Consider the following 72,089-nt stretch of genomic DNA (forward strand, 5'->3'; position numbering starts at 1 on the left):
GTCCAATAGATTTGGCTGTCACCAATAATACAGGCGTGTATTATGCGTATGAATAAACAATGGATGTGGTGTTTAATTAATAGTCTGGAAGTTAGATAACATATGCAGGTTATGGTAGAATGAATGATTATCGGTATAATTTTGTGTACAAAGTATTATTTACACAAAGTATCTATCGGTGTACAAAGTATCATTTACACAAAGTATGATTACCAGTATATATCTGTGAACATTGTATCATTTACACAAAGTAGGATTATCAATACATGTCTAGTGTTATTACCAGTATCTATCAGTGAACTTAGTGTAAAGTACACAAGGTGGGATTACCAGTATCTATCAGTGAACTTAGTGTAAAGTACACAAGGTGTGATTACCAGTACCTATCAGTGAACTTAGTGTAAAGTACACAAGGTGTGATTACCAGTACCTATCAGTGAACTTAGTGTAAAGTACACAAGGTGTGATCAACAGTACCTATCAGTGAACGTAGTGTAAAGTAAACGAGGTGTGATCAACAGTAACTATCAGTGAACTTAGTGTAAAGTACACAAGGTGTGATTACCAGTACCTATCAGTGAACTAAGTGTAAAATACACTAGGTGTGATTATCAGTACCTATCAGTGAACTTAGTGTAAAGTACACTAGGTGTGATTATCAGTACCTATCAGTGAACTTAGTGTAAAGTACACAAGGTGTGATCAACAGTACCTATCAGTGAACTTAGTGTCAAGTACACAAAGTGTGAGGTGTGATTACCAGTACCTATCAGTGAACTTAGTGTAAAGTACACGAGGTGTGATCAACAGTAACTATCAGTGAACTTAGTGTAAAGTACACAAGGTGTGATTACCAGTACCTATCAGTGAACTAAGTGTAAAATACACTAGGTGTGATTATCAGTACATATCAGTGAACTTAGTGTAAAGTACACAAGGTGTGATCAACAGTAACTATCAGTGAACTTAGTGTAAAGTACACAAGGTGTGATCAACAGTACCTATCAGTGAACTTAGTGTAAAGTACACAAGGTGTGATTACCAGTACCTATCAGTGAACTTAGTGTAAAGTACACGAGGTGTGATCAACAGTAACTATCAGTGAACTTAGTGTAAAGTATACAAGGTGTGATTACCAACTATCAGTGAACTAAGTGTAAAATACACTAGGTGTGATTATCAGTACCTATCAGTGAACTTAGGTGTGATCAACAGTAACTATCAGTGAACTTAGTGTAAAGTACACAAAGTGTGATCAACAGTAACTATCAGTGAACTTAGTGTAAAGTACACTAGGTGTGATTATCAGTACCTATCAGTGAACTTAGTGAACTTAGTGTAAAGTACACAAAGTGTGATCAACAGTACCTATCAGTGAACTTAGTGTAAAGTACACAAGGTTTGATTACCAGTACCTATCAGTGAACTTAGTGTAAAGTACACAAGGTGTGATTACCAGTACCTATCAGTGAACTTAGTGTAAAGTACACAAGGTGTGATCAACAGTACCTATCAGTGAACGTAGTGTAAAGTAGGTGTGATAAAGTAACTATCAGTGAACTCAGTACACAAGTAACTATCAGTGTGGTGTGATTACCAGTACCTATCAGTGAACTAAGTGTAAAATACACTAGGTGTGATTATCAGTACTTATCAGTGAACTTAGTGTAAAGTACACAAGGTGTGATCAACAGTAACTATCAGTGAACTTAGTGTAAAGTACACAAGGTGTGATCAACAGTACCTATCAGTGAACTTAGGTGTGTAAAGTACACAGTGAAAGGTGTGAGGTGTGATCAACAGTAACTATCAGTGAACTTAGTGTAAAGTACACAAGGTGTGATTACCAGTACCTATCAGTGAACTAAGTGTAAAATACACTAGGTGTGATTATCAGTACTTATCAGTGAACTTAGTGTAAAGTACACTAGGTGTGATTATCAGTACCTATCAGTGAACTTAGTGTAAAGTACACTAGGTGTGATTATCAGTACCTATCAGTGAACTTAGTGTAAAGTACACAAGGTGTGATCAACAGTAACTATCAGTGAACTTAGTGTAAAGTACACAAGGTGTGATCAACAGTACCTATCAGTGAACTTAGTGTAAAGTACACAAGGTGTGATCAACAGTACCTAACAGTGAACTTAGTGTAAAGTACACAAGGTGTGATTACCAGTACCTATCAGTGAACTAAGTGTAAAGTACACAAGGTGTGATTATCAGTACTTATCAGTGAATTTAGTGTAAAGTACACAAGGTGTGATCAACAGTACCTATCAGTGAACTTAGTGTAAAGTACACAAGGTTTGATTACCAGTACCTATCAGTGAACTTAGTGTAAAGTACACTAGGTGTGATTATCAGTACCTATCAGTGAACTTAGTTTAAAGTACAATAGGTGTGATTATCAGTATACTATAGATTGTATACAAATCAGTTTATCAATAGCTATATTTGTCATTGTATACTAGGTTTGATTTATCGTTTTTGTAAACTTTCTTTTATGCCAAATTTTATAATCTCATGGAATTTTTAAACATCATTTCAATGAATTTAATTTATTTCTCCGTTTCCTTCATCTACATGTTCTCTAACATTTGCTTCATTTGCCCATCCTATCATCTATTTACCTTCATCTACTTTGTATGCGAGTGTCGTGACTGTTTTCATTTAAGTATGGTACAGACAGCTGATAGCCCAAATGCACGTATGTTTTGTTCATTGATTGACGATCATGGGTAATGATTTAAATCAATATCGAGCGGCTATCGGTTGTTTTTACCATTGCACTCATGCTGTAACAATGTCACAACATTTTTTCTTCCATCTTTATTTTGAGAATTTTTACAACAAATGCAGGTCTATCGCGAAATTAATCGGGAACACACTTTTATTAGCTATTAATGTGTTGTTGTCTGGTTTAACAGATACTTTTTGTTTTCTATTAATTCTTCAGCTACTTCTTCTAACCTGTAATGACGTCCATCCTAATCCCGGTCCCCCAACACAAAATACCTGTACTGATATATCTATTTTTCATCTCAACATTCGTAGCATAAGAAATAAATTAAGTCAGTTAGAATATTTAGCATCCGAATATGATATTGTCTGTGTCGTTGAGACTCACCTCGATCAATCCATAGCAGACTCTCATGTTCTCCTAGTTGGTTATGATCTATACCGTAAAGATCGGGGAAGTCCGGGAAGGGGGGGGGGGGGTTTATACATCCAGTTTCCTGTGCACTCGTCGTAGAGCTGATTTAGAATTCGGGGAGGGCGAAGTTATTTGGATAGAGATCTAGGGAAGAAAGACCTTTTATGCACTTTATACAGACTTCCAAACACTGTAAACACTTTCTATTGTATATATATAAACATACTGTATACTGTTGCTTGTAATGATGAAAATGTCTGTGATAATTGTATATACATATATACTTCAAATGTTGTTAATAACCTGGTAACCATGATGTGTGTACAGTATCAGTTCTAACATACACCTGGCAACCATGGTGTGTGTACAGTATCAGTTCTAACATACACCTGGCAACCATGGTGTGTGTACATTGTCAGTTCTAACATACACCTGGCAACCATGGTGTGTGTACAGTATCAGTTCTAACATACACCTGGTTACCATAGTGTGTGTACATTGTCAGGTCTTTGTTGGAAATAGTAAGGCTGTTATTAAGACTACGAATGCTGGTGTGCCTCAAGGCTCCTTTACTTTAGGTCCTTTACTGTTTATTATATACATAAATGATATTACTGATAGCATTGAAAGCCTTTCAAAATTATTTGTAGACGATACCACCTCTTTATTATGTTCGGATAATTCTCTGATGACCATCGAAACTAAAATCAATAACGATCTGGTAAAAATTCAAAATTGGGCAGAAAAATGGCTAGTTAAATTTAACCCACTAAAAACAGAGGCTTTACTCATTTCCAACACAGAATACGATTATAATATAGACGTAACCCTTAATAATGTACGTGTTGAATTTGTAGACCATCACAAACACCTGGGAGTAATATTAAATGAAAACTGTAAATTGACTAACACATTGAAAATGTATGTACTGATGTTTCTAAACAGTTAAATGTTCTTCGTAAGCTTAAATTTATACTTAATAGACAAACTTTAGATAAGATTTACAAAGTTTTTATTCTACTATTGTTTGAGTATAGCTGTGAAGATTGGGTCGGGTGCACTCTCAGCGATGCAAACTTGAAAAACTACAGTTAGAAGCTGCCAGGATCATAACCGGTCTACCATCTTACGCCAGTATGGATTCCCTTTATCTCGAAAGTGGGCTAGAACCATTGTCAGAAAGTCGAACTCGAAGGAAGTTATTTAACAAAATTACTAACAATCTAACACCAAGTTACTTGTCTCTCTTACTACCACCGTTAGTTTCCGAAAATTCATCTTACAATGTTCGCAATGCACATAATTTTTCGTTACCAAATTTCCGACTGCAATTAACAAACTCATCATTCTTCCCCTCCACTATTAGGCTCTGGAATAAGCTCGATTTAGAAATAAGGCAAATTATATCATACCAATCTTTTGAAAAATCCCTTAAACGCAACATAACTGTACCAAACTTCTATTATTTCGGAGATAGAAAAAAAATACTCCACGTTAGACTACGAAATCATGCCAGCACTCTAAACAATGACCTCTATAGATTTAATTTAATCAATTATCGACACTGTCAATGTGGACACCCTATTGAAGACACCTTTCACTATTTCTTTGTCTGTAACAACTATGTTAATCAGAGACTTATTTTATTACGTGAATTAAATAGTTATATTAACCTGCATCTGCTCTTATATGGTAATGACAATCTATCTGCAAATGAAAATTTTAGAATAAGTCAAGTCACTCAACAGTACATTATACACTCTAATAGATTTTCTTCTCTTTCTTATATACTTTCTTACACCATTTACGTATAATATTGTCGCTATAACCAACATATATTACCGTAGATATATAACTATAATTAATGTACATAAATATAATTATTGGTCTCTCCCGGAATGAATGGCACCAAGGGTGTGTGTTCAGAAGGATTCGAAATGAAGAGGAGAAAGCACTTGAGCACGGGACGTGATGAACATTAGAAAAGTAAGAAAGCAATGTACAGTGAACAATTCATGGTGTTGTCCTGGTCTGGGAGAGACCATATTAACTATATTATCTTTAAAAACGTCAGATTACAATTGTGCTGTTAGCTCTCTCTCTCTCTCTCTCTCTCTCTCTCTCTCTCTCTCTCTCTCTCTCTCTCTCTCTCTCTCTGTGATACATTTGTCACTTAAACATGCCATCTTGTATATTTGTTTGTACAATAGTTTTCAGGAAAGGGCTTAATATAAGTTGGCCAACTTGTGACCAAATACCAATGTATATGTTGATACAATAAAATATGTTTAAATCAAATACAATAATGATCAAAAATCAAATTCAATAAAACTAGGTCAAAACATAGTCTAAATAAAGATTTATATATAGACTACTGAAAAAGCATAAGGTAAATAAAACCATGTGCTGCTGAAATAAACATGTTAAACAACAACGAAACCAACAGGTGTACTAACGAGTATCAAACACGGTAAACAACAACGGAACCAACAAGTGTACTGACGAGTATCAAACACGGTAAACAACAACGGAACAAACAGGTATACTAATGAACATCAAACACGTTAAACAACAACGGAACCAACAGGTAAACTGACGAGCTTCAAACACGGTAAACAACAACGAAACCAAAATGTATGCTAACGAGCATCAAATACGTCCATTATCAAACAACATCTGGAAATAGAATATCTCTCAATGAGATCATTATGGCGACCGAAAACTTCACAATCATTTTCATCGATCTGCCTCTCTAGAAAGTCATGCCTTTGCCATTCAGTTGCTAACATCTTGCACAAGAAAATCGTGATTTTGAGCACAAGCCGTTGTTTATTATCGAATCAACAGCGACATGCAAACACCATAAGTTGGAGATGCTGAACAGAAAATTTAAAATAGGGAGATTGAGATCATCTCGGCAATTATACAACTCGGTGAAGGCTGTTCCTGTTGATATCATTGAAGGAAAATATCGGGCAGATCTATATAAACAAATGTTCCCTCCTGATAACAATTTAGAAACACTTTTTTCAGTAAAAATTTAAAAAAGTAGGAAATCCTATTTTTGTGATAAAATATCAATATCCTAATTGATTTTACACAATGTCGGTTAAGAAGGATATATTTATTTTCTGACGATGTTTTAAATCTGTAGAATCGGGAAAAACCTAAGCGTCCTTTAAAACGTGTTTTGAAATACAAGGGATATATTATGAAGGCGCTTGAATAAAGTTCAACTGTTATTCGCAAACAAAAAAATATATTGAGAAGTTCCGACGAGGTATTACCTGTATGTATGATAGGTTTTTAAGTATACTCTTTTTCATCCTTACAATGTAAACTGCATACATAGGCAAGGAAATGTATAGTTTGCGGATCTTCTTAGGAGTTGAAATTCTTTTTATGTTTCAGTTAAATGTTAGAAAAAAACAATAAGAAAGCCATTGCTCCACATCATGACGAAGATGTATTGTTACATTTGATATAAACACGACGTTGAATGAATGCAGTCTTGTAGTCCGGATAACAAAAACTTGATGTCTTTCACATGAGGAGTATGTGTGCCTGAAATCCTATTTATACGCCAGGAGAATCAAAGTTGTGTAGATGGTGTGTCTTTGGCATCCAAATCGTACGGTACCATCATTGATACATTATACAGACCCGGTGATTCGGGTTTGTTAGCACTAGTATTTGTTTGACGGTCTACCTGTACACTTGTTGCCTCGAAGTATACCTGTTTTCCGGATGACGTGTTAGTAACTGTTAATTCCGTTACGGGTCCTATCACGGAAAAGATTAGCGGAAGTAGCAACAATGCATGCGCTAATCCAAGTACCATAACTAGAAACATCAACTTAAAAAAGCTCTTAAATATATATGAGGATGAAAATGCCATGATCATGATCCCGAAAATTGAGGAAACCGCGGCGTTGATTATAGGTCCACCAGAACGATCTAACGCTTTGTGTACACGTTCTTTTCTTGTGGCGCCATCTACAGTTATGTATGCATGGCAAATGTGCGCGCTGAAATCGGCAGAAAATCCTATACTCATGATAATCTCGATCATAGTAATAACACTCAGCGCAAGATCCCAGTAATACATGAATCCAAACACTCCCGCGCATATCATCACCATGGTACCAGTGACGCACACGACAAGTAACGGATGTGGCATAAACAGCACGGTAACCACAAACATGGCGGCTATGGCAATACCGACAGTTGTAAATGTTGTAGAAAAAACAGAAGTGTATTCATCAAAAAATATAAAAGGCCAAGAAAAACAAACTACCGGAAGTGGAGACTTGTCTGCTACTTCGCGCATTCGCAGCATCACGTTTGTTTTTTGTTCGGTCTCCGGTAAGTCGTTAGTCAAGATGAAAAACCTGGCACCAACAATACTCGTTTCGGCACTGCTAAGTACTACATCATTAGCGTGGTCGGTTCTGATTGTGAGAAAAGTTTTCAAACCGGCTATAAAGCTTGCCTCACTATCACCATTGTAAATTCCAGAACTCTTGTAATCCGTTAGCCAGTCTGACCTGAAATTTGAATTGATATCAACGTCAGCTCTAGCATTAGATAACAAGTCAGAAACACGACTCTGGGTAGTGACATCAGAATAGTTCTGTTTTGATGTGATGGTAAACCCTATGGCGAATTCCGAGGTGAAATGATTCTCGTCGAGTTTACTGTATGTATAATAGTACGAGTCCTCAGTCACCAAGTTACTGAAGAGCAGACCCTGCTTAAAATTCATCACCCCATAAACAGTTGCTGTCAAATAAGCAACAAAGAGTACTATAATCGCTATTTTTCCAGCTGGATTTTGAACAATGTATTGGAAAAGATATTTAGGATATTTTTCTAAAGGACTTTCATTGTCTTTTCGATTTTTCGGAGCCTGGCCCCCACAACAGAAAATATAACAGTTGGATTTCCCTTTCATTCGTAACTCCTCGCGGGGTTTTATTGGATGGCACGTCCCACAGTGGTCGTTTCGGACAATTCGTCTCTCGTTGATCACCATACACGGGATGAAGAATGTCAGTTGATTAATGTAGCAGAGGAACACAGCAACACCTAAAACATGCAATTTACTGATTTTTGATCAACTTGAGATGCACGGTAACATGTATGATGAATAAAAATAAATAAATAAAAGAGTGTTCAGAAACACTGAAATCTCGGATCAATGATCTATGTGATTTAGGTGGACCAAAGCGACTACTAGCTGCCTAGTTAATCGGGATGTCTTCTACCACTCTCAACTCAGCGGGAACAATGCAGAGAAACTGTTGATTGCCAAAACCAATAAAAGATGTCGACAAGCCCGGAATCTAAAATCATATAAATGAAACGTGTTACAGAAAAGTAAATGTCTGTCTCATTAGCTTAGATAACCCACATTCTTTGGTTCTCATACCACAGTCTCATTTGAAAACGTGACATTACTTACTTGGATTGACCAATTTTTTCATGTCGGAGGTCGTCGATGAAGTAAAAGACGCTTACTCTTTCAGTACACCTTGTCTTATTCCCCTTGTCCTTTTTCAGTCTCCGAGTAGAATGTTATTTTTTCATGTTTACCTTAGTTTTATAGACTTTGAATTTTGATTATGGTTATGTTGACATGGTGGCATTTTCTTGTTTTGATTTGGATATGGAAAAAGGTGCGAAATTCAGCTTTTATTTTCAAATTGTCATCTTTTCCCGCTTGTTTATTGTGTTTTTACTAATATATATCTGAAATGAAATTTGAAACCAAAATCGCAATACCTTCAAAAATCGAAGAAAAACATTAACACGAACAATGGGAATTACCTGCGTACACACAGAAGTTCCTGACACTGATAAAGGAAGCTGATGCACCAATGGCGAACGCCAGAAAGTCAGTGATGGATGTTATGGTAATGGCCACGCCCCCTGTCCTTATTGTCTTCTTGATCCGGTCCTCAATCGTCCCTTTCACTGAGCAGTCCGCCAGACAGGACATCAGAATAAACATGTCATCCAGACCAATACCTACAAATAAATGGCATACAGTCAATCTATGCAAAAGGTGATCCTTACAATAAAAACATGTTTTTGTTTGTATCTCTTCTAAATAAATTTGATTTATAAAAAAAAAAAAAAAAAAAACGGAAACAAGAGCTCGCAGATTGATCTTGATGCCCACAATTGTTTGATCTTTATATGCTCTTTGAAAGTTGCATCTTTTCCTTTCTTTTTTCTTCTCTAATTTGCTCTTAATGATAAGACATTTTAACATTTCTTTGCATAAAAAGCCATGATATTCTTTATCTGCCAATCCAAAATGGCCGCCTGGAAGTCATTTTTTTATCTTCTGATCAGTCCCAAAATCAAACGAGCACAAGGAGAGACAAAGGGAAACAAACGTATGAAAGTTGAGAGACATCCATTCAGTACTTCTTAAGAAACAGCAATAACAATCTTCAGTAAGCAAAATCCAAGATGGCCGCGTTTCGGCCATTTTTTTTCATCAGTCCCAAAATTAGATGGGCACAACTAGGGACAAAGGGGAATCTATGTATGATATTTAAGAAAGATCCATCCTGTACTTCTTAAGAAATAGCTATAACAAACTTTCAAAGTTTAAATACAACATAGCCGCCTGACAGTCATTTGTTTATTTGCTCAGACCATAAATCAAATGGACACAAGTAGGGATCAAAGGGAACCTACGTATGAATGATCCATCCATTACTTATCAAGAAATAGCGATAACAAACTTCATTGAAAAAATACAATAAGGCTGCTTGTCGGCCATCTAGTTCTTTTATCCGTCCCAAAATCAAACACACACAACTAGGGACCAAGGGACACCTACATATGAAATTTGAGAAAGATCAATCCAGTACTTCTCAAGAAATAGCGGTAACAATAGCTGTTTACGGACGGACGGATGACAGACCAGGACGCAGAGCGATTTGAATTGCAAACCATCTAATTATGGTAGGCTAAAACATATGCTTTCAAAAGTAACACCTTATGACTTACACTAAACAGAGATGTTTTCAAAAGTAACACCTTATGACTTACACTAAATAGAGATGTTTTTAAAAGTAACACCTTACGACTTACACTAAACAGAGATGTTTTCAAAAGTAACACCTTACGACTTACACTAAACAGAGATGTTTTTAATGTTATTATGCTAATGAACCATAACATTACATAGTATTTTTAATAAGCTCATCTCTGAATCCAATTCTTAAAAGGAGGACATATTCTGAGGCCAAATTAAATTCTAAGAGCGAAATAGCCTCTGGTGTAACAATTCATTAGAGAGTGCTCTTATATGAGTTTTCGTACCAAAAATATATTTCTGTCGGGCGTACGCCATTTGAGATACTGACACATAATGACAAGTAAGATACCAAGAATGGGCAGTATCTAGAAAGATAGGAAACTGATAGATATCCATAACGACTACATACTTATATGCATACAGGGAATAATCTTGAACAGAAATGTACGACTTTAGGTATGAGACAAACGTTTACCTTTTTCTACCTACCTATAATAAGGAAGGGCAGCGTTCCCACAAAATTGACAAACTTGACCCCAACAGCACTGACAAGGCCCAAGGCTCCAAAGATAGCGATACATGTTGCGAAAACACCCGCGCGACCCAAATTCTGCCTGTCTGAAACACAGTCTCCACCTGAAGTAACCAATCCAGCATAAGTCAACATTATGACGATAGTGAGAACAAAGTATAGGATATCCCCTGTGACACTTTTCTCTAATTCATCTTCTATCGATGATGATGTCGCAAAGGCAATGTCGACAAAGGAAGAGGAGAAAGCAGCCAGCACCTGTATATATCTCTTTTCCCAGGACTGGGACAGTGTCGATGCAGCTGTTGTGTCTTGACGCAGAAAGAAAGTTAATTTAATCATCCTAGCGGAAGTAAGGTAACCTCCTGATGATTGAACATCGCCAAATGTGAAAGCAAGATATTCAAAATTAAACAATGGATAGTTGATGTTGTTGGCTGTCAGAGCGTTGCGGAAGGCCTTACTGAAAATAGCGTCTCCTTCAACAACACAGTTTCCTCTTCGTAAAGCACAGATATGTGGGAAACCGAGAGTTGTTCCATCACTAGTTATGTTAACGTTGTCTATGATGTAGTTGTATATTCTTTCTATTTCATCCAGGTAACTTACAGTAAGAATATTTGATCCATCTTTTGTTTTAACAATGATTTCCGCAAACATTTGTTCCTTTATAATGTTTTTGAAGTAGAAGTTAGAGCCGGATTTGTCCTCTGTAAAGACAGCCTTGACAGCAGCACGTTCAGCCTTTGACGGGCTACTTTTGAGTGTATAGAGAGTTTCGATATCTGTCTCAATTTCTATCCAGAGCAATCCCATCCCAAATAGACAATTAATGGTCACACATCCAATCAATACATGCCATGGATATCTCGATACCAACACTCCATATTTCTCGAAGGGAATTCCAAGTTTTTCTTCCCACTTCTTATAATGTCTTGTAAAACTCATTTTCACCTGTAAAGTGGAATATATTCAGTTTGTCTTCATAAACAATTTTACATTAACAAAGCAGTCAGATCTTAATCTTCACATCGAACTATGTTTTGCTATACCATTTTATATGCCTTTCGTAATTGTTCTGAATATTTTTCTAATGGATCAAAGCCCTGAACCTAAACACCATCATGTCAGCACAAGTATGAAACTGGTTACAAGGTTAATTTAATTGACATGAGTGAACAGACAACAGAGATAATTTAATTGACGTAAGTGAACAGACAACAAAGTTAATTTAATTGACGTGAGTAAACAGACAACAGGGTTGATTTAATTGCCGTGAGTGAACAGACAACAGAGATAATTTAATTGACGTAAGTGAACAGACAACAGAGATAATTTAATTGACGTAAGTGAACAGACAACAAAGTTAATTTAATTGACGTGAGTGAACAGACAACAGGGTTTATTTAATTGCCGTGAGTGAACAGACAACATAGTTAATTTAATTGACGTAAGTGAACAGACAACAGAGTTAATTTAATTGACGTGAGTGGAAAGACAACAGAGTTAATTTAATTGACGTGAGTGAACAGTCAACATAGTTAATTTAATTGACATAAGTGAACAGACAACCTAGAACTTAATTCAGTAATTAAAAATATCAAAATCTGTAACAAAAACAATAACTAGAGGTGTAATGACTGTCTTTCTCATGTGACTCTAAGAAAGAGTTAATCAAATCACAGAATAAAAAACTCAAGGGATCAGTTACACTGTGGAGCTCATTACCCATGAGAACAGTACCTTGTAGATACGGGATAATCTAGATATCAGTATCGTAAGGAACAATAACTCATAAGAACAGTACCTGTAGGGACGAGATAATCTAGATATCAGTACTTTAGGGCACAATTACTCGTAAGAACAGTACCTGTAGGGACGAGAAAATCTAGATATTAGTATCGTAAGGAACAATAACTCATAAGAACAGTACCTGTAGGGACGAGAAAATCTAGATATCAGTACTGTAGGGAACAATTACTTATAAGAACAGTACCTGTAGGGACGAGAAAATCTAGATATCAGTACTGTAGGGAACAATTACTTATAAGAACAGTACCTGTAAGGACGAGAAAATCTAGATATCAGTACTGTAGGGAACAATTACTCATAAGAACAGTACCTGTAGGGACGAGATAATCTAGATATCAGTACTGTAGGGAACAATTACTTATAAGAACAGTACCTGTAGGGACGAGAAAATCTAGATATCAGTACTGTAGGGAACAATTACTCATCAGAACAGTACCTGTAGGGACGAGAAAATCTAGGTATCAGTACTGTAGGGAACGCTTATTTCTAAGAACAGTACCTGTAAGGACGAGATAATATATGGTATCAGTACTGTAGGGACACTTGCTCCGATTGCAAAATTGAATTTACCATATCGTAACCTTTATTTACCGTAGTGTATCGTAACCTTTGTTTACTGTAGTGTATCGTAACCTTTGTTTACCGTAGTGTATCGTCACCTTTGTTTACCGTAGTGTATCGTAACCTTTATTTACCGTAGTGTATCGTAACCTTTGTTTACCGTAGTGTATCGTAAACTTTGTTTACTGTAGTGTATCGTAACCTTTATTTACCGTAGTGTATCGTAACCTTTGTTTACCGTAGTGTATCGTAACCTTTGTTTACCGTAATGTATCGTAACCTTTATTTACCGTAGTGCATCGTAACCTTTATTTACCGTAGTGTATCGTAACCTTTGTTTACTGTAGTGTATCGTAACCTTTGTTTACTGTAGTGTATCGTAACCTTTAGTTACCGTAGTGTATCGTAACCTTTATTTACTGTAGTGTATCGTAACCTTTATTTACCGTAGTGTATCGTAACCTTTGTTTACTGTAGTGTATCGTAACCTTTGTTTACTGTAGTGTATCGTTACTGTAGTGCATCGTAACATTTATATACCGTAGTGCATCGTAACCTTTATTTACCGTAGTGTATCGTAACCTTTGTTTACTGTATTGTATCGTAACCTTTATTTAATGTAGTGTATCGTAACCTTTATTTACTGTAGTGTATCGTAACCTTTGTTTACTTTAGTGTATCGTTACTGTAGTGCATCGTAACCTTTATATACCGTAGTGTATCGTAACCTTTATATACCGTAGTGCATCGTAACCTTTATTTACCGTAGTGTATCGTCACCTTTGTTTACCGTAGTGTATCGTAACCTTTATTTACCGTAGTGTATCGTAACCTTTGTTTACTGTATTGTATCGTAACCTTTATTTAATGTAGTGTATCGTAACCTTTATATACCGTAGTGTATCGTAACCTTTGTTTACCGTAGTGTATCGTAGAATTTGTTTACCGTAGTGTATCGTAACCTTTATTTACTGTAGTGTATCGTCACCTTTGTTTACTGTAGTGTATCGTATCCTTTGTTTACCGTTGTGTATCGTAACCTTTGTTTACTGTAGTGTATCGCAACCTTTGTTTACCGTAGTGTATCGCAACCTTTATTTACTGTGGTGTATCGTAACCTTTGTTTACCGTAGTGTATCGTAACCTTTGTTTACCGTAGTGTATCGTAACTTTTGTTTACTGTAGTGTATCGTATCCTTTGTTTACTGTAGTGTATCGTAACCTTTGTTTACTGTAATGTATCGTAACCTTTGTTTACTGTAGTATATCGTAACCTTTATTTACCGTAATGTATCGTAACCTTTGTTTACCGTAGTGTATCGTTTCTTTTATTTACCGTAGTGTATCGTAACCTTTATTTACCGTAGTGTATCGTAACCTTTGTTTACCGTAGTGTATCGTAACCTTTATTTACTGTAGTGTATCGTCACCTTTATTTACCGTAGTGTATCGTAACCTTTGTTTACCGTAGTGTATCGTAACCTTTGTTTACCGTAGTGTATCGTAACCTTTATATACCTTAGTGTATCGTAACCTTTATTTACCGTAGTGTATCGTAACCTTTGTTTACCGTAGTGTATCGTAACCTTTATTTACTGTAGTGTATCGTAACCTTTGTTTACTGTAGTGTATCGTAACCTTTGTTTACTGTATTATATCGTAACCTTTATTTACCGTAGTGTATCGTAACCTTTATTTACTGTGGTGTATCGTAACGTTTGTTTACCGTAGTGTATCGTAACCTTTGTTTACTGTATTGTATCGTAACCTTTATTTAATGTAGTGTATCGTACCCTTTATTCACTGTAGTGTATCGTAACCTTTGTTTACTTTAGTGTATCGTTACTGTAGTGCATCGTAACCTTTATATACCGTAGTGTATCGTAACCTTTATATACCGTAGTGCATCGTAACCTTTATTTACCGTAGTGTATCGTCACCTTTGTTTACCGTAGTGTATCGTAACCTTTATTTACCGTAGTGTATCGTAACCTTTGTTTACTGTATTGTATCGTAACCTTTATTTAATGTAGTGTATCGTAACCTTTATATACCGTAGTGTATCGTAACCTTTGTTTACCGTAGTGTATCGTAACCTTTATTTACCGTAGTGTATCGTAACCTTTGTTTACCGTAGTGTATCGTCACCTTTGTTTACCGTAGTGTATCGTAACCTTTATTTACCGTAGTGTATCGTAACCTTTGTTTAACGTAGTGTATCGTAACCTTTATTTACTGTAGTGTATCGTCACCTTTATTTACTGTAGTGTATCGTAACCTTTGTTTACTGTAATGTATCGCAACCTTTGTTTACCGTAGTGTATCGAAACCTTTATTTACTCTGGTGTATCGTAACCTTTATTTACCGTAGTGTATCGTAACCTTTGTTTACCGTAGTGTATCGTAACCTTTATTTACCGTAGTGTATCGTAACCTTTGTTTATCGTAGTGTATCGTAACCTTTATTTACCGTAGTGTATCGTAAGCTTTGTTTACCGTAGTGTATCGTAACCTTTATTTACCGTAGTGTATCGTAACCTTTATTTACCGTAGTGTATCGTAACCTTTATATACCTTAGTGTATCGTAACCTTTATTTACCGTAGTGTATCGTAACCTTTGTTTAACGTAGTGTATCGTAACCTTTATTTACCGTAGTGTATCGTAACCTTTATATACCTTAGTGTATCGTAACCTTTATTTACCGTAGTGTATCGTAACCTTTGTTTAACGTAGTGTATCGTAACCTTTATTTACTGTAGTGTATCGTCACCTTTGTTTACTGTAGTGTATCGTAACCTTTGTTTACTGTAATGTATCGCAACCTTTGTTTACTGTAATGTATCGAAACCTTTATTTACTCTGGTGTATCGTAACCTTTATTTACCGTAATGTATCGTAACCTTTGTTTACCGTAGTGTATCGTAACCTTTATTTACCGTTGTGTATCGTAACCTTTGTTTACTGTAGTGTATCGTAACCTTTAGTAACTGTAGTGTATCGTAACTTTTTCGGGTCACATCTATAAACTTTATTAAGATATTAATAATTTACGAATTGAAAATATCTGAGCCATTTCCTTGATATTTTAGAGTTCGTTTGCTACCGATTTTAGTTTGTATGTATACTTAAAATTTACAAATGAACTTACCTGAGTTGTCAATCCTAGTTTAGTCCTTAAAACATAGAATGGTCCAATGTCGTGTTGTTGGTTAGATGGAAATATATTAAAGTGAGATGAAACTAATCCGAGTTACCATCCATTAAAAACCTGCCCACGTTGCAATATCTACTCTTGGGGAACCGTCAATAAAGACAACATTGCAATTAGTACAGTGTTATTGTGACCTGCGGCAGATCAGTAATGGCTGTGTCGGATGTAAGTTAACGGCCAATTCAATATCTTTGTGGTATCTAGATATACCTCATATATACTGTTAATGAAAGTGTAGCATTGTTAAATTTATTACAGCGTCTTATAAACTAAAATAATAGTTTCAGCGTGTGCTATTCTCAATAGTATATATTACTATTTATGTTACAACATTATAATTAAATATAATTAGTAATGTGAATGCACAAATTCATCTCTGCATTAATCCGATAAATTCCGCCAAATTGTGAAAAAAACTGCATGTTAATAGTATCTTTTAACAAATCATTATATAGATAACAGACGAGTCGATTTTCATATATCATTCTAATTTATTCATTCCAGAATATCGAACCTGGTACTCAAACTCGGAGCGTATCAACGGTTTATTCCAGAATATCGAACCTGGTACTCAAACTCGGAGCGTATCAACGGTTTATTCCAGAATTTCGAACCTGGTACTCAAACTCGGAGCGTATCAACGGTTTATTCCAGAATATCGAACCTGGTACTCAAACTCGGAGCGTATCAACGGTTTATTCCAGAATATCGAACCTGGTACTCAAACTTGGAGCGTATCAATGGTTTATTCCAGAATATCGAACCTGGTACTCAAACTCGGAGCGTATCAATGGTTTATTCTAAGATATCGAACCTTGTACTCAGACTCGGAGTGTATCAACGGTTTATTCCAGAATATCGAACCTGGTACTCAGACTCGGGACGTTTCAATGGTTTATTCCAGAATATCGAACCTGGTACTCAAACTCGGAGCGTATCAATGGTTTATTCCAGGATATCGAACCTGGTACTCAGACTCGGGACGTTTCAATGGTTTATTCCAGGATATCGAACCTGGTACTCAAACTCGGAGCGTATCAACGGTTTATTCCAGAATATCGAACCTGGTACTCAGACTCGGGACGTTTCAATGGTTTATTCCAGGATATCGAACCTGGTACTCAAACTCGGAGTGTATCAATGGTTTATTCCAGAATATCGAACCTGGTACTCAAACTCGGAGTGTATCAATGGTTTATTCAAGAATATCGAACCTGGTACTCAAACTCGGGACGTATCAATGGTTTATTCAAGAATATTGAACCTGGTACTCAGACTCGGAGCGTATCAATGGTTTATTCCAGAATATCGAACCTGGTACTCAGACTCGGAGTGTATCAATGGTTTATTCCAGAATATCGAACCTGGTACTCAAACTCGGAGCGTATCAACGGTTTATTCCAGAATATCGAACCTGGTACTCAAACTCGGAGTGTATCAATGGTTTATTCTAAGATATCGAACCTTGTACTCAGACTCGGGACGTTTCAATGGTTTATTCCAGGATATCGAACCTGGTACTCAAACTCGGAGTGTATCAACGGTTTATTCCAAAATATCGAACCTGGTACTCAAACTCGGAGCGTATCAACGGTTTATTCCAGAATATCGAACCTGGTACTCAAACTCGGAGCGTATCAACGGTTTATTCCAGAATATCGAACCTGGTACTCAAACTCGGAGCGTATCAACGGTTTATTCCAGAATATCGAACCTGGTACTCAGACTCGGAGTGTATCAACGGTTTATTCCAGAATATCGAACCTGGTACTCAAACTCGAAGTGTATCAATGGTTTATTCCAGAATATCGAACCTGGTACTCAAACTCGGAGTGTATCAACGGTTTATTCCAGAATATCGAACCTGGTACTCAAACTCGGAGTGTATCAACGGTTTATTCCAGAATATCGAACCTGGTACTCAAACTCGGGACGTATCAATGGTTTATTCCAGGATATCGAACCTGGTACTCAGACTCGGAGTGTATCAATCAATCAATCACCATATAATATTACTTAGCCTAGTAACATTACTTTTTGAAGTTGAACACAAGAAACAACCGATTAATAGAAATACACTTAGGCTACACATGTAGGTTGATAAGTGGACTGTTATCGCCTTCAGAGGGTAATAATCTGAAGTTGATAAATGGACGTTTGGGTATTGTTATCGGAGTTCTGTGTATTGTTATTGGAGGTCTGTGTATTGTTATTGGAGGTCTGTGTATTGTTATTGGAGGTCTGTGTATTGTTATTGGGGTTCTGTGTATTGTTATTGGGGTTCTGTGTATTGTTATTGGGGTTCTGTGTGTTGTTATTGGAGTTCTGTGTATTGTTATCGGAGTTCTGTGTATTGTTATCGGAGGTTCTGTGTATTGTTATTGGAGTTCTGTGTATTGTTATTGGAGTTCTGTGTATTGTTATTGGAGTTCTGTGTATTGTTATTGGAGTTCTGTGTATTGTTATTGGAGTTCTGTGTATTGTTATTGGAGCTCAGTGTGTTGTTATTGGAGTTCTGTGTATTGTTATTGGAGCTCAGTGTGTTGTTATTGGAGTTCTGTGTATTGTTATTGGAGTTCTGTGTATTGTTATTGGAGTTCTGTGTATTGTTATTGTTATTGGAGAGTTCTGTGTGTATTGTTATTCTGTGTGTTGTTATTGGAGTTCTGTGTATTGTTATTGGAGTTCTGTGTATTGTAGTTCTGTGTGTTGTTATTGGAGTTCTGTGTATTGTTATTGGAGCTCAGTGTGTTGTTATTGGAGTTCTGTGTATTGTTATTGGAGCTCAGTGTGTTGTTATTGGAGTTCTGTGTATTGTTATTGGAGCTCAGTGTGTTGTTATTGGAGTTCTGTGTATTGTTATTGTTATTGGAGCTCAGTGTGTTGTTATTGGAGTTCTGTGTGTGTATTGTTATTGGAGTTCTGTGTGTTGTTATTGGAGTTCTGTGTGTATTGTTATTGGAGTTCTGTGTGTTGTTATTGGAGTTCTGTGTATTGTTCTGTGTGTTGGAGTTCTGTGTGTTGTTATTGGAGTTCTGTGTATTGTTATTGGAGTCAGTCTGTTTGTATTGTTATTGGAGTTCTGTGTATTGTTATTGGAGTTCTGTGTATTGTTATTGGAGTTCTGTGTATTGTTATTGGAGTTCTGTGTATTGTTATTGGAGCTCAGTGTGTTGTTATTGGAGTTCTGTGTATTGTTATTGGAGCCCTGTGTGTTGTTATCGGAGCTCTGTGTATTGTTATTGGAGTTCTGTGTGTTGTTATTGGAGTTCTGTGTGTTGTTATTGGAGTTCTGTGTATTGTTATTGGAGTTCTGTGTATTGTTATTGGAGTTCTGTGTATTGTTATCGGAGTTCTGTGTATTGTTATTGGAGTTCTGTGTATTGTTATTGGAGTTCTGTGTATTGTTATTGGAGTTCTGTGTATTGTTATTGGAGTTCTGTGTATTGTTATTGGAGTTCTGTGTATTGTTATTGGAGTTCTGTGTATTGTTATCGGAGTTCTGTGTATTGTTATTGGAGTTCTGTGTATTGTTATTGGAGTTCTGTGTATTGTTATTGGAGTTCTGTGTATTGTTATTGGAGTTCTGTGTATTGTTATTGGAGTTCTGTGTATTGTTATTGGAGTTCTGTGTATTGTTATTGGAGTTCTGTGTATTGTTATTGGAGTTCTGTGTATTGTTATCGGAGTTCTGTGTATTGTTATTGGGGTTCTGTGTGTTGTTATTGGAGTTCTGTGTATTGTTATTGGAGTTCTGTGTATTGTTATTGGAGTTCTGTGTATTGTTATTGGAGTTCTGTGTATTGTTATCGGAGTTCTGTGTATTGTTATCGGAGTTCTGTGTATTGTTATTGGAGTTCTGTGTATTGTTATTGGAGTTCTGTGTATTGTTATTGGAGTTCTGTGTATTGTTATTGGAGTTCTGTGTATTGTTATTGGAGTTCTGTGTATTGTTATTGGAGTTCTGTGTATTGTTATTGGAGTTCTGTGTATTGTTATTGGAGTGTGTGTTGTATTGTTATTGGAGTTCTGTGTATTGTTATTGGAGTTCTGTGTATTGTTATTGGAGTTCTGTGTATTGTTATTGGAGTTCTGTGTATTGTTCTGTGTATTGTTATTGGAGTTCTGTGTATTGTTATTGGAGTTCTGTGTATTGTTATCGGAGGTCTGTGTATTGTTATTGGAGTTCTGTGTATTGTTATTGGAGTTCTGTGTATTGTTATTGGAGTTCTGTGTATTGTTATTGGAGCCCTGTGTGTTGTTATTGGAGTTCTGTGTATTGTTATTGGAGTTCTGTGTATTGTTATTGGAGTTCTGTGTATTGTTATTGGAGTTCTGTGTATTGTTATTGGAGTTCTGTGTATTGTTATCGGAGGTCTGTGTATTGTTATTGGAGTTCTGTGTATTGTTATAGGAGTTCTGTGTATTGTTATTGTAGTTCTGTGTATTGTTATTGGAGTTCGGTGTATTGTTAAAGGAGTTCTGTGTATTGTTATTGGAGTTCTGTGTATTGTTATTGGAGTTCTGTGTATTGTTATTGGAGTTCTGTGTATTGTTATTGGAGTTCTGTGTATTGTTATTGGAGTTCTGTGTATTGTTATCGAGTTCTGTGTATTGTTATTGGAGTTCTGTGTATTGTTATTGGAGTTCTGTGTATTGTTATTGGAGTTCTGTGTATTGTTATTGGAGTTCTGTGTATTGTTATTGGAGTTCTGTGTATTGTTATTGGAGTTCTGTGTATTGTTATTGGAGTTCTGTGTATTGTTATCGGAGTTCTGTGTATTGTTATTGGGGTTCTGTGTGTTGTTATTGGAGTTCTGTGTATTGTTATTGGAGTTCTGTGTATTGTTATTGGAGTTCTGTGTATTGTTATTGGAGTTCTGTGTATTGTTATTGGAGTTCTGTGTATTGTTATTGGAGTTCTGTGTATTGTTATTGGAGTTCTGTGTATTGTTATTGGAGTTCTGTGTATTGTTATTGGAGTTCTGTGTATTGTTATTGGAGTTCTGTGTATTGTTATTGGAGTTCTGTGTATTGTTATTGGAGTTCTGTGTATTGTTATTGGAGTTCTGTGTATTGTTATTGGAGTTCTGTGTATTGTTATTGGAGCCCTGTGTGTTGTTATTGGGGTTCTGTGTATTGTTATCGGAGGTCTGTGTATTGTTATTGGAGGTCTGTGTATTGTTATTGGAGTTCTGTGTATTGTTATCGGAGGTCTGTGTATTGTTATTGGAGGTCTGTGTATTGTTATTGGAGGTTCTGTGTATTGTTATTGGAGTTCTGTGTATTGTTATTGGAGTTCTGTGTATTGTTATCGGAGGTCTGTGTATTGTTATTGGAGTTCTGTGTATTGTTATCGGAGTTCTGTGTATTGTTATCGGAGTTCTGTGTATTGTTATTGGAGTTCTGTGTATTGTTATTGGAGTTCTGTGTATTGTTATTGGAGTTCTGTGTATTGTTATTGGAGGTCTGTGTATTGTTATTGGAGTGTCTGGGAGTTCTGTGTATTGTTATTGGAGGTCTGTGTATTGTTATCGGAGGTCTGTGTATTGTTATTGGAGTTCTGTGTATTGTTATTGGAGTTCTGTGTATTGTTATTGGAGTTCTGTGTATTGTTATCGGAGGTCTGTGTATTGTTATCGGAGGTCTGTGTATTGTTATCGGAGGTCTGTGTATTGTTATTGGAGGTCTGTGTATTGTTATCGGAGGTCTGTGTATTGTTATTGGAGTTCTGTGTATTGTTATTGGAGGTCTGTGTATTGTTATTGGAGTTCTATTGATTGTCTGTATTGGCTTGTGAACTGCATGATTTGTATTTGTTTTGTCTGTTTTATACGCTCTGTATATACGCATGTATACACGCACTGTATACACGTACTGTATACACGCTTTGTATCCACGCACGCCATACATGTACTGTGCCGATAAACCTTAAGCTTTAAAGTGATAAATGAACTGAATTGAATGATACCTGAGGTTACTGTAAATAGTGTTTGTCTGTTTGTGTAGCTGTATAGATAAAGCGGCAGTTTGGTCATTCCCTTGGCGCAATTATATATATATATTTTATGTGGACCTATGCTTATCAGAGAATACATTTGATTTTTGAGAATGTTTCAAGAATGAAGTACTCGGAAATTCTACCGATGTATGGAAATTTGATTAGTATATAGCACTTGTAGGAATTGATTATCAACCGTTTGTATTCTTAGCAGTGGGAGTCTAATAGCGTTCTATCGTCTATGTTATTTTATATTTTTAAAGTTACCTTCTGATAGTTAAACGAGTTTGTGATTGTAAAGATGTTTTGACCAAATAAACAGAATGATATCGTCAATACTGGTGATATTTTGACAAAATAAATAAACACAACAATACTATCATTACTGGCGACATTCTAGTGTCATTCGGTTGTTTTACCCGATACTGTTAATTTTCTAGTTTCATGGATATATACATGTAATATGTACAATACACGGACATTCATTGGATCTAAGAGTTATTTCCCTTTACTATCTTGTATATCCAGTTGATGCCTTAGCATCCGTCTTCCATCACATATACTACACGTGTTTTTTTGGTTTTTTTTTTTTTTTTTTGCCTCATACATACCATACTTCGGTACATATACATTATCCTTGATAACAATGCACAAACATCTACTTTCCTGTTTTCGATGGCACTCTATCAAGTTATTTATTTCTTGGTATTACTGTTCTCAAACCAACTCTTATATTTCTTAACAATAATTCTTTGCATACTGCATTATTGCTTAAGTAACATTAATGTTTAACTTTGGTATTTTGCGATAGTTTTTACTTTTCAAAGTGTATATTCTATGTTTATGATTATTGCATAAAAAGAATATTTCAGATCATTTGCATATTTTTGGCTTCAGCATTTTTATTCTAAAACCATTCCTCACATTTCATTTACAGTCAAATATGAATATGTTTTGCATATTTTCTTCTAAATATGGATGAATAATATTTTAACATTATTTTAATTGCGATTTCGAATCAGCAAAATCCTTCAAAATAGATATTAAAACGAGATGTTTTTTGAAGATATCTCTTTTCTCTCGTGTTTTCTTGGCATTTAAGTGGAATGGATATCTTAATATTGTTTAATTCAAATATCCAATTAGTAAAATGTTTATCCCTTTATATTCGTCTTTCCAACTGTCTTTTATTGTTGCCTAAATTACTTTGTAAGAATGACAGGTACGTAAACCTTACCTGGAACAAAACATTTCCAAATACTTTCAGGTTGAAGGTTTCTGTTAGCTATATACTTGTATTCTTGCTCTGAAAGTTCACTAAGCTTTAACATATAGCTGGTGAAATTTCGGTGTACCATTTTAAGTTAGGAGGAAGAACAAAATAAAAATTCAAATATCTATCAAATTTCTTCTAGAAGTGCTTGCCAAAAGCATTCCTGCTTTCTAATTTGGAGTTCAATAATTTATATATTACTTTCACCTAATTATTCATTACGAAAACACCTAAAGCCACCATATGTATACCACCAGTTAATTTACCGTTACAACAAGTCTTAACGTTCAATAGGAATTTCCACATCATCAAGTTCATTAATTTTCGCACCTGATGCTCTCTGACCTGTCTTGATTACATCGATAGATTGATTTATCGATTTTTGGTTATATATGATGTAAATCCTCTATTAATCCCTTCAGTTTTAAATAATTAATAAGTAAAATTTGGAAATTATCCAATCTTCATCTTGTACACTTCTGCTAGTATCTATTTTTCACTTAGTTAACTTGCTTTTTAATGTGTCAAGGATTCTGCGCCTTTTAGGTCACCTGACCGAAGGATCAGGGTAACATATAGCAATCATGTTTTGCCCGAGATGAGACTGAGCTGAAACTTGCCCGAGATGAGACTGAGCTGAAACTTGCCCGAGATGAGACTGAGCTGAAACTTGCCCGAGATGAGACTGAGCTGAAACTTGCCCGAGATGAGACTGAGCTGAAACTTGCCCGAGATGAGACTGAGCTGAAACTTGCCCGAGATGAGACTGAGCTGAAACTTGCCCGAGATGGTCCTACGATGGCCTTGACCAAGCGTTGTTATTTTTTTGAGTTGATCCTAAATCCAAAGGTCGCAACGTCCGCTATCTTGAAAAACATATTTGAAAATTTCTCGTTTTCACTGGTGTGATTGAGATGAAGTTTTGTTGGGAAGGTGAGGAACTGGGATGAGTGTTTTGTGGCTGTAGTGAAAAGGATTCTATGTTTTTCTCCTGATTTTACATTCAGAGGTGTTTAGATGCCGTGACGGGCATTATTTATGGGATTAAGTTTCTATTGGTTATATAGATTTTATTAGTGATTTTCATCAGCTGTGATATGTTCTGAGAGAGAGAGAGAGAGAGAGAGAGAGAGAGAGAGAGAGAGAGAGAGAGAGAGAGAGCGCATGCATCGGTTTTAACGAGTTGTATTAAGTTCACAAAACATCTTACCCAGCAAGGCCCATATTTATGTATAGATAAAAATATGTTTCACAGGAGAGGGCGATAGTAATGTTATAGTAACTTGTGCCCAATCCTATTGTCATTTTCTTGACAATTAAATATGTTTATAGCAAACTTCTAATGAGAGCGAGAGAGTTCGTGAGGGTATTGACAATATGACTTTACAATAGGACTACAATAAGATAAACAATGATATAGCGGGAGAGAAGATCCAGAGAAAATACTAACCCGATGTATCGAGGCATTGACACACTGGCAGGAGTCTGAAGAAATCGACGTGCTGTCAGACAATTGAAGGTATAAATAAGCTGTCAGACGTTTGTTAGTTAACAATCAGGACCCATACCCCTTAATTACACAGTTATCGCCCTCTATTAAAATTGTATCCTATAAAGTTGGTTTCGGTGAACATTCATCAGTTTCATTGATATTCTTGATAATATTGGCAGTAGTATTCATAATGTTGTATTAAGATATTTCAAATTTTCCAGCTTGCTGAAAATATGTAACTCTCATATTGGTCTCATCACTGTACGTTTATATCTTCCTTCGTCGTTTATTTGTGTTTTGAAGGCAAAGATATATTAAACAGAACATGACAACTCGTTCATTCCACCTCTTTATTCCATTTTTCTGTTTGGAAAGTTGCTATTAAGAGTTATTTGGTTCTGAAAATGTTAAGCTATCAAAATGTTGATTCACGTAATTTAAAAAAAAATCACACCGTGTTGAGGACATCCGTTATATCTACTATATGTTTATACACACATTTACAGGACAAGAGTGTACATCGAGTACCTACGACTTGGGTCAAATATCAATATGACCCTTACTACCAAACCTACTTCGTACTTGTCTAATGTCAGCACGGTGTCCCATGTTTCATGTAATCTTCAAACTTTGATGTATGTCAATGACAGGCTGAGAAATGTCTAGCATTGACGGTAATGTTATCGTGGGTGTGTTGGGGGAACACTTTAGTGATGTTTCTTTACTGGAAAGGTAAGAAACCCGGAAAGGAGGAACGGTTTCTCAGTCCGTTGTTGGCACTGGTAGACTTAGTATTACGTGTGGTGTCGTCAGGGACTAGAATACATGCCCAAACGTACCCATAAATGTTCAACAATGATGTCGGGTACAAGATGGCAGCGTTTTCAAGCGTTTCATCCGATTTTCTTCTCGCTATTACTTTGGAACGTTATATCAAGCTTTGTAGGCCATTTGGTCGCCAAATGACAATCTACATCAAGAAAATCCTTATCATTGTTACCTGTGTTGTTGGATTGGTATTATCAGCCCCTGCTCTCGATGTGTATAAAGCAGAACAGGTCCCCATGAAAATTGAAGGCGGGATCAAACTCCAGACGTGGAAATGTATTGACAAAAAGGACGAAAAACACGCAACAGGTCATATGATATACAAAACTGCTTGTGATAACTATTGGAGGGATCGTTATTGTTGGTAAGGATGTCATCATTTGGGTGATACATACACAAACTAATTATGAGCGAAATGTTATGTCTTTTTTGTCATATAAGAATAATGCTCTCTTCCTTGGCGATGACACAGAAAAACACGAGAAAATAAATCAACTTAACCATAAATTAACGCATGCATGTAAAAGGCACCATAGAGACGAACGAACCAGAATCAAATAGGAAGCCAACATTGGTCGTTGTTAAGGAAGCCAAAGCAGGGGTCCCTGACTCATCGGAATGTTACCAAACGGAAACAAAATAGGGTCTCAATGACAGGGTCTGAAAACATTGAGCACCGTCGACCGAGAGGGAATCCGTCTCATTGTAATCCTTACCACTATCATCAACATCATCACCTACGAACCGAAAGTCTGGCTGATGTTAGAACAGACCATAAACAGAGACTTCAGGTCTTCAATTCCACCAAGTCAGCTCGTCTTTTACAATAATTTACACATATTCCACATATTTAAAAAACATTGTAAACCCCATTGTGTATAGAATCATGGATAGGCGCTTCAGATCGGAATGTAAAAAGTATTTTATCAGATGTAAAGAATAAATAGTTGTTGATAGACTCTTTTGTCTGAGCTTCAGCTTTTTGTTTTATTACTAACAGCCTCTCCTTATCTTAGTTCAAAAACGTCTAGTAGATATTTATGATAAATTTCAATGAAACGAGGCGCAAACAAACAACAGAAACCACCAGATATACGTAACATACATCAAGCAGGTCCACCTGAATAGCGCACAAGGAAATCAAATGTTTTAAAATTTTGTAAATTCTCGATAAAACATTTCATAAGGTACAACTATATATGTGGTACTTATTGTGTAAATCTTCGGTAAATATTTCATAAGGTACAACTGTATATATGGTACTTCTTGTGTAAATCTTCGGTAAATATTTCATAAGGTACAACTGTATATGTGGTAGCTGTGGTTGGGTGTATCATGTGGTTTTTCCTCGAACGAGTTCAGTTTCAAAATATTTCCCTGTTATCCCTTACAGGAAACAGATGATATGGACCGAAGCGGAAAATTATGACCAAACACAATAATCTTTTAAAGTGCTTTGTAAGGACCGGAATTACGTGGCGCTATTGTTCACTGAAAAATACCAATTGAGGTTGACGGCGATTATGGGCAAGTTTTATGGTTACCATAGTGATCTCATTGGAAGACATTCTATTTCCTTGTACGATATCAAGTTTGACATGTTTGAAGGTAGAGCCTTGTTCTCATTTCGGAGTGTGAAATTACCTACTTGGATTCAGCAACATTTACAAAAGGTGAAGCAGATGACGCTAACTAGTCTTATTAGCCTCGTTCTTTTTCAAAAGTCTTTTTTAAAAAAACTGATTAGTCCTAGCCTTATAAAATATGTATTGGAATTAAGAGCCTGTTTACATTTAATTTTTTTATTTGTTGTTTTTCTATGATCAGTTTCCATTTTTCCCTGTAGGTGTTTGGCATTACAAAGCATACTTTGTTATATGTCTATATATGTTAACGTACCGATCGTATAATGAAAATATTAAAGTATGTGACTTAGTCGATACAAATAGTTTAATGGAAACGAACGATGCAAAAATGCTAATTTACTATACAGTTGTTTATGGTCAAAATTTCTGTAGATTTCACTGATGGAGATATATTCACTAATTTATATATTGAGTTATCTGACACGTACAAAACAGGATATATCAAGGACACTGGCTTTAAAAATGATAATAAATTATTTTACACAAATGAACATATACGCGGTGGTAGTAACATGTCAACATAATCACAATCAACACTCAAATTGAATAAAACTAGGCCAAAGATCTACGCGGAGACTCCGGAAAAGTACAAGGAGAACAGATGTTCCGGAAGAGTAAGCTTCGTCTGCTTCATCGACGACATCCCCCATTTAAAATGTTGTCCATCCAAGTAAGTTATGTTACGTTCTCAAATGAGAACAAGGCTTACACCAACGGAACCAACAGGCAAACTAACGAGCATAAAAAACGCCCAACTTCATATCGACCAAAGAAATAGAATAATTCTCAATGAGATTACTATGACGACCGCAAAACTTCCCCCATGATTTTCATCAACCTGCATCTCTTGAACCAGCAAGTCCTTGAATATCGAATCAAACGCAACATGTAAACACCATAGCTTGGGGACGTACGAAGGTTGTTATCCAGAAGTGGAAAAATCACAACAGGAACATTTAAACCATCATGCTTTTCATACAGCAAATTTAATTTAAGTTGTCTTTGCCTATTTTTTTTATTTTTTAAGACTTGAGCCTTTATGAAAAACCCTCATTTCATAAATCTTATATAACGAATACATAGGATGAACCATTCAATCTTCAGAAATAAAAAAGTAAGAAAAGAAAATGATTAAAAGCACCTTAAATTGTCAAAAAACATATGGTATTAATGTTATCCGTTGGTTTGATAGTGACTATGTATATTGGATATGAACAATGTACTTAAGGAAGACAAATATTTATATACTTTAATCCAGACATCCTGAATTCTTTCCAGAATTTATCCTACTTTCACTTGAAAGGGAGTGGTAAGTATCGAGGTATCACCACACGGATGCACCATCCTGATAGTTTCCACGTGTCCTATTATAGTAAACAGTATTGTCGAGTTGTTTAACAAAACCTTCATCAAAGCTTATTTGTACCATTTTAATAAAGTCAAGTTAGACTTACAGTTTTTGTGAAGCTGTTTACTGTTTAAGCGGAACAACTACTAGGTATGTGGATTTGTTAAAAATTCCAAAGAGCTATCTACGAATCTTGAACACACACTTTAAAACACCATTCTATCAGAACATTTGATTTTGGCTTTTCCCACTCCCATTCCAGTCGAAGAAGAAATATATGGAAACATATGATAAATTTTTGTGTGGACAATATATATATTCTTCGAGTTTATCGCTAATATATTCCAACAGACTATTGCCATACCTATTTTATGTGTCCCTCTCTTGGGTAATTTCTTTTTGTTTTCATACAATGCCTATTTTTTTAAATTGTATATCAAGCACGTCACCAAGACCATTGATATACCATCAGAAAGCAAAGTCAAGAAGACAAGAGACTCTACGACATCAACCGCTTACCTCGATTCCTTTGATGATACCAAACCGGAGAACATAAGATATGCCTTCGAGTTCCCTGTCTTGAATTCTCCACTGTTTGATAGATTGTTCCTACATGCCCAAACTAAGGTGATTACATGCCGCAGTATCGCAATATCAAGATTTTCGTTGGAAGATGACGGCAACTGCAAGACACTCAGGGTTTTGAGGGAAGTGGGTAGAGGAAAAGTATAGGGAAGTGTAACGGTCGTCATAATGATGACATTGAAAAATACTGTGTCTTTATGCTATACGACATTTCTGATGATTGTTGGTATGTCTTGGTTCCATTTGTGAGTGTAGCATTGCTAGCATGGATTGACCAAGATTTACATAGTGGGTGAAACAAACAACGCTTACCATTTCGGAACATTTGGCCGCATTCTCCCTGTGCTTTTCAGGATTCTAAAGATAACTATTGGTCTTATTTTCTGTTAACATGTAGGTATTTTCTTCGATGTTTTAGTTGACAATGTCTTCTTAGATTTTGGTGCTATGATCTTTCAACAGACTATTGGCATATCTAGAGCACACACTTGGTCTGTCTCTTGGTAAGGTTTGCTTTCTTATGAGACTTAATTTATCGAAAAGCGTATTCAAACAGATAAAAAAGACCTTGTGAAATTTTTAATTTCACTTTCAGATATATAGAGAATGTCCTGTCGTTCCATTTATTGACTATGTCCATCGCATATGTAAACCTACTAGAATTCGAAATTAAGAACAGTGCGGATACAACGGGTGCTGTTGTAATGAAACATTACGAAATGACAAAATCTACTACAATAATATATGTGATCGCATATGTCGGAATGTAAATATAACTTTTCTTTCACTGCGTGACGTTTAAAATCTTCTTCAGGAAATACCACACATACATACTCAAAATATCCTCAATGCACTCCATATTGAAAATATTGAACTTTGTCTCAATTACCACCAAAGGGATTTAGATTTAGCTCAAATTTGTTTGAAAAGGCATCAGATGTTCTGGACCGAGTGTTGTCGTTTTTCGGGTCGGTCTGAAATCCAGGATGACCGCCATCTTAAAAAGGACATTTTAAATTTCTCCAGATGGGAATGTTAATACAAAAGAAGCTGACAGAGTCTGACAAAGTATTGTTATATACGGCCTCGTCAAAACATGAAAGCACAATCATCTTTTTCCTAAACAACGCCTACTAAAACTGTTAAAATTCCACTTCTCAAGCTGAAACATGAGCTGATATTATGTGGAATGTTAAGAAACCGAAATTAAGTGTTGATTATTTATACCTTTACTGATGAAAGAAAGAGTTGTTTTACAACTTACTTGATTACTTTTCCCACTACAGCTTTTGATATCCCTTTAAAATGGTTTCATGATAAAATTAATTCCATTTCATAATGCTGCTGCTGCTGTAACCTAAACATTCTGAAACATTGATTGTGAAAATTAGACATTAAATATCTTCGTATCTTTACCTGTTGCTAAGGTGTATGAATGGAGAATGATTGTGAGTGCGAGTATGTTGATAGTTTTCTGTGTGTTTTCTATGTAAATAAACTGTATTATATGTTCATTGTGTTATATCTCTGTGTGATTTCTGGATATGCTGGGCCGAGGCTCATTCCACGTTAGATGATGAACATCCGTATCGGTTGCAAAAAACTATCAGTACACACATATATACGACACACACTTAACGTATGATAAAGCACGACACTAAGTAGTTGAAGAGCGTACATCAAGCACCAAGCACGCATAAACAAGGACTCAACATGGACCTGACTACCGACCCTACGTCGAATTTCACCACGTTATTGAATGTTTCATTTAAACCTCCTCCTTTGATTTATGTCAACGACCACGTCGCACAGACACTGCTGCCAGTGACAGTAGTTTTATGGTTTTATATCGCCATTGGTGTTTTGGGGAACAGTTTAGTGATGTTTGTGTACTGGGCACGTAAGAAGCCCGTAAGAGAGGACAGGTACTTCATCCCGTTATTGGCACTAGTAGACTTATTGTCGTGTGTGGTGTCTTCAGGGACTGGAATATATGCACAAACGTACCCATTAATATTCGATAATGATTTCGGGTGCAAGATGGCAGCGTTTCTGGGTATCCTTTTTGCAAGCACTTCGGCCGATTTTCTACTTGTTATTGCTGTGGAACGTTATATCAAGCTTTGTAGGCCATTTGGTCGCCAAATGACAATCTACATCAAGAAAATCCTTATCGTTGTTACCTGTGTTGTTGGATTGATATTATCAGCCCCTGCTCTCGATGTGTATAAAGTAGAACAGGTCCCCATGAAAATTGAAGGCGGGATCAAACTCCAGACGTGGAAATGTATTGACAAAATGGACGAAAAACACGTAACAGGTCATATGATATACAAAATCGTACTGTTTATGGTTACTGTTGTTAGATTTGGTGTGCTATTCTTTTGTTACGGAAACATTATTAAGAAATTGTACAATCACAGTAAACATAGACAGAGACTGGGGTCTTTTCTCTCATGTACGAACACTTCGATCACTTCCACTGAAGATACAGAAAATCACGTCGGGTTAAATCAACTAAACCAACAAAGTATGTCCGCAGATGATGCCAATGAAAAGAATGAAACCGCAATCAATGGGAAGCCAAACCAGAAAGTTGGAACTGAGCCACGGAAGGTTTCTGGAGCTGCTCAGAAAGTTTCCAAACGGAAACAAAGTGTGGTCTCAATGACGGGATCACTTGGAAGAAGAGGGAGCATGGTCGACCGACAGGGAATCCGTCTCACCTTAATATTTATCCTCGTCACTCTCATCTACGTCATCACCTACGGACCAAAAGTCTGGCTGATGTTAGAACAGACCGTAAACAGAGACTTCTGGTCTTCAATTCCACCAAGTCGGCTCGTCTTTTACAGGTTTTTACACACATTCTACATATTTAATAACATTGTCAACCCCATTGTGTATGGAATCATGGACAAGCGCTTCAGATCGGATTGTCAAAGTCGTTTAATCAGATGTAAAAAATAAAATAAATTGTCTTTTTTTCAACATTAGATGTAAAAAAAGAAATCAATCGTCATCTTTAATTCAACATTAGATCTTAAATCTACATATTTAGTAACATTGTCAACCGCACTGTACAATCATGGACAAGCGCTTCAGATCGGATTGTGAAAGTCGTTTAATCAGACGTACAAAAAAGTCACTTGTCGTCTTTGCTTAATATTAGATGTAAAAAAGAAATCAATTGTTGTCTTTGCTTAATATTAGATGTACAAAAAGAAATCAATGTCGTCTATGTTTAAATATTAAATGTAAAAAAGAAATCAATGTCGTCTATGTTTAAATATTAGATGTAAAAAAGAAATCAATGTCGTCTATGTTTAAATATTAGATGTAAAAAAAGAAATATACTGTCATCTTTGCTTAAATATTTGATGTTAAAAAAAGAAATCACTTGTCGACTATGCTTAAATATTAGATGCAAAAAATAAAATTATCTTTGATTGAATATTTATGTAATCAGTGATAGGTTTTGTTGTATCACTTACAATTTCTTCCTTTCTTGCTTCCAGAACGCTTCATGTTCCGAAAAATGACTTGTTTCAATATATTTACGAGATGTGCTGCATTTTTGTCTTACGTTATTATGCTTACAGAGAAATATAGGAGAAAATGTCGCTGCTTTATCAATAAATGTTTATCACATTGTTATGTTTTGAGGAAGGATATGTTCAAGCTATCAAATAAAACATTATTTGTAATATTTTTAATTTTAAAGATTTACCTTTTGATTACGATAATGATATGTACGTAGTAACAACACTTTAGTCATATCAGTGTTTGTAAATAAGGGACCAAAATAATTAATGTAACGAAGTTTAAAATGTTGCAATGAAACTTTAATTTCATTGAAATAAATTGGCGTAACTCACGTGCAAAACTGAAAATGTTTTGATTTGTTTTGAAAATATCACCATACGTGCAGTACATACCATACATTCAGTATCGTATTAAGTAAGTCATTTTATAAGTAGTAGCAGACGCAGCCTTTCATACAAAATTATACCTTGAAATCAGTATACCGTTGATAAACGCAGTCCTTTCCTTCCTTATTTAGGCCACTTATTTCCACTTTAAACAATACGTTCATGACTCGTCGTCACTAACAAACAATAGGATCAATTATTCAGAGTTAAACAATTGGGGTAGGGTTAAGAAAAATATACTTAATTACAATGTGTATCCATGTTAATGATAGAAAAAAAAGGAAAATAATGTACAGGAATATTGGTAAGATTTATTAGTCCAGTGATCGCTTATATCAGGCTTGTCTTTCTGTAGGTAAGATCACAACAACACTGACTGTGGAAATATAAAATTCGACAAATAGATGATAAAATTTGTATGAGATAGGTCTCTCTGCAAGAAAGGATTGCTAAAGATACAAAAATGACACATATAAGCCGGAAAACGTGTCTGGTTAATGCTGATATCAAACTGGCTTAAGAACATTCTTCCCGTGAAACCGGACCTAAAAAACTGAGGCGTGGTTTAAGTTTTATTTTATAGCCCTATCAGTAATGTAAAAATTCAAAAAATGTCCCTGGTGGGTGATTAACCTATGTGATATTTTGCAGAATAACAAAGAAACGTATAAAACGTCCAATTGAGTCCTAGTTCCGATTGCTTTCAACTTTGGCTTAATTCTATACTGGATATAAGTTTCTAAGGTGATGATATAATTGTAGGCAATTAACTGGGTGTTATCATTGTTTAAGTGTTTTAATAAAGTCATAAAACTTGAGCTCATCATGTTATGTAAATGAGAAAATTACTATATATTTTAGAAAGAGCACACTTACATTTTGGATATTATTCTTCAAATTGAATAAAGAAAAAACAAACTTTAAATGGACCCTCGTAAAATGTTAAAATGTATATATGGTATATATATATTTATGGTAATCGAAATTCATATCAGGATAATGAGCCGTTAAACAAGAACATAAGATAGCTGTCTTTCTTACAAATAATACCATTTTCAGACTTATTTCTTTGTACTTTACCCTAGTGTTACCTGTGTGCATGCGTACAACAATAATCGATAGTAGATATTATGCTAATTGTGTTAAATACTTAATTACCTGTTTATGCCTGAGATGACCACATGTCCCTTAACTGGCCTCACACTTCTAATCCAATCGGAGACAACTACCCCAGGTCTAACTAACCGTACACAAAAACATGTTGGACAACTGATTACCATTAAGACCTGCAGTACCTACAAATTGTAAAACGCTTATCGGCGTTGCAGTTATTTTCAATTATATCTTCATCCAACAGTTAGAACGCTTGTTCTATATTGTCAGTTTTAGCGCAAGATAGGAGTACTGTGGCACAACTTTCCTGAATTGCTCCTTCCGATACTATTGTATCCTAGTTAATGGACGTAAGTGAATGTAGATGTCATAAGAATATTCCTCTTTTGATGTGCTCTTGGTCTACCTCTCCTTATAACTAGGTAACATCTTAATATACTAACGTTCGACTTAAACATTAGCTACAATGATAAGCCACAAGGGCTTTTCATAAAGCGTCCAAACTATCTTAATACCAATTTTTATCGATTGGAATGCCAATTTTAAGTTGCTGTAGAAAAAAAACCTATACCAAAGGTGAAACAAGATCATGCTGTGTTGGATTCACTTTCAGAGTGGATTTAAATGAAATCGATCAATTATTCTTAATAGAATACGCGGCTTGAAATATAAAATGGAAAACAAAACACAAGTCTGTATTTCTTGATCCTGATGTTTAGTCTACACTTCAAAATAAATTAATTGTATGAAAGACAAAAAGGACAAAACATCTGATAACTTGTTTGGAGACTATGTTTTCTAACCTACAAAAAGAACCAGGCTTATAAGATAACGTAGGGAACTCTACATATATATAATTCAATAATACTGGCTAATCATGCTATATTATTACACGTATACAGCTTGCCAATTAATGATAAGTATACGGACATCCCCCGTTTATACTGGATACATTAACATCTCGTCTACTTGTTCAACCATACTTTTATCATGTCCTTACTATTATTTTAAGTATTATCAAATTAGGGTTACAGTCTTATTTTGATACTGTTTCCTCATGAAGCGGGTTTAATGTCATGTTGATCTAAAAGAAATCCAAAGAGCTTATGACCGACCTTGAACATCCTCTTCTAAAAACCCGTTTTTCTATAAGATCACTTTTCCACTCTGTACACTAACATATCTTATTCTAAACTAAACGAATGTCTCCTCTTGTTACATTCATTTGTGTGAGAGCTTTTCTTTCCAAAAAAAGGTGATTGACGATACAGCTATATGGTTGTAAACCATACTTAAGTTAAGTTTGTGATAAAGCTGTATATTGGACAGACCAGAAGGTTTAACTTCATTATATCTTAACTACACATAGCCAGGATGATGTGCAAATATGTTATTTTATCATGCTTTACTCAATATTGACAGACAATTACTGGATACCAGATGAATATGAAATATACAAATCCATATACACTAATTATGTATAGTCTACAAACCATAATAAAATAATGAATTTAAATTATATTGACAGAATTGGCAGTGCAAATGGACATGGGACTTTTATGCCAACCTGCCAATCTATTTAATAAAAAAATATATCATTTATATGTGTTATTGCAAGTGTATACAACTGTAGGTTGCTGTATACTATATTCATATATATATATTATATATTGTGCATAGTGTATGCGAGATGTGTGAGAGTTATCTCCCTTTATTTGTTTTTCCTTGTTTTTTTCCCTTTCTGTGTTTATAAATTCACTTTCATTTCAAATTATATAATTTACATCGTTACTTTTAAACTTTGTTAACTTTGGCTTCGTGGAGAGAATTTATATAGGCTTTGCCTGTTATTCAATCCACACTGACTGTACCATCTTTTTCATTAAACTTTGTTGAAATGAAATGAAATTTGTGATAAATACGCCAAATCAAAGAAGAAATATATGGAATAAAAATTGTTATACGACATGAAGTTGAACGTTCTCGTTAGTAGACCCTTCAGCTCCTTTGTGTTACCATGTTTTCTTCTTTGAATTTTCATTGCTTATTTGGAATGACCAAGATTTACATGTTGTCAATATACAGAAGTCTATTCCGGATAACCGCGTGTCATTCCCCTCGTTCTTTATCAGGTGTCTATTGTAAATCTTCCTTTTGTTCATTTGTTGTTCTGGTTTTAATGAATTTGAGACTGGATAATGATTCTGTTCATATGTTGCAATTTTCTTGTTTTAAAGAGATTTCTCCTGATGGTAATTAATTGACTCCTTAGTACTCTATTGGAACAGACAAAGGATGTTATGGTGCCGAATCCGATGTTATAGAGTAATACAATTCTATATCCATACTCTTTCTGATATGTTATAAGGATATTATCGCTCTTCAGCGAACGGGATAAACAAACTGTAACGCCCTAAATCACCTTATAAACTACTGTTTCTCAAGAAAATTGATCCCTATTCTAATAAAAGCTGAAGCATATAAACACTTAATTAGCAAACTATTTTAATGAGATATGTCATAAGCTTTATGAATAGCAAGTAATCAAGATGTTCCTGTTAATGGTCAGTATTGTCATTAGTGGTCAGTGTATAGCAAACTTTAAAAGAATGTTGGCGTTAGTGGTCAGTATGTGATCAACTTTATACGGGTATTGTCACTAGCGGTCAGTATATGATAAACGTTATACGGGTATTGTCACTAGCGGTCAGTATATGATAAATTTGTACGAGTATTGTCACTAGTGGTCAGTATATGATAAACTTTATACGGGTATTGTCACTAGTGGTCAGTATATGATCAACTTTATACGGGTATTGTCACTAGCGGTCAGTATATGATAAATTTGTACGGGTATTGTCACTAGCGGTCAGTATATGATAAATTTGTACGGGTATTGTCACTAGTGGTCAGTATATGATAAATTTGCACGGGTATTGTCACTAGCGGTCAGTATATGATAAATTTGTACGGGTATTGTCACTAGCGGTCAGTATATGATAAATTTGTACGGGTATTGTCACTAGCGGTCAGTATATGATAAACTTTATACGGGTATTGTATTTACTGGTCCGTGTAAAGAGTTGTATAGTAAACGTTATACGAGTATTGTCACTAGTGGTCAGTATATGATAAATTTGTACGAGTATTGTCACTAGTGGTCAGTATATGATAAACTTCATACGAGTATTGTCACTAGTGGTCATTATGTGATAAACTTTATACGGGTATTGTCACTAGTGGTCAGTATATGATCAACTTTATACGGGTATTGTCACTAGTGGTCAGTATATGATAAATTTGTACGAATATTGTCATTAGCGGTCAGTATATAATAAACTTTATATGGGTATTGTCATTAGTGGTCAGTATATGATAAACGTTATATGGGTATTGTCACTAGCGGTCAGTATGTGATCAACTTTATACGGGTATTGTCACTAGCGGTCAGTATATGATAAACTTTATACGGGTATTGTCACTAGTGGTCAGTATATGATAAACGTTATACGGGTATTGTCACTAGCGGTCAGTATATGATAAACGTTATACGGGTATTGTCACTAGTGGTCAGTATATGATCAACTTTATACGGGTATTGTCACTAGTGGTCAGTATATGATCAACTTTATACGGGTATTGTCACTAGCGGTCAGTATATGATAAATTTGTACGGGTATTGTCACTAGCGGTCAGTATATGATAAATTTGTACGGGTATTGTCACTAGCGGTCAGTATATGATAAATTTGTACGAGTATTGTCATTAGTGGTCAGTATATGATAAATTTGTACGGGTATTGTCACTAGCGGTCAGTATATGATAAATTTGTACGGGTATTGTCACTAGCGGTCAGTATATGATAAATTTGTACGGGTATTGTCACTAGCGGTCAGTATATGATAAATTTGTACGAGTATTGTCACTAGTGGTCAGTATATGATCAACTTTATACGGGTATTGTCACTAGTGGTCAGTATATGATCAACTTTATACGGGTATTGTATTTACTGGTCCGTGTAAAGAGTTGTATAGTAAACGTTATCGATGTATTGTCGTTAGTATATAGTGTCATTGTAAAGTTGCTAGTCTTTAGATTTGTAATTCAGCTTCGGAGAAATATGATATTTGAAGGAAATCACTCTGAAGACCGTGATCGTTCTCCATAACCCTGTGTTATTAGTTTGTTATATGAAAGAGCATACATCAATCTGGTTTTGACATGTATTTGATCGAATTCTTTTCAGCCTTATTCTAATTTTCAGTACCAGCTATTGACATAATACCGTGTGTTATTATTGCATAGTGTATTGCTATCAAAAGACCACAGCAATCGATATATGTAAGGACATGGGTTTGATTCATTTATCTGACGTGATATGACATTAGGGTAAGAAAATAAAAGTCATTTTATAATTATCATATTGTAATATTTTAAAATAATGATCAATAACTTAAAAGTAATGTTCGATAATTTGTTAATATGTTGTAATGATACAAGTTGTCTGAGCATCCACTTAACTATGGTCACTTATGTCGGCAGGAAAGGCGGCATGAAAAGGATATGACCGGACAAAAGTCACGATGTATTTCGTAATTATTTTACTGCATAAGTTAAATGACACGTCATCTGTTTTCCTTGAATGTGATACAGGAACGCCCCTCAGCTAAGTTGATCTGTATTAGATGAACAGGCTAACTCAACACCAACTAGCTATTTGTCTGTGCTCTGTTGTTTGGGCCGTGGTAACGAGAGTGTATTGTTGTATTGTAACCTCCAGTATAGTATAACAATGAAGAAAAAGATTAGTTATTGAAACCTGGACCTTCTGTTCTACATATATTAGTTAATCAACAACATGGTTCTCTGCCGGAACATTGTTTCGAACCTGTTAATTGTTGGTTACAAGATACATCATTACATTTATTAGAATTGTAACGTCCAGTGCACTCTCCGGTGTAAAGTCCTTAAATACAGGATGTCAGAATTAACAATACAGACTCCACTTTACATCGTGCAGTCTCCTGTACACAAGTTTACGCAGACTTGAAAAGTCCTGGATGTAAACATACATCCTGCTGGATAGTGATCTTTACGAAAGCTACCAAGTGTTAAACAAATCAACATGAACCTGACTACCGAACCTACGTCGAATTTCACCACGTTATTGAATGTTTCATTTAAACCTCCTCCTTTGATTTATGTCAACGACCACGTCGCACAGACACTGCTGCCAGTGACAGTAGTTTTATGGTTTTATATCGCCATTGGTGTTTTGGGGAACAGTTTAGTGATGTTTGTGTACTGGGCACGTAAGAAGCCCGTAAGAGAGGACAGGTACTTCATCCCGTTATTGGCACTAGTAGACTTATTGTCGTGTGTGGTGTCTTCAGGGACTGGAATATATGCACAAACGTACCCATTAATATTCGATAATGATTTCGGGTGCAAGATGGCAGCGTTTCTGGGTATTTTGTTCGCCGGATTGTCTGCCAATTTTCTTGTGATCATTGCTGTAGAACGTTATCTGAAGGTTTGCAAACCATTTCGCCGTCAAATGACAATACTGACGAAGAAAATCGCTTTTATTGTCATGATTGCGATTAGTTTGGTGTGTTCTATCCCTTCCCTAGGAATTTACCGCGTAGAGGAGGTCCCCATGAAAATGAAAGGAGGATTCAAAATCCAGACGTGGAAATGTATTGACACAAAGGACAAAGAACACGCAACAGGTCATATGATATATAAAATCGCACTGTTTGTGATAACAATGATAAAATTTGTCGTTCTGGTGGTATGTTACAGTAATATTTCCTTTATCATATTTAAGCAGAGAAAATACAGACACAGAATGGGATCGATCACATCAAATGGTAGTACCTCCGTCTCATGCAGTCATAAGGATGAAGAAGTCCAGCTGAAAACCCCTGCTGTTAAGGAGGAATTCGAACATGTAAAAGTGGTTACAAAAAAAGAATTCGAACGAAAAATACAACACCCATTGGTTGGTAATAAAACCCACAAAAGAAAGGTAACAGATCCTGAAAGATGTAATCGGAAGCAAAGTGTGGTCTCAGCGACGGGATCGCTTAGGAGGAAAGGCAGTGTGGTCGACCGACAGGGAATCCGTCTCACCTTAATATTTATCCTCGTCACTATCATCTACATCATCACTTACGGACCAAAAGTCTGGCTGATGTTAGAACAGACCGTAAACAGACACTTCTGGTCTTCGATTCCACCAAGTCAGCTCGTCTTTTACAGGTTTTTACACACATTCTACATATTTAATAACATTGTCAACCCCATTGTGTACGGAATCATGGACAGGCGCTTTAGATCGGATTTAAGGAGTTGTTTTAAAATATGTGAGTAAATAAATGACTAATATGGCTCCCTCATCCGTGCTTAAGAGGAAAGTTTTCTATCTTGGGTACTAAAACTATAGACAGATTTCACAAATAAAATGTATGTCATTTAAATATCTGTTATGATAAAACAGTGGTACAGTCATATTGAAGCTGGCTTCATTCAAAGCGGAAATATCATGTCATCATCTCAGTTTTGAAAAAGAAAATTTCTTATCGGTGTGAACGCTATGAAAAAAAAAAGTTCTTTTTTATCGGTGTAAATAAATTGAGAAAAATTGTGTATTTTCTTTTTTAACACTATTAAGTTAAGTGACACACAAGCCATTCTGATGGATTGATTAACACACGGATGTTAATTCGGTTAGTTTGTTATTAGTATGTTTATACAAACGCGAGCTGAACTGAAGTAATTGGTGTCAGACGGCGGAAACACGCGTTTGCTGATATTGATATACTCTACAAGTATTTGTCAGCATACTCTCACAGTACGTATATCTAAAGTTTGTGACAGTAATAGTGACTCTCACAGTACATATATCTAAAGTTTGTGAAATAGTGACTCTCGCAGAACGTATATGTTAAGTTTGTGAAATAGTGACTCTCACAGTACGTATATGTTAAGTTTGTGAAATAGTGACTCTCACAGTACGTATATGTTAAGTTTGTGAAATAGTGACTCTCACAGTACGTATATGTTAAGTTTGTGAAATAGTGACGCTCACAGTACGTATATGTTAAGTTTGTGAAATAGTGACTCTCACAGTACGTATATGTTAAGTTTGTGAAATAGTGACTCTCACAGTACGTATATGTTAAGTTTGTGAAATAGTGACTCTCACAGTACGTATATGTTAAGTTTGTGAAATAGTGACGCTCACAGTACGTATATGTTAAGTTTGTGAAATAGTGACTCTCACAGTACGTATATGTTAAGTTTGTTAAATAGTGACTCTCACAGTACGTATATGTTAAGTTTGTGAAATAGTGACTCTCACAGTACGTATATGTTAAGTTTGTGAAATAGTGACTCTCACAGTACGTATATGTTAAGTTTGTGAAATAGTGACTCTCACAGTACGTATATGTTAAGTTTGTGAAATAGTGACTCTCACAGTACGTATATGTTAAGTTTGTGAAATAGTGACTCTCACAGTACGTATATGTTAAGTTTGTGAAATAGTGACTCTCACAGTACGTATATGTTAAGTTTGTGAAATAGTGACGCTCACAGTACGTATATGTTAAGTTTGTGAAATAGTGACTCTCACAGTACGTATATGTTAAGTTTGTGAAATAGTGACTCTCACAGTACACCTTCATGTGACTAGAATGGACTGTTCTCCATTTGTAAAATTACTGGCTTTGGTTTGTACATTTTATCAAATGTTAACTTTCAAACCTCGCTGGATTCGAAATAAAAACAACCGAAATTATTTCCTCCTCATATCATTCATTTATGCAACCATTCACGACAACTTCTCTAGAGACCAATTGGATGATAAAGTATAATAGGAACAGTTCCTTAATTCATGAATTATGAAAAATAGATAGCGGTAACATAAAGGTTAATTGATGATATTACCAATGATATTGTGACAGTTTTAAAGGATTAGATCATTTCAGTCACATTCCTAAAAATACAGACGTTTCACATTCAAAACACAAGAAATACCAACATGTCAGCATAAACATAATCCAAACTCTAATTCAGTAAAACTAGGGCAAAACATTATTGATACAGAAACATGAAAAGGTAAAAGTAGAATAATATCAGGTGTTCCGGAAGAGTAAGCGTCTTTTACTTCATCGATGACACCCGCGATGTAAATTTTAGTCAATCCAAGTAATTAATGCCACGTTCTGAAATGAGAACAAGGTATACAACAACGGATCAACAGACAAACTAACGAGTATCAAACACGTTCACGTGCATATCAATGAGATAAATCACCATGACGACCGTAAAACTTCCCCATAATTTTCATCAACCTGTATCTTTTGAAACCCTGTGTTACAAGTTTGTCTACCATTTAATGACTTTGTAAGAAAATCATGATAATCGAACCCTTCAAAATCGAATCAACTGCGACGTCTACACACCATAGGACGGGGATGCAAAGATATTGCTATCCAGAAACAGAAAATTCACAATTGAGAAATTGAAATTATCGCGCTTATCATACGGCTTGGTGGAAAGGTGTGTGTTGGTTTCGTTGTAGGAAAATATCGAGATAAGTGGCTCCTTAGAAGAGTCCGGTGGGTATACGATGGACCTAATCAATACATTCCTTGATCCGGTAATTATATTGGTGTATTGTCGGTGTCATTTGTAAAGTTACTCTATCAGCAGGGTAGATGTTGGCACATTTTCATGCAATCTTTATGAGAATGTTTTGTAAGTATCCAGGAAGCTACAGAGGTGTGTAGTGTACTTATCGTATATAAGGAAGTTAGTTTTATGTGTCAGCGTGCTTTCCGTTTGAAACGATGAGAGGGTACTTACTGGATATCATATAACAAATAAACGGAAATTGTCAGGGCTGGACGATGTCAGCAGTAAGCGCCAGATGCTTGTCCTGGTTGGAGTAAGTAAATGTCTCACTGATTGTAGTTTCGACTTCATGTGAATAATTCAGTGCTAGCAACTGACTTATATAGGGTTGCTACTACCGAACAATGAATTTATAAGGGTTATTGTCATCTACTCTTCAACTGTGAAAAACAGTAATCAGCACTGTTTGATTATTTACAAAATCGCGCATACATGTTTTCCTGCTTTTTGTATCCCCTATCATACACACAAATTTACTGAAGCTGCTAATCAGCTTTGAGGACTACAAGATTGATCTAATTCCTAATCCATGTGTTGTATTATCTGATATAGCATTGACCCAGAATTCTCAACTGTATGTATGATACGTAAGTCCCAATATGATGACGGGCTAGTAATGCATAAAAAACTTTTGATATCATTTTTGTACGACATAGTCTAGGTAACGATGTCTTGCTATAGTTCTCATAGAACTAATATGTGTCTACAGCCTCCCATTTCAATCGGAGAGAAAATATCCATGATGTTCGTATTTTTTGATAGGCAAAAAACACATGTATACTCTTGTCATTTTTTTGATATTCGAACCGTCCACGTTTTACGTTCCTTTCTATATATATATCTCAGTAATACTGAAACGATTGATTCCATGTGATTAACAACATTACACAATAAAGGATTAGCAGTGTAGACTTGTAGTTATTTCTGTAGTTTGTAAAAGAAAGAGCACTTTTGATTGGTTGTTTGAAAGAAGGCATTTCATGGGTAGTCGTATAAATAGAGGTTCCACCAGACGAAAAGCTAGCTCTCTCTCGGATGCTGACAGACGAACGTAAAGGATCTCTAGCTGAAAATAAAAGGTAACAGTGACCAAGCTAAAAAAAGTTTGGGTCTAGCTCCTTTAAAATCGGAACCAATAATTCTTACACGTCTTATACAAGTGTACAAAGTCACGGGAGATCACAGTACAGGGTGATGTGTAGTTGATCAGGTACAGTGACAGGGTAACGAGGCACAGGTTTTGCCGAGACACAGTGTATAGCTGACTTGGTCCAAGTGGTTGAGGCAAAAGGTGACGCAGTCATGCACGTGTGTCGCGGTGAAGGCTGACGTGGTCGAAGTGTGTCACGGTCAATTTTGTACAGTCACGGGTGTTGTGGTAAAAGGTTAATTATTTACTACCGACACAGGGTGGCGGGTATATATGTGATAAAGTGTTTTAGTTGGTATTGAGACTCTATACATGTCAGTGTTAAGTGCAATAAATGTTGAATTCTATAGTTATTGAAGTATAATTTATATCATTATTTGAGTCAGGTAGACAGAGCAGTATTTTGTATATATATTGTGGGCATTTTACTATTTGTTAAACAGTTACTGGGTCCAAGATAGAACTTGGTAACGAACTGACAGTACGCATCCGTTACAATACCATGGTTACCGATGATGGTTTCTAATACTACAAATATACCTCTGCTAGTGTACATTGGTACGTGTTCGTTTACATGAAATGACATGGTACGGACATCCAATTTGAAATTTTAATGTATGCTTATCTAAAAAACTTCTTTAGGAACATCGTTGACCTTTTTACACCTGAAATGCCGCTGAAATACGTGATGTCGATGAAATTCCTGAGTGAATTATAAGCAAACAATCGTCACCAAGATAGTGCTATATAAACGTCATATTAAAACAGTGTTTTGATGCAAAACTATAGATGTAAACATTGTCAGTGCTTGCTATTGGCTAATCATATAATTCATGCAGTGTTTGCATTTGGCACGGCATTTGAACTCTGCCGTTGCAGGCTTGCTCGACCTGGTCGACCCTAGCTTTGGCTCTTGGCTCGCCTCCAAAACTAGTTCGCTACTCGCTATGTGCTCGATTTTTAAACTCGTTTTTTTAGCTTTTAGCTCAGCTATTGAAATCATGTAGAAAAACACTGAGGTAATCCGCGAATGTAGAAAAACATCGAGGTAAATTGCCGATGTAGAAAAACACCGTGGTAATACACCGATGTAGAAAAACACCGTGGAAATCCTCGGATGTAGAAAAACACCGAGATAAACTGCCGATGTAGAAAAACACCGTGGTAATCCGCGGATGTAGAAAAACACCGAGGTAAACTACCGATGTAGAAAAACACCGTGGTAATCCGCCGATGTAGAAAAACACCGGGGTAATCCGCGGATGTAGAAAAACACCGTGGTAATCCGCCGATGTAGAAAAACACCGAGGTAATCCGCGGATGTAGAAAAACACCGAGATAAACTGCCGATGTAGAAAAACACCGAGATAAACTGCCGATGTAGAAAAACACCGAGGTAATCCGCGGATGTAGAAAAACACCGAGGTAATCCGCGGATGTAGAAAAACACCGTGGTAATCCGCCGATGTAGAAAAACACCGAGGTATAAGCATATATGTGTACCGCCATTCACCTTTCTTGAAAAAGAAAGCTCTCAAAACAAGATAATGAAGGATTTCTTCCAGTTGAGAGTAGAACATTGCGGTGAAGTTGAAACGTCGAATGCTCTTATAGAAAGGAGAGCGTGTTGAGGATTTTGTCAGAAGCTCTTCTCAAATTCTATGAATTTCAATGCTTGAGTAAACACCGTCACAACGGACTGTAACCTGGATTTTGGAGATTTCAAAGAAAGAAGAACGGTAGTTAGAAGTTTGAACAAACGTTTGTTTGAACAGCCTAAGGAACATGCATTAAAGCGTTGTTCATATAGATTATTGTGAATTCAATTAAAACGGGGATGACATTACCCTTATCATTGATAAACAATATCTAAATTATTGTAATACTGAAACATGATTAGCCCGTATTTCTTCTTTAGAAAGATTGCTTAAAGTAGGTGTTGTTTCATTCGTTATAAAGAAAACCTAGTTTTTTTAGAAAGCAGGAAATGTAATAATGTTTGTAGAAAAGGAACAAGTTATTGGACGTTTATCAGCAGGCACAATAACATACCTGTCGTGTAAATCTTCAAGTCAAGATGCGAACTCTTAATGGATGATGGGCCAAATAGATTTAACAAACCCTGAAGTGAATTCAACGCATGCTCTCGTTTCACCCGTTCTCTGTCATGGTTTTCAAAGAATCCGTGAGTAGTTTGAACTTGATATTCCAATTAATGGACAGTGGTTTACAATATCTAAGACCCTTCATGAAAAACTCTAGTATTTTAACATTTTGGATAAAGTTTAAATCGCCAGTTTCTACGTGGTCAATTAGACCATAGATAAAAGTATAGGAATAACACGCTGACGGAGACTTAGTTCTTAGGTCATCTACATTAAGTGTTTCTTTGCAGTTGAAAGTCATGATTCAAGGAGCTTAGAGTAACTAGGACAACAACAAGAAAATACAAACATGTCAACAAATTCATAATTCAAACGCAAATTCAATAAAACTAGGGCGAAATATGAACAAAACAAAACAGAGACTTCTGGAAAATGTACAAGATGAACAAGACCGTGTTCCGAAGGGTAAGCATATTCTGATTCACCGACGACACCTGCCACATAAATTTTGTTCAATCCAAGTAGGTACTGTCACGTTCTCATTTACAGGGGCATCTTGCACTAAAAGTTGTGGGATGGTAGTTTGAACAGATTTCTAATGTAAAATATTGCTGATGGTAACAGCATCTTTCATAAATTGGCGAAATAACCGTTTACCGTGAACCATGAATAGAACTATCTAGAAATGGTTAATTCACCATGAAGAAGTTATTCAAACCACCACGTTCATAATACATTTTTGTGAAAGTCTTGATTAAGATCGAGTTATGGACTGGTGTAGAAGTGTGTGTCAGCCGATTGATTTCCATTTCTGATGAGTATATACAGTGGATATTGTCAATGTGGTAATATGAACACAAAAATTTTCGTTTAAGGCAATGCTTCAGCGTAGTTAAGAATACACAAAAAATACCTACCAAAAATAGAAATCATTTCCGCAATTTGAGAGAAAGCAACAAACTATCGGAAAAAATCTAACCGTAGGGCTGTTTCATCAGAATCACATTACTTGTACGTTTTATTGCAAACAAATTCTTTCTGATATAAAGTATGACCCTTGGGGTATATCATCCGACCAAAATCTCAAAAAGTTATGTGTAAGCACACTAAACAATGGCCCGGCTTATCCGCAAAATACAAATGTCGATACTGATATAACGTAGATACTGGACAGTACAACACAGTGTAATTGTCTGTCCTCCGGCGGATAACTCCCCATTAGATCTCCGTCCCATCGGGCTGATAACATCAAACGAAATCATAACAATTAGTTAGGCATCCTGGCAATTTTTCCGCGCATGCGCCGTGCCAAACATATAAAGCACAGCGCCAAGTAAAATACTTCAGTATATTAAATTCCAAAAACATAGTGTACAGACATAATGGAATAACGGCGTAGGATGAAGAAGGTGTCAAAATCACACAAGGATGAATACAGTGGTCAGAGAGAGAAATAAATACAGCAGGCTAGACAGTATCAAAACAGTAGGTTTACAACGCCGTGATAAATACTGTAATAAATACAATAGGATAAATCCATAATAAACACCACAGGTTAAAGATATCATAATATTTACAGCAGGTTTTACACATCATAACTGATACCGTAGGTTGAACATATCATAATATTTACAGCAGGTTTTACACATCATAACTGATACCGTAGGTTGAACATATCATAATATTTACAGCAGGTTTTACACATCATAACTGATACCGTAGGTTGAACATATCATAATATTTACAGCAGGTTTTACACATCATAACTGATACCGTAGGTTGAACATATCATAACTGATTCAGTAGATTAAAAACATCATAACAAACACACCTGGTTAGAAATATCTTAATACATACAGCAGAATAAACACATTATAACAAATATAGCGGGTTAAAACATCGTAATAAACACAGCAGGTCTCTTACACATCATAACTGATACAGGAAATACAGGTTGAAAATATCATGAATATCTACAGCAGATTCGAAACACATCATAACTGATACCGTAGGTTGAACATATCATAATATTTACAGCAGGTTTTACACATCATAACTGATGCCGTAGGTTGGACATATCATAACTGATTCAGTAGGTTAAAAACATCATAACAAACACACCGGTTAACATACCGGTAAATCAGGTTACAGCAGGAAACAACACATTATAACTGGTAAAATATACAACACAGTTAACAACTGGTAAATCAGGATAATAAACAACACAGTGTCTAACATACCGGTAAATCATCAGGTAAACAACACGGTGTCTTACATACCGGTAAATCAGGGTGCTGAGGTAAACAACACCGTGTCTAACATACCGGTAAATCAGGGTACTGAGGTAAACAACACAGTGTCTAACATACCGGTAAATCAGGCTATTGAGGTAAACAACACAGTGTCGAACATACTGGTAAATCAGGGTACTGAGGTAAACAACACCGTGTCTAACATACCGGTAAATCAGGCTATTGAGGTAAACAACACAGTGTCTAACATACCGGTAAATCAGGGTACTGAGGTAAACAACACAGTGTAGCTGGTAAATCAGGATACTGAGGTAAACAACACAGTGTCTAACATACCGGTAAATCAGGATACTGAGGTAAACAACACGGTGTCTTACATACCGGTAAATCAGGGTACTGAGGTAAACAACACAGTGTCTAACATACCGGTAAATCAGGGTACTGAGGTAAACAACACAGTGTCTAACATACCGGTAAATCAGGGTATTGAGGTAAACAACACAGTGTCGAACGTACCGGTAAATCAGGGTACTGAGGTAAACAACACGGTGTCGAACATACCGGTAAATCAGGGTACTGAGGTAAACAACACAGTGTCTAACATACCGGTAAATCAGGGTACTGAGGTAAACAACACAGTGTCTAACATACCGGTAAATCAGGGTACTGAGGTAAACAACACAGCAGTGTCTAACATACCGGTAAATCAGGGTACTGAGGTAAACAACACAGTGTCTAACATACCGGTAAATCAGGGTACTGAGGTAAACAACACAGTGTCGAACGTACCGGTAAATCAGGGTACTGAGGTAAACAACACAGTGTCGAACATACCGGTAAATCAGGATACTGAGGTAAACAACACGGTGTCGAACATACCGGTAAATCAGGGTACTGAGGTAAACAACAATGTCGAACGTACCGGTAAATCAGGGTACTGAGGTAAACAACACAGTGTCTAACATACCGGTAAATCAGGCTATTGAGGTAAACAACACAGTGTCGAACATACTGGTAAATCAGGGTACTGAGGTAAACAACACAGTGTAGAACATACTGGTAAATCAGGGTACTGAGGTAAACAACACGGTGTCTAACATACCGGTAAATCAGGATACTGAGGTAAACAACACGGTGTCTAACATACCGGTAAATCAGGATACTGAGGTAAACAACACAGTGTCTAACATACCGGTAAATCAGGGTACTGAGGTAAACAACACAGTGTAGAACATACTGATAAATCAGGGTACTGAGGTAAACCACACAATGTCTAACATACCGGTAAATCAGGATACTGAGGTAAACAACACGGTGTCTAACATACCGGTAAATCAGGGTACTGAGGTAAACAACACAGTGTAGAACATACTGGTAAATCAGGGTACTGAGGTAAACAACACAGTGTCTAACATACCGGTAAATCAGGTTACTGAGGTAAACAACACAGTGTCGAACATACTGGTAAATCAGGGTACTGAGGTAAACAACACAGTGTCTAACATACCGGTAAATCAGGATACTGAGGTAAACAACACGGTGTCTTACATACCGGTAAATCAGGGTACTGAGGTAAACAACACAGTGTCGAACATACCGGTAAATCAGGGTACTGAGGTAAACAACACAGTGTCGATCGTACCGGTAAATCAGGGTACTGAGGTAAACAACACAGTGTCGAACATACCGGTAAATAAGGGTGCTGAGGTAAACAAAACAGTGTCGAACGTACCGGTCAATCAGGGTGCTGAGGTAAACAACACAGGGATAAACAAACACAATAGTAAATTAGTAAATCAGGATAGTAAAGAACATTACACAACAAAGAGACGAACATGTTAGTTTTCTTCACAATATCTTATTGTAATGATTTTACTGACAAAAGGAATTGAGCAACGGGCATAGCCGATCAAAATCCTCTGCTTGCTATTATATTTCAATTTCTACCCAAATCAGACTCATTGAAACTACTGAATGTGATATGTTTAATTTACCGATGAATTTGACCAGATTAGTATTGCCAGTGCGTATGAATACAAATATTAGAAAACTCCCCATCCTCTACTAGACTGGCAATATACCACAAGTATGAGATTTAAAAACATCTAAATAATTTTTTTTAAAATATTGAAAACTATTAATAAAATTAAAAAAGAGAATTGTGTGTGCTATGGTCATTTTTGTAATTATTAATTATAATTCAACATTTGATAATTGTAATTTTACTTTTCGAAAGACGTGAAGCGACTGAATCCTGATATGTTTTGCTCTCCGCTTCAGTGCCTGTAAAAAAATATGGCCGACACCGCTTCGTTTGCGAACCGGCGCACCAGTTCTAGATGTTATTCCTCCGGGGAGAAAATGCATACTGTCTTTGTTGCACACTGTTTTTTAAATTTTCATTAAAAATACATTAGATTTTGTTCTTATTTAAGTTTCATTGAATAATAAGTAACCACGCTGAAACATATTTCAACCTGTCACAATAATCTGTCTTCAAATTTACTTGCTTGTATGACGTAAAATGATATGTTGACAAGAAACGAAAATGAAAGTAGAAGATAAATTGCGTCATTTCCCATGCTATAGAGAAAAGAAGCGTTAATTGAAATATAAGGATTGTATCTTGCTTAGGTCGATTTCATGGGATGATGAATTGCGTTGTCTTGAGACAAATTCAGCATGAAGTGCTTCGCAGTTCATCAAATTTTTCTCAAGACCAACTCAATTCATCATCCAATGAAATCGACTTAAACAAGATTCAATCCTTATATAAACAAATATACACATTAGTCAAATCATTATCACTGACAAATAATCACGTTTTAGTGGTAATAATGTCACTCAATGACTAGGACAATTGTCAGTCCGAACTTGAATAAAAGGAAGCAAAGGCATATTCATCCTCCTTTACTGAAATCATACATATTCATCCTCCTTTGCTGAAATCATACATATTCATCCTCCTTTGCTGAAATCATACATATTCATCCTCCTTTGCTGAAATCATACATATTCATCCTCCTTTGCTGAAATCATACATATTCATCCTCCTTTGCTGAAATCATACATATTCATCCTCCTTTGCTGAAATCATACATATTCATCCTCCTTTGCTGAAATCATACATATTCATCCTCCTTTGAAATCATACATATTCATCCTCCTTTGCTGAAATCATACATATTCATCCTCCTTTGCTGAATCATACATATTCATCCTCCTTTGCTATTCATTCTCCTTTGCTGAAATCATACTTATTCATCCTCCTTTACTGAAATCATACATATTCATTCTCCTTTGCTGAAATCATACATATTCATTCTCCTTTGCTGAAATCATACATATTCATCCTCCTTTGCTGAAATCATACATATTCATACTGATATTCATCCTCCTTTACTGAAATCATACATATTCATTCTCCTTTGCTGAAATCATACATATTCATCCTCCTTTGCTGAAATCATACATATTCATCCTCCTTTGCTGAAATCATACATATTCATCCTCCTTTGCTGAAATCATACATATTCATCCTCCTTTGCTGAAATCATACATATTCATCCTCCTTTGCTGAAATCATACATATTCATCCTCCTTTGCTAAAATCATACATATTCATCCTCCTTTGCTGAATCTATACATATTCATCCTCCTTTGCTGAAATCATACATATTCATTCTCCTTTGCTAAAATCATACATATTCATCCTCCTTTGCTGAAATCATACATATTCATCCTTTGCTGAAATCATACATATTCATCCTCCTTTGCTGAAATCATACATATTCATCCTCCTTTGCTGAAATCATACATATTCATTCTCCTTTGCTAAAATCATACATATTCATCCTCCTTTGCTGAAATCATACATATTCATCCTCCGTTGCTGAAATCATACATATTCATCCTCCTTTGCTGAAATCATACATATTCATCCTCCTTTGCTGAAATCATACATATTCATTCTCCTTTGCTGAAATCATACTTATTCATCCTCCTTTGCTGAAATCATACATATTCATCCTCCTTTGCTAAAATCATACATATTCATCCTCCTTTGCTGAATCTATACATATTCACCCCCCTTTGCTAAATCCATACAGATAACAAGCAGACAAAAACCTGACACAACAATGTATGAACAGAACATTTACTTTAAAAAGACATCTGGTATTAGTAATGCATCTGAATCAACTCAAAAATGGAATTATTCGTAACTGCATCCACCTCATTGCAGCTATGTAATGATTAAATGTTTAAGGAAATGCAATCACTCATGTCAGGAAGAGGACAACGAAAAGAGAAGGGAGAACAATCTTTAACTGGATAACCACAGGCACAGACAGGGCTTTAAATAAACCGGCGTTCAAGTTACTAATGGAATTTTTGTAACTGACATAAAGTTATGTTGAGTTTGGATTGTGATGATGTTGACATATTGGTATTTTTTTTATTAATATTATTTTATCAAAGTCGTGATATATATGTAGAGATAATACTAAACAGGAAATAATGGTATCTGTCTTACCCTATAGCGCACGTTGGTGTTAAATTATAGAGTAGAACGATGACTGATAAACACGAGTAAACTGAAAGGATCCTTAACAGTTGTGGAAAGAGGGTAAATCAAATGTATCATGACTGACATGATAAAAAGATACGTTTGGCTTAGATCACCATCAAGGAAAAATGACCTCGCAAAACCTAATTTATTTAATTAAGTTAATCATATTGATTTCACGTAGAGTTGATGATAATGATACACAAGTTTTGTTTTTAGTATGCAAACAGAACGAACCGTTAATATAATGGCGTCAGGCAATTTGTTCGGATACCAATCCTTTAGTGGAGCCAAATGTAACAGATTTCATCAAACCCATTTTAGCCTACTTTCAGTCTCTGTATCAACACGTAATATACATATTGCAGTGGCTATCTAGACAATAGACATTCCATTTGACTCTCTTATTGACAATTGTTATATACATATTGTAGTGAGTATCTAGACAATAAACATCCTCATTTTGACTTTGTTAATAGCAAATGTTATATATCAATACTGTAATGAGTTTCTAGACAATAAACATCCCGTTTTGACTCTCATATCTAGACAATAAACATCCATTTTTAATATTCCTATCTAGACAACAAACATCCATTTTTTACTCTCCTATCAAGACAATAAACATCCCTTTTTGACTCTCCTATCAAGACAATAAACATCCCTTTTACTCTCCTACCTAGACAATAAGTATCCCTTTTTACTCTCCTTTCAAGACAATAAACATCCAATATTTTACTCTCCTATCAAGACAATAAACATCCAATTTTTACTCTATTCCTTATTCCTTTTAATTACTTTTCCATTGATTACTACTTGAGTTTAGGCAAATCAGAACACTAGAAGTCAAGGACAAGACAGCCTCTCCTTCAGCAGCCCCTTGCCTCGATCTCTTCCAACATTGACCTATTGTAAATTTTCCATTTCTTGAAAGCAATTACCCTGCATCCCCAACCTATACTGTTAACATGTCGCAGTTAATTATTTTAGTATTTTCATGGACTTATTCCCAATATCACGATGTTTTTGCAAGATGTCTGCAACTGACATACACACACAGAATTTCGAATGCTGCAGGTTGATGATAATGATGAAGACGTTTTACGGTCGTCGTAGTGATATCATCATCGGAAACAGCTACATTTTTCAATTAAGTTGGGCGTGTTTGATACTCGTTGGTGTACCAATTGGTTTAACTCTTGTTAAACGTGTTTTCATTTGGGAACGACAAGATTCGTTTGGCGGGTGTCTTCGACGAAGCAGGATCTTTCAGGAGTCTCTGTATTAATCCAGCATATTGTATATAATGTTCTAAACATTTCTTTTGTATGCCAAATAGTGATAAGAAGATTCTGAATATACCACAGATTTTAACATGAACAAGAGATGTTTTTAATATTACAACGTTTTACATGTCATATAGGAGAAAACATGCACAGGGTATCCTCTGTCATATGAGTGAAATACATCCGACATTCAATTAAGAAAGGTCCATTTGTTTTAAATTACAATTTCACATGGGAAATAGAACTCTTTCATATTCTAAGAATCCTTGATTTGTAATTCAGGTGAGTATATACGACGACCAAAGTCAATAAATTTCATTTTATAAAAAAAAGTGACATCATCAATATATATCAATATATCTGGAATGAAAATTATGGACTTCTGAATGTATCTATGACCTGTTTTTGACAAGCTCTTTGATAAGTTCAACCCTATAAGATAACAAAAGCAAGTCAGACAAAACAGGACCCATGGATATTCCAGTGGTATACTTTTAAGAACTTACCGCCAAAAACTAAAGAACACAAGATACTGAATATAAAGCACAAGATAAGTAATAAAAATCAAACGTTTGAGAAAGCTTAAGTTTTACAATATCAATACAGTATATGATGTTAGCTTCGTACGACTACTGAAATCCGTGCTCCAATGATCTGTTGTGATGAAGGACTTAATCATTATGATATAGCTTCTCTCCAATATCATTAGGCATCTTACAACGCTTAATGATAGCAGATACATGATGGCGATACTGCGTGACGTTCAATAACGGTCGTTTCCTGTCGTAATCAATAGGATATACCTGTGTGGGGAAATCGATGCTAATGACCTATGATAAAGTAATAAACAGAGAACATTAATTGAACTTGATAAAATTTCATGTTCATTGAAACAACTGTAGGCAACCCATATGTTTCTGACGTTAGCTACAATTGTAGTATAAAATCACACATCTAGTATCCTTCGACCGCATCTCAAAAGTTTCCCTGCATATAAATATTTTCTAAACTCCGTAAGAAATGTAATTTATGGGCTTTCTTTGTTGTCAAGAATTCACAATGTTATCAATTTTCAATAACAATGATAATAATAAAATTACGCTTTGGTTTTAGGAAATTTGGATAAAGTGTGAAAGATTTTTCGAATTCTGTAGTAAAAAAGAAATGTTACTTACTTTCATTTTATACTCATTGTCATAATAAACACGTTACGTAAGATTTTATCTCATTTATGATTTAATGTCTTCAAATGAATTTAAGAAACCAAATTCTGTCATTTCTGTCCTCTTAAATAAACCATTTGTATCTACTTTGTAATAATGTGTACAATAACAGAGAAACATGAAATATTATTGGAGCCAAATCCTGATGCTTTTTTACTGGTTGAACACATTAAAGTGCATACATACATACATGGGGTACAACAACCCATATCTGCATCACCTCTTCTGTTCAAAAAGTAGATATTAAGTATGTTTCCATTTAATATCATTTATATATCAGCAGCGTAGCAGAATATCTATAATTTTCAATTGTGAAAAACATAACTTTATAAGTATTTGTTTCTGGTATTTGATAAATTCCTGTCAACATAATCATAATCGGAACCCAAGTTCAATAAAACTGGAATGATTTACACGAAGACTCCTGTAAAAAGTGTATTAGTTTAGATGTTCCGGAAGGATAAGCGTCCCTCTGGTTAATCAGCGACACCCGATATGAAAATCTTCATCAATTCAAGTAAGTGATGTCATGTTCTCAGAACAAGGCAAACTGACGAGCATCAAACACGTCCAGATTCATATAACACAAATAGATAGAATATTTCTAAGTGAAATCTCCATGGCGACCATAAAACTTTCCTATAATTTTCATCAACCTGTATCTTTTGCAGTCTGTGTTAGGAGTTTGTCAATTGTCAATTGCCGACTCCTTACACGAAACACTTAATAATGTAAACAGGCCTTTGAATATGGAATCAACTTGGAAATGTTAATACAATAGGTTGATAAATATTATAAGTACGCCTCTTCATTTACGATAAGGATTTATTTAAACCTAGGATGAAACCGAAAAAAAAAATAGTTTAGATAGATGTTGAAACAAGAGGAAGATGCACTAATATCAGTGGTCAATAATTGTCACCATTTTCCTATAATGGATTCTATCAATCAAACTAGAGTAAACTATACTGTTGTTGTCAGTGTGATACTGGAAATATACTCCTTGTTCAGACGATAACTGACAGTATGGACCAACAGGAAACCTATGACTTATGTTCGCTGTAAAACAAAAACCTAGATCGTATCCAATTTCAAGAAAAAATACCATGTCTTTTTACCTGAAATGTCCTGTTTATAGAGGAAGGCGCAGCTGTAACGAGTGTTCATTCTCTTATTTTGTTCTTAAAAAAAGATATTTATTTCCTATTGTTTTAGTTATTTAGCTGCAGTTATTCTGTTCACGAATTACCCATCTTATTGATCGTACCTAAATATCATATTTACTTACTGTTAATTATGTTCACGAATTATCCAGCTAACTGGTCATGCCTAAATATCATGTCTACTTACTGTTAATTATGTTCACGAATTATCCAGCTAACTGGTCATGCCTAAATATCATGTTTACTTACTGTTAATTATGTTCACGAATTATCCAGCTAACTGGTCATGCCTAAATATCATGTTTACTTATTGTTAATTATTACTAATTGTACCTGCTGCTATTGCCCCTACATATAAAACGTGCATCCACCTTTGGGAAAACAAAGATGTTTTACGGTTTTGCACCAATGTTGTAAATATGATATATTTATTATATGACAACTGATGGCAGTTACTCAGCCTTGGGGACGAGTTTTGTCAATATAATGAAGTATATTACCACCTTGGATTAACATTTACCAGGCCAGTGATTCATTTCCTGAACCAGAAATTAACTTCGTCCAAAGGCTGAGTGTCAGTATGATTGAGTACTCAGTGAAGATTCTCTGTGCTAATGACTATCGATTTTGTTAATTCAAACGATGTGGCCATTTTGTTAAATCTATCATTATTGAATATCCAAATTATCAATAATCTGAACGAACTGATAAAAAACAATAATGAGAAACACATTTTTGGTATTGCAAATAAAAATTGTTAGATGGACATTTAATAAATTATTGATCAATGCTAGAAGAAAGAACACGTATTGAGAAATGATTTGAAATGGTTTGTGAAGTATAGAATACCGCCAGTTTGACGTATTGTTTCCTTTTAAATTAAATTAAAATGATATAAACAAAATAATAAAACAAAAGCAAAAATAAAACCAAAAAACTCCGTTATGTTCTTTGAACATATATATATATTTTAATGTGTAATTTCAGAAGAATACTAATCCCGGTACTTGTTGTTGTATGCAGCTAAGGGTCAAAGACATTACCATCTAAGGTCTGATAAAAAAAACCAATCAAAAACAATTATTCCACAACATTGAGTAAAAGAGGAATTATTTAACTTTTTGGGAAGTCTCCGTGTAAATCTTTCTTTTGTTCATATTTTTCGTATCGACTATTATCGGTTTTTAATTGTTTCATTTTTGTTTTATTTTACACGAGGAAGAGTAAAGATTCGTTCTACTCATTCTCTTTTTTATTCCTGTTGTTTCATTTGATTTACAACAATGATGTATAATCGATGTGCACGTAAATTGATTCAAATACAACTACTTAGGTCCGTTTTAGATCGTTTCATCAGTTTTGAATTTGGCTTTTGTTTCGTCATATTTTGACATTAATAAAGATATTTTCACTGAATTACTAATCCAGTTTTCATACTACAATTACATAATTAAATCGGGAATTAGTTTGCTGTTTGAGACGTCATCGTGAAAAAAAAATGTTGCTGCTGTCCATCCGCGTGAACTCTTTAGGAAATTTGTCCTTATTCCAGCAATAAAAATAGCTTTATTGGCATTACAATAGATCTAGCACCGTCACATTTGAAAGCCAATAGGTGTACATCATGTTTGAACTACGTTATATTCGCTTCTTCATCTCTCCGTGCTAAGAAAAATGGATACAGATAATATCGCTTCTGCTTCAACAAGCTTTATTCAAAAGTACGTAAAGAAATGATGGCTCTAGATCCACATTTGTCTCTCTGACAAATAATTCCATATGTCAATGTTTTCCTATATTTATAAAGATACGTTTGCAGCTATCTTCTAGTGAGCTTCACACCATAAATTGTCCAAAGCTAATCAATGGAATACATTACCTGGAAAACGTAACTAAGAACATATTTTTCTCTAAGCAGACAATGTATAGGTTTTTTACGCTAAGCATGAATTCTATTTTTAAGATCTCTAACAATTTTTTGAGTTTCTATTGTCAACGCCAAAGTAATTCCTAATACAAAAGCAAAAAATCTACAAATTCTGTTCTAGGTATAAAAATAATGTTCATCTTGATCGTTTTAGTATGTACTAGTCGAGAAAAGAAGACTTGATAGATCATAGAGAGTCTTGATCACTAAAGTATGTTACCGTTCACTTATAGAGACATATAACGTTGATATCGTCATAGAAATTTTACCACCCAAAACGTCGCTTCACTATAAAAATGTTTATTGGGTATTTGATAAAACGACTGAGAGAAATGCATTTGTGCACTTTTCCGTATATCCCTTACAAATAGTACCAATTTTTTATCTAGAGATCCCGTGTTGGAGTGTGTTAGAAGCTTGTGCCAGATCCTCCTGAGAGAACGAGAGGTCAGGGTGAAAAATCAAGACCAGGGTTATAGGGAAATGGCGCTCATGATATTAATGTCTTATTCTAAACACGCTTTATCACCTGAAGTTAAATTGATGTTTTGGAGTAACTGTTTAGCAGTATAGTGGAAGGATGAATTTTTCAGACAACTTCATGAGTGTCAAATTTGCGCCAGTTTTTGTGTATACCTACATATACATTTATACAAGTATGATCTTTATTCACTGTAAAAATGTTTACTGGGTATTCGATTTCGTGTTACTTTCAAAGACAACGAATATAGTGAGATTAAATCCCTTGCGGATATTACCATCTATACAGAATTGTTTCTTTGTACGTCATCAAAACCTTACATGTACCCTTAAAACAAAACCAACATTGAATAAAGATACATATCATAACACTGAAGATGTTTTCAATTATATAATAGTACATGCATTAACAAAATTGAGCACCACCGCTTAATACTCTAATTAGATCTGTGTTGCTTTAACTATATAAATTATACGTGGAATTCCATTCCGACTCTGCTGTATACAGCTTATATCTGATACATAGCTCCTGATGGAGGAAAACATAATAAGTGATTTCCCTGGGGTTTATACTTGTTAAACATTACTGACAGTAATTCCTGATAGATCCAATCTCAATCACAGTTTATGTAAATATGGCGGCGAAAAGCTTCGTGTTAGTATTTCAGCTTGGATTGGAATATGCTTTAGTTTCATGCTGGTATGAAAAATACCGAGGTGCAAACTGATTGAATGCACGCAGCGCATCCATGATAAGTCTGCAAAACGTTTTTCTTTCATACAACCAAGAAACTCAAAAATATTCCTATCAATACTTAATACTAATTTCTTAGATACGTTGCAAAAAATAACAATAAGACATAAATGTATAAATGATAATTTAAAGAAGGATTATTTCATAACAAATGATAACGTATAACAGCTTACTTGACATGACGTGAATTCATTGACAGCCTATTAGCGCCATTTTCAGAACATTTTTTCGGAAAAGGTGTTGTTGCTTTAGCAGTAGCGATTTGTGACAGTGGTGGGTACGAAAAGTTTGTCTAGCAATCGTCGCTGATCAGAGAACAAGACGCCACTTATGTTCTTTTTAGATTCTTATCTGATTCACCATTCAGATGATCATTTCGACATCAAAGACAGACACTATCAAGATTGAAATCCGTCCTGTCATCATATGTTTTTATGCTTCCATGTATCATGCATTTTATTTGTGAACTTGTATAATTAAATGTACTGTAATTAAAAACAAAGAATATGTTATGATGTTGTAGACCTGTTTTTTGTTTACATCAATGAATGACAGCGATCCGCACACCAGATGAATGTGTAAACAGATTCCATTCATACAAAAAAGGAGTAACAATAGACCCGCCGCAAGGTGGCATGCTGTCATTGACACCGCAATTCGTTATCGAATGGACGAAGCTAGATTTTTTTTCATGAATGAGAAATGAAATGAGAAAAAAACGATGAATCATCAGAAAGCTTCATTTTGCGTACAAAAATATTATCAGTTATTGAAGAAGACAGTGCGATGATTGGTAGATTATATCATTACAATCAATATTTGCATTCTTAACCACTCTACTACAGCATTGTATTCACAATATCTTCCGAGGGAAACAACACGTTTGTTCTTTATTGCGATCTCCTATTGTCCGGTGTCGTGGAGTCGTGCGCTGTAAACTTTTAACATTTCCGACTTATTCTGAAAAACTCATGAACCAATTTTAATGTGATTTTACAAAAAATCTTCCATGGCTGAAGGCTCACCAAATTTGTAACTGCTATGGTTCCCAGCCCCCCGACGGGTCAAAAAAAGTCAAATTGATTGAAACTTTAAAAAGCCTCTTTTTCAAAGCCCAGGCATGATAGAATCAAGTACTCTTCATGGATGGAAAGGTTTTCAGATGTTTCACCGAAATTGTAAATTTCATGACCCCAGAGTCTCATGTAATGATTTTATGTTCCACTTACTTCTGTGTTGATAACTCTGATCGATGCCAAGTACATGCTTTGATATGGTAAAGTGAAAGAACGCACGAAAGACCGGAATATTAGGACAAGTCCAAATTTCAGCCAACTCCCTTCGAGAACTACGGGTGGGATGACCCAGTTCTTTATAAACCACAAGCTGCTCATAGAAGGTATGAGTAGCAGTATAGCGTGCATGCAATATAGCAGAGGACTCATGGGGTTTACTGGTGATAGGCCTGAAAGATTGCGTCATCCGATGTAATTAAAGTTGCCTTGGTGAGATAGTAGCTATATGGTTCCTGTGAATGGGTTCGTTAGGCCTAGTTGGAACTACGTGTAGATTAGTTCGAGGCGACAGTGAGATTAGTTGCTCAACTTAATAGTTTGCTTGGCTAAGTTCAAACTAAAGAAGTCCCTTCATGTAACTCGGTTTGGTTTGCACTGAATATCCATGCAGTTATAAACCATAAGAGTAGGAAACCCCGCGTAACCGGAGTAATTGCTTTCATAACGCTAAACAAGCGTATACAGGATCAGAGTTCATTCATTGGTGATTTTTAGTCCCCTCAACCTGTACATAGTGTAATCCGTTTGTATATAGTGTTTCATTCATATGCATATCTCTATATAGTTTGCTTCGTTAGTAGTCCCTCAATTCGTCAAGCTGATTCGAATGGATTCCCAACAAGGTAATCTGGGGCTTGCTGAAGTTTCTGACCCTCATAACAAAGAGTTGATAGGGTTGCACGCTACACTCACATTACCCTCTTGGGAGGGGGTAAATTAAATATAGTTGATATTGGAAAATCACATTTTTGAACCTTATTTGTTTACTTCAATTGGAAATAGTTAAAACCTGGTTAGAATCATTAAGTTTTATGTGATGCACATATTAACCTCAGGTGATCCCTTAGGTTGTAGGGCAGGGTAAAAATTGACTAGAATCTTCCTAATATCCCGATAGTGTACAACTAAATGTTCTTCGTGGGATGAGTCTAACGGTGCTTATGAAAAGGGTCTCACATTTCCCTTGGGGGATACAATTTACTATACTTAATAATAATGATAGTATGCAATATTTATATAATGCTCAATACTGTTTATAAGGTCAGCTCTAAAGCCCCATGTTTTAAAAACCTTATCCCTACTATAAAAATATACAAAATACATCACATATACATCTGTGATAATACAAACAATTATTGGGTAAATTTCGAAAAAGACAAATACTAGCGCAAACTAATGAAAACAGTTAAATCACTATTTACACATCAAATGCACGTTTGAAGAGATGCGTTTTAGTCTGGATTTGAATGCTGTGACTGAGCCACATTTACACAAGGGGTATGGTAGATCATTCTACAATTTTGCTGCCGAGTAGTCAATACAACGCAGTTCTTGTTTCAGTAACAGTAAGCATATCACTTGACTGTGATCTTAGTGTCCTTGCTGGAACACATGGAACAATCGGTTTTTTCAAGTAGTCAGGAAAGGGTCCATGTAGGACGTTGTAAACATGTACTAGAAGTTTATGTCGGCATTGGAACTCTACAGGCAAACAATGAAGTGACACAAGCACCGGTGTAAAGTAGTCTCTCTTCTTAGTTCTAGTCACAAGTCGAGCTGCAGCACTTTGAACCTTTGGTAGTTTTTCCAACAGGGTATACCACACAGAAGCTGCATTGCCATAATCCAAACGTGATGTCGGAAGAGAATGAACAAGTGTCTTATAGGCGTCTGACGTTAGATATTGACGAATACATCCTGTGTTGTGAATTTGAAGATAACACGATCTGACAATGACATCAACTTGTTGTTCAATTGTCAAAGAGCGGTCAAAGTACACACCAAGTTCTTTCACAATTGGTGCTAGTGTAATTGCACTGCTCCCAACAGTGAGCTGACAGCTTTAAAATTTGCTCTGCTGGCGCTTAGGTGTAAACACAATTACTTCTGTCTTGTCCTGATTTAATTTAGGAAAGTTTTATTTCATACAACTGTTGATATCTGAAAGACACAATTCAAGTTTGTCATTCCACTCCTCAGAAGGTTTTAGACATTTCCGTGCTCGATGTGATACTTCCGATTGCAACACTTTGCTTTCTATTTGATAAGTAGAACTGTATCCAAGACAAAGCTTTATCACTCACTCCATATGTGGAGCAATTTGTACATATCCAATGTTCTATTTATACAGGATAATTATATTTTTGCTTTCAGAAATAGTCCAAACCTGGCTAGAATTTTCTTTTATTAGTGTAAGCAGTTTGAGGAGATGCACACATTGACCTTGACTAACTTCCAGGGAATGATGGGCGGGACCAAAAATGGGTCAAATTGACTGAAATTTCAAAGACGTTCTGCTGGCCTGGATGGAAGATTTTATATTGGAAAATTCTGGAGTGTAATTTCTTTTAAGTCAAACTTGGTTAGAAACTTTAGCACGGGACAGCAGTTAATGTATACACAATTTACGTTGCATTATGTGTACGATAGTTATATAACTTTTTTAAACAAACCTTTACTATGACATGTTAGAGGAAGCATTGTGACTCAGGTGACCGTTAAGGCCCTTTTGCCTCTTGTTGTCTATTTTATGATGAAGAGGCCTTTGATAAATCTATGTACATGATCAATGATAGATAATTGAAATAATGGTATTGTGTTATTTAAGACAGCATCTCATTACATGTGCTACCTTTCAATACGTATACACAGTTACTGTTCCATCGTACGTGTTTATCCTGTATCTGACAATTGATCTAGAACCATCCTGTTCTTCACAGCCACTGAAGGGCTAGTCTGAGGTTTCTCTGATTCCAACACAGGGACTTCAACATCTGTATGGTATGGTGCCGGAGGATGTCCCTACATGAAAGCTTAGAATTATCCGACATTGTTTTGTATCCCGAACTTCTAAAGTGATTAGACTATTAGGGGAGATAATCGATAACCTGGTACAGAAATTTTGTACAAAGAAAACACAAGCTTATGGAACATATTTAGGTCGTTCAATACATACGTATTGAGTTATATCAAGTGTTATTATCAGAAGAACAATATAAGTGGAGCTAATGTTTTAAGGTTGATATAAGTATATATTAATTAGAATACTAACCATAATATTTATCTAAACTCGGTCCTATTAGTGGATACGCTGAGGTTAGAGCTGAAACAGGAAATGTGATATTTTATTAAATCCATTCTCTTTTCTGGTTAGGATAAAGGATCTTTCTAAATCATTCCCATACATTGGATCAATGTCGGTTTTTTTCAGTGCATATAAATCTTTCAGCTATATATTGGTCTTCTATGCTTATGACTTACCATACATTTGACGTATACAGGAAAGCAATACAGAAATGTCCACAAGGTTGGTTTTAGCATCCAGAATCATAATGTATAATTCTACTCCATCAACGTTTGGTTAGGAGCCAGTCATGAATGTAATCAACCGATCCTGTCTAGAATTAACAGGTATATTACGGCTTCAGCACCAGCTAGACTTTCATTATTTTCCGGGCAATGAATGTGAAATGTGAGCATATCATAATGCTTATGTTGACAGTTGTTTTTTCGCTTGCAGTGTTAACGCAGTGTGATAGCTTCAGAGGTCTTAACGTGGGTGTCCCTCCGATAGCTGATAAAAGCTTATGGATTTGTGGATTAATATTCATAATGGGAAATTGGAACTTAACATCATTTCGCGGATGTGTGTTGATAGTTGACTGATAATGATGCCGAGGTGATGAAATGACAATCACTATAATAGAATCTGTCAGCGATTTGTGTTTCGCTCAGATTTGTAATTAATATATAAGTATTATCACCACAGTTTTAGCTTGAAGACAAATCCTGTTGGTGAGGTAATCATATATATATATATCGAAACTCTGAACGTCCGTTAAACATTGTCACTCGAAAGGTCTTCACTAAGACTTCGCATATCCAGTTTGGCAAGATTAGAATCTTACCTGAAGCTCTTAGGAGAAACATAATTTGAACGAGCCCTTAGATACAATGTATATATAGAACTATATTTCGGTGCCTTAATATGTTGGCATTAAGCATTCGACAACATATTGTGAGAATTCGACATATCACCATGGGGACATCACTGCTGATGCTGGTTAGGAATGGCTCCAGGTCTTCGTGGACCTTCAGAATATTGGACCGTCATTTAACTGGCATCGTGTGTTTATTGGTAGGCTGTTCTAGCCAAGGTCTCTCCATTCCGATACAAGTTTTCGAGATTGCCATTGGGTATTTTAGTTGTTGGTCTGGTAATCCGTTTTCTATACCCATACATCGTTCCTCAGAGTAGGTGTGTTCGTTCATATATTCCCGCAGCGATTGTTCATTTTCCATTCAGTTATACTACAAGACGACCACTGATTCAGCTCTCAGCGTCCAGCTGTGTCCAATAAACTTTATCATATACATCTGTCTGCTTAAACATGTATCATTAAGTCAGGAAATCTTCACTGCGATGCTGACAATATCTGTACCAGCCCATGATCACTTGGTACAGTAGTGTTAAACGAGGCTTGCTTAATTTACATCGATGACAGTAACAATCATTACATGATATTAATAGGAAGAAAATCACTTATACGAAAACAGTGATAGGCGTTTGATATGATTAAGGAATGACCCAACTTGGATTTATATGAGTATTTCTGGATTGTTCTCATAGAGATATATGGATGAAATTGTTCCGAATTGAAAGAAACTTTTTCAAATGTTATCGTTTTACAGTAGATGAAGTGACTTTGATCCGACACGTTGGATAAGCCATTTTCTGGTGTCTATAAGGCTGCAGCGCTTTTGAAACATTAGTTTATGTTTCTCTTCATCAGCTCAATGTAACTAATATGTTGTGGTGAGCATGTTATGAATTAGTCACAGCCATGTGACGATTGTTTGCATGCTGTGCGGTGTTCCTGGCGATCGGCCGTACACAAATAACCCAAATCGACTGATTTAAAACAATGTTTCTTTTTTCAAAACCTGCTGGAATTATGAATGAGACCTACGAGAGGAGATGATAAGCACCACTCACGTTAAGGTGAGTTGGCAATAATCATAAAAAAGTATCTTAACTTGATCCAGCTGAATGTACCGTTACTATACCTACAACTTGTCCGTTGGACAGTCTGAGCACCCTTAAGTTCAGTCGCTGTGCGTTGCTGATTTATGTATTCTCATTATCGTAACGTGTGTTTGTTGGGATTTTAAACATTACCACCGAGAGTTATCACTGTGTTCCTGTAGCTTACATAGTAATTACAAGGTCTCAAAACAGTGATAAGTTTTTCGGAATGTTATCGCCCATTCGGACTGAAAACGCCATGGTTTTCTATAAAACAAATTGCGCTTCAGCGAGTGGGACCTTCCACCGGAAGGCTTAAGCGGTTTCCATTCGTATATAACCTGCCGGCAATCCACTATAATAAAACAACGAACGGTCAAGAATGAGTTTTATGCGTGATGTATGTTTAGCAATATCTCCAAATAAGACAACATCAAAACAGTATCATATGTTCTCATGCAGGCTTGGACAATTCTCTGTGGACGCCATCTTTAGTTGGGAGTAATCGGATACATAAATACATAGCATTACCGTAAATTTGGATAAGAGACGTCACTTTGCCGTTCACGAGGTCAACCGTATTTGTCGACATCTAAACTCTACACATATTCGTTTTAAGGACAGGCACACACGTGAATATTAGAAATGGTTGGCAGTGGACTCTGTGGCCTGATACCTGCCCAGTCGGGTCGTAAAGTCACGGTTTAGTGGCTGCTCTTTCGTTGACCTTTCATGACAAAGCCATGAAATGAGAAACTACAATTACTTTTACTTATCATAATAGAACTTTGGAAAATGGTGTCACGACAATACGTGCAGCATTTTCTAGGAGCACCCCCGAGAATCATTCATATAATGCGTATTTGCAATAAATTTTCATAGGTTACTCCTTGGAGAAAGCAGCCTTTCCGAATAACATGTGCTGAATTATCAGGGGGTGGGCAGTATCGTGACCGGACATAAAACAATGCTCTATAGTACGATCACTCCCTGTCGCTTGCTTCAGTGGCTGATAAGGCAGCAGCGCAGATAAATGAAAAGCCCCTGTTTCTGTGAAGTGTTATCGTTACTCCATGGAACACAGGGTAATTTACATAAGTGGTATTGGATAACGACATTACATATCTTATCGACCTGTAATGGTGATAAGTGTGCTAGGATGAAGTACACTGATTGGTCCTAATCAACAATGTATAACCTGATGTTAAGACTGAACGACCTCTCTATTCCTGTACGTATTAAATTACCATTCTAAACATGTGTTTCTAGCGGATATTACTTTATCAATGCATGTTGAAAGGAACATTCCTTCGTGAATGGAACATATGAAAAGGGATTGACAGTGATTTACAATTCATTACAGACTTGTTGATACTTTTCACAATACCATTTCCACTCCAACATGCTGCGTGCATGTTGCTGGAGAATAATTCCAGATACAAATGACGTGTATGGTTTTAAAATTAGAATTCGTTTTTGGTGCGAGTTGTAATTATAAATGTTAAACTATTCACCGAATGGTGATACGTGCGATACACTGACGCTTGGAGAGTACGAAGTGCTGTATGATATAATCTAATAGCCTTGTAGGCGTAGTGCTATGTCTTTGAAGTTTATTTGTACCGAAAGCAACGGGGATAATAACATGAACACTGTCTCGAGGCAATTGGAATCCTGACGATGGATTGGATGCGTAGTGTAGCCTAGACATTGGTTTGAATGTGCAACGAAATTAGAGGTAAAGACGGGTATTACTAACTTCCTTTAAAGCCTTATACAGCGTGTGATACAATAGAAACGAATGAAACCAGGACGGTGAACACAATGTCAACATCACCAACACCAATGTTTGGGAACAGTAGCGATAGTTACGTGAGTTTGACTCTTGATCACTGGAATGACGCTGTTGCAGGTATTCTATTACCACTTACGGTGGTACTAGTGTCGTATCTGGTCGTCGGGTGTTTTGGAAACCTCTCGGTGATCTATGTGTATTGGTGGCAGATTCGAACCCCAAGCAAGGAACGTTATTTCATTCCTATCCTGGCACTCGTTGACATGATTTCGTGTGTCATCTCTGCAGGTTCGGGAGTGTACGCTAACCTTCATCCTCTCAAGTTCGAGAGTGATATTGGCTGTAAGATGGTGGCGTTCCTTGGTGTACTGTTCGCAACCATTTCAGCCGATTTACTTGTGATTATAGCAGTGGATAGATTCCTCAAGATTTGTTTTCCATTCGGAACACAAATGACACTGTACTGGAAGCGAGTCTCACTGGTGGCCATGTTTATCGTAAGCACCATGATTGCGATCCCAGCCCTGTTTGTGTACGGGTCAGTGCCAGTCATCAACCCCACTCACAACCTTACAGGATGGCGATGTGTAAATGTCTTACATAATGGCAGTCGTCCTATGTGGGAATTATTCTACAAAGCTTTGCTATTTGATTATGTGATGCTACGTTTCATTGTTCTATCTATCATTTATATAAGGATCGGAAAAGTGATCTGTAAACATTTCAAACGTCGTGCAAGTAGGCATCAGCGTTTATGTGGTTCTCAAAGTGTTTCAAATGGTGCACAGTCTTGTAATCAAGCGAGTGTACTACCTAACGACGTCAGAAGGGAGTCTTCATTCCTGGAAAGATGCTGCTGTAGGACAAGACTTCTGGATAGAATCGCGTCAGACTTGGATTCTAGTCGGAATGGACGTGACAGTACACATAGCCGTAGGACAGAAAGAAAAGGATTAAAACTCACTTTGATGTTCATGCTTATAACTGGTATTTATATCTTTACGTTTGGTCCAAAAGTTGTGCTTATGACGTTTGAAACGATGAATGAACGATTCTGGACGACGATGACTGCCGGGGAACTCGTCGGTTTCCGGTTTCTATATACTTTATTTATAGTCAACAATGTTGTGAATCCTTTTATATATGGTTTCTTGGATGACCAATTCAGAAAGGAACTCCGTAAATTATGTATATTACATTTGTAACATCATCATCATCATCATCATCATCATCATCATCATCATCATCATCATCATCATCATCATCGCAATCGTCATCGTCACCATCATCATCTTCTTCTTAATCATCATCATCATCATCATCATCATCATCATCATCATCATCATCATCATCATCATCATCTTCTTAATCATCATCATCATCATCATCATCATCATCATCATCATCATCATCATTATCATCAATTTCATCATCATCATCATCATCATCATCATCATCATCATCATCATCATCATCATTATCATCAATTTCATCATCATCATCATCATCATCATCATCATTATCATCATCTTCTGCTTAATAATAATCATCATCATCATCATCATCATCATCATCATCATCATCATCTTACTGCTTAATGACATAAACGGCGAATCAAATTAAATTGAAAATGAAGAGAGAACACAGGAAATATTCGTTTATTTAAAGAATTCTGTGACGAAGTACGATGTAAAGGTAAATACAACCAAACCCAACATAGACGTAACTATGTAATTAAAGACTATAAAACATGGAGTTTTAATCATTTTCCATATCAACTGATGATAAGCAATAGAGGCAGACACATACAGCTGATTAAGAAAGGCGTTTCCAGTGTATTTAATTTGGTTTAATAAAAAAATCGGTTATACAATTTGCTGAGTGCACTCATAGTAATGAACGTTATAGAAATTCAATCCGGAAATTAAACTGTCTTATATAATGATTTTTATGTAAGCTGTGGTAAGAATTAACTCGATACGTTCTTAATGTATTACACTTCGTTAATTAATCATCTAAGACACTAGATCAGTGTTTAGGTCCATATTCATTGACGTGATGTTCATTTCAAAAGTGCTGCACTGTAACATTTTAAAGAACAATTTGCAAAAACCTATTTCAATCCAGTAATTTATGTCAACATTATGTATCTTTTTCCTGCAACATTGTTTACCCTGACCAATTTAACAATAGTATCGTCCATGTAACGGTATATTGAATACAGCTATGTATTGATATGCATGGATTATTTCATTTAAGCCGATATTCTTACAAGCATTTGGTGTCATGTACCATGTATGTTAGAACATTTCTTCTAAATTCAAAAATAAATAAATAAAATAAAATAAGAAAATACAGATATCGATAATTTTGACATTTTTGTTTTGTTCCTTGAACAGATAGATACGATCTTTAAGATTCACTGCCTCAACAATAAATCTATAATACTAATTCGTGGTCAAACGTATAGTGTATGCAATATATACATGTATCTGGTAATTACATAATGACCTTGACCTCTACAGATATATATAATTAAGAACGTAATTACGGTTCATGTCACTTCGTCACCTAAGAAACCTTACACAATCAATACTAAATATAATTAGTGATAACTCTGGTACAGCTCTGAGCTGACCAGGTCCAGCCCTCGGTTAAGTCATTACAATCGATTTCTATCCACAAGTATAGTGTGTTAACGCGTGACATATTTTCTCCGGAAAACTGAACCGGACAACCTCCGAACATGAAAAGGTGTGGTTAGTTAGTCCTACACACGGTTACATTAACTGATACTGCAGGTAGCCTCATATAATTAAAGAATTACAGAGATATGTCAATTACCGGGGGTATATTTACTTATCCTGAAAGAAATCCATATGATTTTAGTATAACTGTTATCTCTAAGGCGATATCTATCATTGCTAAGAATTTATCTATAAATGTTGTGTAATGTAGATATATTTCTATACCTTTACAGAATTCATGATAACGTCTTGGCATATTCTCATATTTACATTAACTAATTTAGTAAATCTTACAAAGACCTATACGTTATACATGCACGTAGAGCTGTATATTTGCCAATCTTCAGTCTTACACACAGTTGTATATACTTCTTTTTCACTTGTCCATTGGTGAGTATTTTATGTTTTCTACACGTGTATGATTCTTTAAGTAAGCAAGCATGCACGCACGTACACATGCTCACAATATATTCGTAAAATATGAAAGTATCATGGTAAACACACACACAACATACATGTGAAAACGTAATACACATGCTCCTACTGTTAAAGTTTGTGAAGCACACACTCATACTTGTACAGTATATAACAGAAAATTTGTAAAAAAAAAAATACTTACATTTTATAGTAATACATACATTCATACCAGGAAATGAGTATTTTACAGTTAAGAGCATGTGTCTTCCACGTGCACTTGGACCAGTGTATGATGAAGTTGTATTACCTATTTACAATTTACTTTCAGCATTCCAATACTTAATTGACATGGAAAGATACATTTGTATACTTTTCGATCTTTTAAACTTCTATGGTGATTCACAAATGATGGTTCTACAAGGGAAGGATGGAAAACAAAATAAAGGAATTAACAAAACAGACACAAAGCAATAAAACAACAAAATTGAGGTAATTAATTTCAATATTTGGATTGTTGTCTTACCCTCCTTCCACGCAACAAAAACAAGATGATTTCTTCAGCCATTAACAAAGTTATATCTCATAGTATATTGGTAGACTAATGAGCTGATATGTGATACTGTCGTTCTACTGAGCCATTAGCATGAC

The 72,089-nt window shown here is 35.7% G+C and overlaps 4 protein-coding genes across 4 annotated transcripts; 3 read left to right on the top strand and 1 right to left on the bottom strand.

The window, feature by feature from the left end:
- Positions 1-6,749: 6,749 nt before the first annotated feature.
- Positions 6,750-11,694, bottom strand: LOC132551923 (patched domain-containing protein 3-like). The gene is made up of 3 exons (XM_060216067.1): positions 10,704-11,694; positions 8,987-9,187; positions 6,750-8,245 (listed from the first exon to the last, which is right to left on the bottom strand). The coding sequence occupies exons 1-3, from the start codon at positions 11,692-11,694 to the stop codon at positions 6,750-6,752; spliced, it is 2,688 nt and encodes an 895-aa protein (XP_060072050.1).
- Positions 11,695-31,218: 19,524 nt separating this feature from the next.
- Positions 31,219-32,625, top strand: LOC132551924 (blue-sensitive opsin P467-like). Its single transcript, XM_060216068.1, has one exon. It carries the CDS (start codon positions 31,219-31,221, stop codon positions 32,473-32,475), a length of 1,257 nt encoding a protein of 418 aa, XP_060072051.1. The 3' UTR covers positions 32,476-32,625.
- A 6,998-nt stretch (positions 32,626-39,623) lies between these two features.
- On the top strand, positions 39,624-41,260 carry LOC132551933 (P2Y purinoceptor 12-like). The gene has a single exon (XM_060216074.1). It carries the CDS (start codon positions 39,677-39,679, stop codon positions 40,925-40,927), a length of 1,251 nt encoding a protein of 416 aa, XP_060072057.1. The 5' UTR covers positions 39,624-39,676; the 3' UTR covers positions 40,928-41,260.
- A 27,046-nt stretch (positions 41,261-68,306) lies between these two features.
- LOC132551925 (probable G-protein coupled receptor 21) lies at positions 68,307-69,482 on the top strand. Its single transcript, XM_060216069.1, has one exon. It carries the CDS (start codon positions 68,307-68,309, stop codon positions 69,480-69,482), a length of 1,176 nt encoding a protein of 391 aa, XP_060072052.1.
- Positions 69,483-72,089: the final 2,607 nt, after the last annotated feature.

The sequence above is a fragment of the Ylistrum balloti genome, unplaced genomic scaffold (assembly GCF_031769215.1).
Source record: "Ylistrum balloti isolate Yb309-2 unplaced genomic scaffold, AGI_CSIRO_Ybal_v1 Utg370226, whole genome shotgun sequence".
Lineage (NCBI taxonomy): Eukaryota > Metazoa > Mollusca > Bivalvia > Pectinida > Pectinidae > Ylistrum > Ylistrum balloti.

What these genes read in the sequence shown, in the direction of transcription:
- LOC132551923 (XM_060216067.1), bottom strand. Translation starts at nt 11,694, where the DNA reads ATGAGTTTTACAAGACATTATAAGAAGTGGGAAGAAAAACTTGGAATT. An exon ending in GCTGCCCTTCCTTATTATAG is followed by an intron (nt 9,188 to 10,703) that starts GTAGGTAGAAAA and finishes ATTTATTTGTAG; the next exon opens with GTATTGGTCTGGATGACATG. An exon ending in GAACTTCTGTGTGTACGCAG is followed by an intron (nt 8,246 to 8,986) that starts GTAATTCCCATT and finishes TGCATGTTTTAG; the next exon opens with GTGTTGCTGTGTTCCTCTGC.
- LOC132551924 (XM_060216068.1), top strand. Translation starts at nt 31,219, where the DNA reads ATGGACCTGACTACCGACCCTACGTCGAATTTCACCACGTTATTGAAT.
- LOC132551933 (XM_060216074.1), top strand. Translation starts at nt 39,677, where the DNA reads ATGAACCTGACTACCGAACCTACGTCGAATTTCACCACGTTATTGAAT.
- LOC132551925 (XM_060216069.1), top strand. Translation starts at nt 68,307, where the DNA reads ATGTCAACATCACCAACACCAATGTTTGGGAACAGTAGCGATAGTTAC.